The sequence below is a fragment of the Centruroides vittatus genome, unplaced genomic scaffold (assembly GCF_030686945.1).
Source record: "Centruroides vittatus isolate TY-2023 unplaced genomic scaffold, ASM3068694v2 contig_3175, whole genome shotgun sequence".
NCBI lineage: Eukaryota > Metazoa > Arthropoda > Arachnida > Scorpiones > Buthidae > Centruroides > Centruroides vittatus.
In genome coordinates, this window is record NW_027122041.1 from 913,486 (window position 1) to 985,574 (window position 72,089).

The window sequence follows — 72,089 nt, forward strand, 5'->3', positions numbered from 1 at the left end:
ATAATATTTTTTTATTGAAAAATTTATTTTTATATATAAAAGATTGTTAAATATTAATAAAATAAATCAAATTTATTATTATAAAGAAATGCTGTATTTACATATTTTATTTAGAAATATTTTTAAAATAATTTTTATATATTTAAAAAATTATATTAAAAAAATTTAATTCATATATTTCAAAAATCTTTTTCCAATAATTTTCTTCTGAAAAAAGAGAAAATTAAGCATCTAAAAGACAATTTAAAAAATTTTTTATTAAAATTAATAAAAATTTCTGAATTGTTTTACCGATATTATATTTATTTTTAAGGAATTATAGAAGGAAATATTTTGTTTTTATTTAAAAACATATTCATTACGAAAGACAAAGCTTTTTGTTTGGAAAGAATTAGAAATATTTATTTTCCTTTGTGTCAATATTTACAATAATAAATAATCTATCAGTAAATGACATATTAATACGAAGTTCTCACTTAAAAAAGTTTATCTAACAAGTAAAACATTTTCAGAGATAAAAAATAAAGTTTTATTTACAATATTACAATAGATAAATAAATAAATTCAATATTTAACACTGTAAAATCCACCAAAACTTGATTTAAAACTTGGTAGAAATGTGAATAGACTTATTAGAATACTTATTCTGATTTATATTTACGAACACTTGAAACTGGTGTAAGATTTTATCTTAAATTAAAAGGAAATAATTTTTAAAAATTCAAGAAAAAGATGAAAGAAGTATTCGAGGAATTTGTTTTACAAAAAATATAAAACTTGATTAGTTTGAAAAAAAAATTTTAGAGTGAAATTATTAATATTGATTTTTCGATTTCAAATGAATTTAAATCAGACATTGTGTTTAGCAAATTTTGAAGAGAGAATTACATCCTTGATCAAAAAGTAATTATGCTAACTTCTAAGAAAGTAAATTCTTTATAAAGTTATTCATCATAATTACTTTGTAATATATTTAATAAAAGTATTGAAACTTATATTGAAATTTGTTGGATAATTATTCGAGTTAATTATTCGGCTACCGGTGGCCATTTTTTATGTCCTCGTCAATAGTCGTTATTTAGAAGTTTGACTCTATTATTATATTAACATATTAAATGAATGAAGTTTGAAATGTTTAAGTGGCTTGAGGCTGAAGGATTCGTATTTTAAAATCAAACTCAAATTAAAGTTTGCGTATATCTAAAATGAAATTCGATGGAGAACAGATCAAATATTCATTTGTATCAATAAAATTTTAATTATGTTAAGTAGTTTCTCTTATTTGATATAAATGCAAGTGTTCTTGTTCAATTGGCTTGATGCTGAATATGAAGAATCACATGGAATGATATGTGAGCCAACAGAAATAGAACATAAAGAGCAATTTTTGCTATTAATTAGTTCTCATATCTAAGTAATAAAATCAAACTCCTGCTCATTATATCTTATTGCTTAATCGGGTTCATACGATCAGTTAGTTCCGTTTCTGATATAAATTCTATTACGATATTAGCATGTTTACTACATTTAATCAATAGATTACACACTTAATTCTGTTAAGAATGGTACGATCAAACCTTAATGATAATTATTAAAGTAAAGTTTTGTATCGGAGCCAACAGTTATTGATTTTTTCCTCTCCTTGAAATAATATTTCACAAAATTTTAAATTTAATATCTTAAAATGGTTTTATCTAGGTCAAGATCAATATATTTTGTTAGAAAATATTACAGCCTTTAACCATTTTAATGTTTTTATTTTTATCTTAAATCTACTTTATTATTTCTACTGTATATCGGATCGGCTGGTATGATGCAACACAGGCGATCTGCCGAAGGGAGTGTCTCCCGGGAGGAGTTTCTAATGGGAACTAGCCCTTATTTAGGTGTTAGACACATGAAGAAACTCGGAAAACTTTACATGGCCAGCCTGTTGGTGAGGCATGAACCCATAATCAACTACCAGTATTCAGTGGTTTTATCCATTCGGCCATTCTATATTGGATAAATTTAATTTATAATTTTATTAAAGGAATTAAATTCTACTTTTACATGTGATTATTTTTTTAAAATTATAACATAACCCGAATTGATGTCTTTATCTGAAATTTTGTACTTTGGAAATCGAAACATTTGTGTTTATTTCTTTTAAATATTCAATATCAGTTCTTAATTTTAAGTACTAATTTATACTAAGTTAATGTCAGTATAAATAATTTCTTTGTAGTATCTATAGAATTATGAACAATTGTGTCAATTGAAGCACTTCATAACATTATCAGCACCAACAATATCAATATACGTAAATACTTTTTAATAACACTAAAATTATTATCACATGAATTAATCCTCATTAACATTAGAGAAATTATGAATAGTGTTAAAATATCAGTAGTATTGTTGCATATGAATGATTTAAATTATGAATTTTGATTACAATATTTTAAGCGTCTTATTGGTACAATAGATGATCCGGGAGGAAATTTTAAGGAGTGTGATTCCTGTAATGAAAGTAAACAATGTGTAAAACTTTTATTGTTTTAAAATTACTTAAAATAAACTATATAAACTTAATTAAAAAACATAAAAATTGTAAAGCAATAATAACAACAGTCTACATTGCAATATTTTTATTACAAAAATTGCCTTAAAAGGTCAGTTCTCTCTATCTCAAAATCTCCAAATCAGTTTCGATTTTATCAAAATTACCGTAGTGCAGACTTTGGAAGTTTGGTAAAACATTGTGAACTTGAAATACTTTAAATACTGTATTGTATTTAAAATATTAAAGTATTTGTATTTATACTATTATAAAATATAAATCACTTCTTAAACTAATCTTATTAAGATAAGTCGTTTAAAAATATTACGAAGAGTACACACACTATCAGTGTAAATCATATCAATAGTAGTAACAGTTTAAATCAGTTCTTAATAACATCAGTGGAAATCATCACTTTGGTCTTATATTAACATACTTTTTCTTCTTAGAAAATTGAATTGAATTAAACATTAGCTTCACTTGGAATCGATTGAGAATCTTACTTCTAAAATTTCCGTTTTTTCCCCTTTTTTTGCCACTAATTTAGATCATATTTTCTGATATTTTTTAAAATTTTATTCTTATTATTTCATCTTATTTTATAAATAAAAACGCGTGTTTTCAATTACAAGTTTAAGCCGTGCGAGTTTACACTATATCGAAGTTCCTATAGGAAACTTAGACAGTAAATCATCATCCAATGACCAAATTACGTTTCCTTTCATAAATCATTGAGAATTGCTCTCTACCAATTATCGCCAAAATCTTGTTTATAACGAAAACAATATTTATTATACTGTACATCGAAAAATATCCAGCTATATTTCTTCGAAATAGTTTCTACACTTGACATCCTGTTTGATTGAAAATTATTAAAATGACAAAAAGATACATGAAAGGATCTTGTAAACTTGTTTCAAGAAAAAAGAATTTATTTTATGGTACCTTCAACATCTGGACTATAAACACAGAATAAAGGATATTTTCTGTAGTTTATAAACAAAATTTGAAGTGTCATTGATGAAAGGACTTCATATGTCTGTGCTGTCAAATAATGTAAAAATGTAGATTTAACTAAGTTAAAAAATTCCAATGGTCTAGTCAGTAGAGTTGCCAACTTTCGTGTTCAAAGGAGGACACTGGACGCCATTGTACAACGGAGAACATTTATAACAAAATAGTTAATTATAAATATTTCTTGACTAACTGTAAATTATAAAAAAAATTAAATAAACAATAAATAAGGTTTTAAAATCAATGTTAGAATTATTTTCAGCTGTTGCATAACATCATCCTAATTTGAGTCCTTAAATTTTATTTCTTGTCCAACTCAAATGAATAGTAGTATCTTTCTCTTTCTGTAACTCTTGTGTCTGGAAATAACGAAACTATTAGTTTAAAATAAGAAAGTAAAGTATTAAAACGTCGTCTGCCGGTAATATTTAAGAGATGATAAAGTAAAATTAAACGAGCAATTATTTATTGTGACATGGTCACAGTGCTGCAATTTTTACTCATATTTTTAAAATTAATTTAATTTAAAATATATGCTCTCTACCTCAAATTAGTAATGTCTTACCCCTGTACATCATACTTTTCCTGTTAGAAATGGAGTCATACCGGTCATCTATCTAACGCTTTTCAGGAAAAAATTTATGAATTGGTTTGCAACAACGTGACTTTCGGTTTGCACCAGACGTTCATATACAGTTAATCAGGGAGTTCTGCCCCTAAGGTTTCCAATCTGGTTTCGTCTTACATCTATCTAACTCCATTCTCGAGAATAAAAAGGGCAGACAGACAGACCGATAGATAGACGTACGGACGACGGAGGAAATTTATAGGTCTACAATTTTTTAAAATTGCAGCCCAATAAAAACAATGCCTCTGACCAGTAGCATTACTAACCGATCTCTCAATAGAGGACGGTTGGTAACGCTACTGATCAGGTACGTACTGTACATGATTGAATTTTTAAAAAAAACACATTATTTTTATACGTAGTTTATTCATTTTTATAACGTTGATGTATACGGTAACACAAAACAGTTGACTAAAGAGGAACTAAACAAATACAAAATAAATATGATATAGTCTATAAAACATACTTGATTAATATAGTAACATGTTTCTGTTTGAATTGTCAAATGAAAGAAATTAATTAAAGTCTCCGTGTGAACGATCTTGTGACTAGTAGTCGTCATTGTAACTTATTTTATTGTACCAAATACATATATACCCCTAAATGTATAATTACAACATGTAAACTAGAAATTCACAATTGGTATCATAAATCTATAATTACAGATTTATGGTACGTGCATTGTATGAGGAAAACCCATAATTCAGGTGCAATAATGTCAGCTAATTGCTGTGTTAAAGCCAAGTTTAAATATGATTATGTTCATAATTTTTTTTCATAGAAGCACGAATAGAAATATAATTTCTTCACCTAAAATTACATCCCATTCCTGGTCAGATCCTACTGAAATAAATCTAATTATGCCGCCAGTTAGTGCGCAGGTGCCTCGCTTTATCTAATTGTACATTGTATGGTAAATCATTCATTGTTCCATAAATAGTACCAGATTTACTGTATTCCTCTGTAACATTCTTGTTATTGTTATTGTATTTTCTACTGAACATTTCCTTATAAAGCACCATCGCTGGACGCCTATGGATCCTAATCCTTCCTCCATCCCCTTTCGTTTCTCACCTTCACCCCATCCCCATCTACCCCTTTTCCATAACACAGGTTGTACCAAAGAGTGATACCTGTCTTACTACTACTACTGCTGTATAAATGTGTTCGCTAAGCCCAAATTTTGTGGATCCAAAATTTTCAAATTAATTCCTTATTTTTCTCTTGTTAGTGTATATATTTTAAATAAAAACTAAATAACTAAACATTTCAAATACATTGAAGAAATAATTTAAGCTACAATAAAGTGAAATACAACAATGTGAATCCCTTGTAAATTTCAATACATGGAACCTTGAAAGAAAAAGTGCCAAACCCTACTAGCTCCAGGGCGTCAAAGGATCCTAAATCTGGGACTGACTATAAATTTATAATTAACATAACAAAAAAACTATATTTCAATGGATATTTTCTGGTACTGTAACATATTACAATAATTATTTTAATAGTATTTCAATAGTAATTCTTAAAGTGACTATTAGTAGTATTATTGATTCGTTGAAGAATAAATTTTAAGTTAGTTGAGTCCACAGAAACCCGTTTAACCTTTGTTTTAAACTTACAACAAACCAACTTTAACGTATTAGTATACAAATGTTATGTTTTAAATTCATATAAACTACCTTTTTTAAGAGAGAAATAAAATGTATTTCCACAAACTCTCCAATTTTAAAAAATTTATAAAAAATACAAATAAAGAGATTATTCCGTGTAGACTTCTGCTAATAAACATTTTCAAAATTCTTCACAATTTTGGGTTTCATTGGTACCGTGGGTACCATTCGTTATACTAAGCGCAATGCTCTATATTCGGAGATATTGTGGATAACTTTGTACAATCAATATGCTGCATATAGTTTATGGAGTTATTGAAAGAATATGTACTGTGTTTCGAAAATAAATGTTTATATGATAAAAGAAATCAAAATAATAAATTATATTGTAGTCCATTACAAAAGAAATAATTCTTTTAATTACTTTAATTGTTTACATTCTTATTTTCATGTATGTTTTATATAAAATCAAAAATTGTAAAACTAAATAGAATTCGGATAATTAAATATTTATATCAATATTATTGACATTCGCAAGGGAACTAGATATATATGAGAAGACATTTAATTTCTTGTTAAAGCGATTAATATGAGAAATTTATGTTTATTATATTATTTTATATAGTAAAAAGAAAAAGAAACAGCACATATTCAGTTTCTTGACAGATTTACATAACACTTAAACTTTAATCAAATTCATTCAAAGTTCCTTATGTCTGTATAAATTTACTTATAAATAATTTATGACTTTATGAATATATAAACTATTCAAATTATTTCGTTGTATATGTAATAAATCTGGAATAATAATAAATATGATATTTTTTCCATTTATATTCCATTACTATCAATGTTTCTGATACTTTATCTATAGAATATATGTATTTCATTACCAAATAATTAAATCCGAAATAGAATGAAATGACAGCAATTATTTCTCTTTTAAAAAGCTTGTGGAGTGAAAAAGCGATGGAATGTCCACACGCTGTCAGTGGCTGAATAATTACTGCTGAAGCAGGAACGTCAATAAGTTTTTCCATCATTATGAATTTTCGTCTCGCGGAATTCTTTACACCTCTTCATAGAATTCAAAACTACGCGAAAACACTTTCAGAAACACTGTTATAATGAATTCAAACTATTCCAAACAAACTCGTTATTCTTCAAACTTTGAACAATTGCAATTTTAATCTGTTCAACTTCATCCCCTTCATTTCGGTGTTCAACAAGTAGGATTTCTTTTTGTTCTACTTCTATAATTGCTTTAATATAACTCTTAGGTTTGGGAGCTTCGGCTGCAAGAACTTTATCTAGCTTTTCACTAAGAATTACTACCTATTCCTTCAGTTCTCTGTTACTTCAGAGTAAGCTAGTATGTTAGTTATTTTTGTAATAAAATGTCGAAAAATTATCACTAACTTAATATCAAAACTAATCATAGTTTACTGTGCATATAATCTAATCAATCAAGAGCAAATTTAAACCTTTTTTCCTAAGAAATTAAACCATTTATTTTTATTTCTTTTTTAAAAGAAGCGTGATAAAACATTTGATTTCTTGAAAAAAAGGTTTGAATTTACCATTGATTGATTAATTACAGTAAGGAGTCGTTTCATCGTTTAGAAGCTCTAACAAAAATATATTCAGAAATGAAATTCAAGTAGGAAGCAATAAACAATCAACTTAGTATATTTGAAGTTAAATTATGTTTATAATTTAAAAATAACATTAAAAAACTAATGAAATTTCCTTAATTTCACTGCTTTTTACTTCAAATTTCCATATAATTATAGGAAATAATTTAAAAACAAATTATTTTAAGAAAGTTAAAGTTAATTTTTTCTCTTTTCATTAATTTAATGAGCAATTTTAAATAATTTCTATATTTAATTATATATTTTATAACACAAAGTATTAAATATTTTAAAAACATCAAGTTTGTTTATTTTATTAATAATAGATGCCAGTATCAATATATTCTATCGATGTGAAATGTTTTTGCTTTTAGTTTTAAAGAAATAATTGATAAATACGATAAAAGTATATTTTTAATTTATTTTGAGATACATTCACTTGTAAAGCTTAATTTTATCAACACGAAATTAAGCTTTATAAATAATATAAATACAGAAAAATATATCTTACACACATTAATATAATGTATAAATTTTTTATTTGTTTAAATGTGTATGTATGTGTAATATTTATTATATTCTTTAACTTTAAGAATTCTTCATTACATAAAAACAGTGCTATAATAATCAATATTAATCTAATAATTTGAATATATGATTTCATTTATTGTTAATTTGAAGTATCTTCATTATAAGTAAATTGAGTAAATTATGTAAAGAATTAATCATTTTAATTATACCAAATTCAAAACCTATCGTGATCAAATGTATTGATTGTAAACAGGTCGTCAATACAGCAGATTTATTTTTATAACTATCACATAGCAGGATATGGCATTTCTCCTGTAAACGTTATTATATACGTGACCGCTTTACGTTTTATACTGTAATATAAGCTTAAAATATTCATGTTTTAAAGTATTTTATGTGAATATCTTACAGAATACATGTGTATATAAGCCTATATATATATATTTTATAAAAATGTAGTTATAACTATTCTATATATTTTTATAGAATATTCTAAAGATCTACAGAATTCTGTAGATATTTATTGAAAATATTTTATAGATATAATAAATATTTATTGCATTTATAGGCATTCTAAGGATCTATAGAATGAGATAACTCATAATTCTTCCAGTGTTCATGTTCTTATTCCTTCTTCCCAATTTTAATTTCTGATAAAATATTTTCCTCTATTAATCCAAGATTTTATTTTTTTAATTCTTTTCTCCTGTGGGCAATAAGAGAAAAGAGCACGTGCCTATTTCAAGATTTAATATTATTAGCTTTAATTCTCATAAGAATTATAATTACATATATATATATTGAGTATTCATGTTATATAGGTATCTAGAATACCTATGGAATAATTATAAGTTGTCATATTATATGTAATGTCTATATATTAAAACCTTCAGATAGCCTAAACAGATAAATTTAAAGCATGCATATAGCTTTTGTTGTATTTTAATTAAATTTTATCGTATAAAAATGAAAATAATTCTTATTTTAAAGGCACTCGCTAAAATGTTTTCTTCTTTATTTATGTTAAAATCTTTGAACTTTTCTAATTTCTGTTATTGCATTTCAGTACTTTTAAGAGAATGAACGAGTGCACTTAGAAGACTTTGATCTGTTAAATTTTCTATTTTGGATTCTGTGTAATCCCCTTTCAAAAATTATTTATTACTTTACAACGTTTTGCATTTGAAATTTTTATAAATTTAAGACTTTGGAACACTGTTTTGAAGGACTTCAAGCGAGTGCTCTTGAGAGATTTTTACTTTGTCTAATTTTCTAATTTGGGAGTTTGTAGTTATTTTTAAAAAATGTTTATAATGTTTTGAATTGTTAAAATATTTGTTTTAAGTATTAAACTTTGGAATACTTTTAAGAGACTTTGGACTAATGCACTTAGAGGACTTTACACTATTACTTATCTATTTTAGATGCTGCAATTCTCATTCAAAAATTGTTTATAGCAGCTTCTGAATTGTTCGATTTTATAATTTTTTTTAAATTTTCAACTCAGAAATATGTTATTTTGGAAGAATTTAGACTTTGAATAAGTACTCCTGACGGTTATTCAATTTTCTAATTTGAAACGTGTATTTTTTTCTAATTGTTTATAACTGCTTAAATTGTCGAATTAAAAATTTATTTGTAAAAATCTGAACTTTATACCCTTTTTTAACTGTTATCACTTTCAGAATTAATCAAAAATGTCGTATCGAAATCAAATTATTTAGCAAAATTCTTTAATAAAATATAACTTTAATAAGCTTATTTTATGACTTTTTAAACAGAATATATATAATAAAAAATATTATTGCTATACTTCTCTCATAACGACAACAATTCAAAGAATTATCTCACATTAAATATAATCATTCCTAGAAATAAGAAAGTAATTTAAATTGATTAACAATAAATAATATAAATGAGGTTCTCTCCCAATTTAACAATTAGCAATAAATAAAATTGTTAAAGATCTTTTCTAGTTTTATATATATATATATATATATACAAGATGAAATCGATATGGCAAAGATCCAAATTTCTTTAAAGTATCACCGGTTAATTGTAATTTACGCCTTATTCTTAATTGCAATAAAGCATTTAACCATGTTTTATCATCGAATTTAAAACTTTATCTTAAGTTAAATATAGTTATATTAAAATTATTATCATACAAATCCTTTAAACTCGAAACAAATACAATCTTAATGATGATGATAATAAATGCATTACATACAAGAGAAAATGCATTATCGTCATTAATATTTAATGTACAAGAGAGAATTGGTAATATAAAAGACTTTGTTATTTTTTCGTATATGTTATTACATTTCATAAATAATGATTTGAGTTTCTAGCAAATAGTCCTATATATATTCGAATTTGAATTACATATAAGGGATTTAGCAATAAAAATTGTATTTTTTTCCTAAATTTTAACTATAAAAATTCAATTAAATTTATCGTTTTTAAGATAAATATTAATAAATTTTTAAAAAAGAAGGGAAAAAATTAGTAATTATCATTGAAAACTAACTTAAAAATGGAGAAAATGACTGATGTTTATTAAGAAAAACTTGAATATTAAATCATAAAAATTTAAATGTATTTGATAAATATAATCATTTAGATATTGAACTACAGTAAAAGAGAGTATTGGAAATTCGATAATACGCAGTCTTCGATCGGAAGAAAATTGCATGTTTTACAGGAAAAATTTAAAATTCAGCCATACAGATTTATTGAATGTTATTCTGAGTCGACTAAAACTGTTTATCCAACACACGACGTGAAGGTCGATCAGTGTATTAGTCTCTTGACAGGATCGAAAATTTGTATGTATTGGATTTTATTCACCCCTCTTATATACGAGTATATATCTAGTCAAGAAGCGTATAAGGTCTAATGCTGATGACATGTTGGATTTTGTAGAATAAAAAAAAACATCCCTTATGTGTATATAGCAGCATTTTGCTATTTATAGATTATAGAATAATGTAGTAACTCGAAGCTGCTTTCTGTATGGATTTCCACAAGGAAAAGAGTTTAAAAAAATAAGAAAAATAAAGTCGAAATTTGATTCTATCAAATAATAACTCTCTCAGAATAATGTTGTCTCGTTATAGTACGGAACCACTTTAAATTTAATGAGATACGATGTTAGAAATCTTCAAAGAAGATAGTTAAAATATCAATAGAAATTTTAAATTTGTATAAGCTTACACTTATTTTGTAAAATGGTTAAAGCTTAATACCTTGTCTTAAAAGAAAAATATGTTAATTTGGAATGAGGTTCTTGAAAATGGCAGTTTTTTTTAAAGAAAATATAGCAAAAATAGAAAATTTTAATAAAATTTTTATATAGATTAGTTTTGACAACTAAAACTTCGAATTGAAGTAATGTATGTGTTTTCTTTATTCAATATTTATAAATAATATGGATAAGATAAGTATTTTTACAGACAAATATATCTTTATAAAGAAATTTTATGTGAAAGGAAGGTATATATAAAATATTAAAGTGTACAATTTAAAAAATGGAGTCTAGAAATGTAATCAACTTAATGAAGGTAATTGTATTCATACTAAAATAATTTATAAATATACAGCGAAGCTTAGATTTAGAATCACAATTTGTTCGCCTCTGAAATTGGCACTAAATCGAGTGTGATGCTGAACTGTCGGATATAGAACAATAAGAGCTGTATACAGTGAAGAGTTTTACACAAAAGTTTGAATTTGAGTCATATGATTTGGTGATGACAACATTGTTTACAATGCAAAATTCTACATTTAGTAACTTAGATATTGAAGAGTTTAATGTTTACGGAGAATATCCATTTTCAAATGCAAGCAAACCTTGATATAACGCCGTCCTAAGTAGCGCCATCCGCGTAAATCTCCAATGAATATTTTTAAACGGATTTTTTCCCATAAACATTTAATAAAGAAATTTTCTATTTCTGAATTATTAATAGCACAATTTTGCGTTGTAGATGACATTGTTATCACCAAATAATGAGACTTTCAAACTCAAAATCAAAGTTGTGTGAGGAGACTTCATTATTATATAAGCTATATATTGTATATATAAATTTTATTGTTTTATGTACTTCAGTTTAGCCTCATGCTACTGTAGATTTAGTGCTAATTTTAGAGGCAAACAAATGCTATCGCTAAATCGATGTTTGACTGCATCAATTAGCGTTTTACAAGAGCGGCACTATTTAAAAGAACGTTAAATGAAGAATTTCAATTTATACTCTACGTATTGAGAGTGTTAACTGCATCATTATATATATAATATAGAATAAAGTAGATCATGTAGACTATAGAATCAATACAGAATTATTCTCATAGATGCTGATTGAACTAAATATTTTCACAACTCTTCAGTTTAAGGATTACAGAAAATTAACGATCTTATAATAATTTTTAAAATAATTTTCATAATTTAAGAAGCTTATATTTTATAGTACAAGATTTGCATAAATGAGTAATTAAAAGTGACATTTTAATCACTCATTTACACCAATTTACAACGTATTTCACAGTTAACAAACGCATTTATAATGTGCGATATTGAAATTAACAATGGATTTATTCTTACTTTTTTACTCTAATTGTTCTTAATCTGGACTGCACACCTATCTGGAATTGAGATATGCTAAATTTTGTATTGCATTTGTTTAAAAATAAATGGGGAAAGTTTATAATGAAGCATTTCTTTTAAAATCTCATTTTAATCTTCATACAGCACTATTTCGGAGAGTTACAGTTCAAAATGAATTTCTTAAATTTTCTTAACTGTACTTAAGATAGATTAAAAATACAGATGAGAAAATAATGCCCTCCTGCCCCCTTAACCAAAAATCAACGTATTGTTTATGGGGGTGGTTTTAAAAATTCGACAATCGAGTGCAGCAAAGGTTTATAAAGGTAAATAACATTTTATAACCATAAAAAGCATCTTTCTTACTACAGTTTTCATGTTTGTGTATTATTAAACTGATACACATTCAATCAGGAAATTTGAATAATAAGATAAATGCCAGGATTCTTACTCACTCGTGCATTACAATACAATTTAATGAAAGGGATACCACAAATGCAATATATATATATATGCTATATTATATCCAATACCATCGAAAGGTTTCTAGGTTTTCCTTTATTTTGAAGATATTTCACACTACTTTCTAAGATGTTCTCATCAGAGCACAAAGTGGAACTAAATTGAAAATCGAAACTGAAAAATATCTGCTCTTTTTTTTAACTTTTGAAACTTTAATCGTTAAAAATGTTCGATAAAATTATATTTTATTTCATAAATTTCCGAAAAATCTCTTAATTTTATGCAGGAATAAATAAACAACAAGTTTAAAAAAGTTAAAAATGTATTTTAAAGTATACCTTGAATAGAAATTTCAGCTCCAGGTATGAAATAAAATTAATTTATTATTGAAACGTCTATAGAAAGAAGAGCAAGTTTTATTTTTATTATTATTATTATTATTTTGATGTTTTAAGGCAATGAAAAATTAATTTTATTAAATAAAAAGGTTGTATTTATTTTTTAATTTAATTTTCTGTTATTTTGATTAAGTATTGAAGGCATCTGTACAAAATGTAATCATAATAAACTGGAGAGATATATGAAACACTTATAAGAGCCAAAAACACATGTAATGCTATCTTTGAAACCTTACTATGCAAGAAACAACGCTAGAGAGAAAACGTAAATGAGATAATTGCAAAAAATGCTGCAAAAATTTGTTTTCATCTAAAAAATACATTAATTTTTAGTTATATTTATTATAATAAGCTTATCTGGTTTGTAGAGTAATAATAAATTTTGAAAACGGCTTAAAATTTAATGGATATTGCACAGTAGTTGAGGCAAAGCTCGTGTAACAATTTCTTACGTCAATTTTAGATATTAATTTTTATTAAAGAAACAAATAGAAAACCATAAAAATAAACATTAAGATAGCTCAGAACAATGTAGAAAAGTATTTAAGAACCGAATACACGTCTTTACAATGAGTGACGTATAGCTAAGGTGGTGAAAGTATTTATCATCTTAACAAAAGACGTGGGTTTCACAAAGAAGACACGCATTTACTCTCAACATCTTAATTATTTTATTTATACGTAATTAAAATTAAAATGTACAATGTTATTTGTTTATTAATAAGCTCAAAAGTTTTTTATTCATCGAAATAAAACAAGAAAACGTTTAAATGTTTCATGAATTTTATAGTTTTCCAGACTTTGCAGCGCGATTTTAATTCACTAATTTTCTTCTTTCAAGTGAACTTAATATGAAGATTTTGTGTAGATCGTTAACCCCCTTTATACACGTAGAGTGCTAAGAAAAGCCTCTCGGGACGCCTTCTAGTTTAGAGATTAAGACTAGTGACCTATCATTATCCTGTAATTAGTCAAGGTTTACTTTACTCTCACTTGCTGATATCAACACTTGCCAATTATTACTTCTTAGCAGTTGTTACACACGTTCGAAGTTACATACTGCTAAATACAAGGATTACTTTTTCTGTTCCTTGATTGTTTTTATTCAGGATAAAGTTCTAAAGATTTAATATCTAATATTTTTTTTAAATTAAAATTTGTCTTAAAATGCAAAATATAATAATATTTATTATAATGTTATATACAGTTAACTAATATTGTTTTAGTATTCTAATATTAAGGTAATATAGCATATTTTACTTACAAATTAAGTTAAAAGATTTTCTAAACGGATAACTTTATGTATAATTTACTAACATTGAGATGTATTATCTATGGTAATAGAAAAGATTACAGTTAAGATTTTCTCACGGAATCGTTATAAATATCTCAAACTGATGAATTAATAAACTAAAAAAAAAAAGCTTGTAATCTATAAATATTGTATGTTTTAAATCTGATGATGTTAAAGTATAGAATCTAAAAGTTATTTTCGAGCCAATTTAAACATAAGCAAGCCAGTCACATATCGATTCATTCGCATAAATCCGATAATTAATTTAAAACACAAACTTTAAAATATCTATATAAAGTGGCCAAAAGTCAGTCAATCATATTTTGTTTACCATAGGCCTGTAAATCGTAAAGTAAATGTTAGGAAGTTGTGAATGTGACCTTTATCCTTGAAATCGTCGCGCCTTCTTCTGTTAAGGGGAAGTGGTACTCCGGTCCTCACTACAGTTTGAACGTGTGTTGTGTTCTGACGTACATTCCTTTTTAGTCCTCTCATTCTTTGTCTTATCTGGACACCACCCTTCATCATATCTATATTCTGACAGTAAATTTAGAACAACGCGTTTTATTTTACGAAATTGATGTAAATATTGTAATTAAGGAATTGATTAATTGCAATTTACTCTCTTAAACGGTTTGATTTTTGGGCCGCCATATGTTTATTTAAGAGCAATATCAAGACACGAGAGGACTTCAGCTAGTAAAATCACTCTCGTATTTTTTGCATAAAAGATTAAATTTTTGAAGGTCTCTTCTATGTTTTGATGCGTTTTAAATGTTTCCGCAGGCCCTTTTAATAACTTTTAAGTTATGAATGTTAAAATAAGCAAAAGTACGATAACACAGTTAATGTGCAGATAATAATAATAATACAATACTCAAGAGATTGTAATATTAATTCTGGGGATAGAATCAATTATATAAATATCTAGAGATGAATCCATTCAACGGGGTTGATGACCGAAAGCAATTTCATATAATGAATATAACAAAAACACGAATTTCTGTATATAAATATTCGCTATAAATCCAAGATAAATGGAAATTTATGCGATGATTTTCTTCAGAAATTAATTAAGTAATCCGTTTTCTAAGGAAAAAAAAAACAATCTTTCATGTGTTAATTAATATTAAAACAAAATATGTAACTGAGATTAATCATAAATACATTGCACCTTGATATATACATGTGGAATGTCTGGATACATTTGCCATAAAAATGATTTCTTTTGTGGATTTTTGTATAGGAAAATTTAATTAAATAATTATTATATAATAAATTTTTATGATTTAATATTAATTAGATGAATTTTTTGAGGTTAAAAAATACAGACTTGCATTGAGAATTAGTTTGATGAAAAATAGACTTTTTAGTAATAAATATATTTAAAATTTTTATTAAAGTAACAAATAAATAATCAAGAATTTCTTATAATTCATTTTATAAGTCATATTTACACTCGTATGCATTATTAAGGTGAATATAACCAGATAATCCACATACGTAAAGGGTGATCCATAAACCAGTTAACCGTTCTAGTGATCTATCGGTAAATATATTCGAATAAACAGCTGTTGAGTCTTTACGAAAAGCCATTCTGTATATTTATTTATATGTATTTATAATAAATATACTTATAATTTTTATTAAATTAAATATATATATGAGATAGTTTTGTTTTGTTACACACTTGTAAATATATTTGCATATTGGCTTTCGAGCAGTCCAAGAAGATCCAGTATACTTATTTAAATCATTTATTACAAAATATATGATAATTTTGATTAGTTTTTAAACAATATGTACAATATTAATTGCAGGAAATTCTTGTTTAAGTGATTCTTAAGTCAATACGTTTCAAATTACTTTTAAACTATCAATTTCTGGCCTATAGAAATTTATTGTAAAAAAGAAAAAGAAAAATTCTGTTGACTGTTTTAAAAGTTTTAATTAATTTTCAGTATTTTAATCAATATGATTAAAACAATGTAATACTTACTTCATGGTATAAGTTACTTTAACAAATTAAAGAATTAATTTAAATAAATGAATAAATTTTAAAAGATATTTCTGCCTTTAAAAATTATTTACTCTATTAAAATTATCTTATTAAATATTTAAATATAAAATTTATAATTATTTTTAATATAAAATGGTATTTATAATTTGTAAGATTTATTTAATTCATATATCTTTTAATGAAAAAACTAAGTTTTTTGAGTGAGAAATAATATATATATCGTAAAGTATAGAAGACCTTAAATATTCATTATTTATTGATAAAAAAAACATGGAATATTAATTCAAAAAACCATAAAAATATTATTATAAATTATTTTCTATAAATAATTTAATTTTTATATTTAAGATTGTTGCTGTAAAAGTTATACACAGTTATAACATAATTACGTTTGTAAAAAAATATTGTAAAGTGTAAAAAAAACTCAAAAAATTAATTTTCTATTACATATAAATGTATTTATTTCTGTTTTATTGTCGTATTTTTAATATAAAAGTTAGATATTTTGTATTAAATTATTTAATGTTTGGATTTAAAATTGCCAAAAAAATGTTCGTATAAAAATTACACTTTTACATACGAATAAATTTTTTAAAAATATATTTAAAAAAAAATATATATATATATAGAGTGTAGAAAAAGCAAATATTAATTTTACACTATAAAACTACATACGTAATTAATTAATGAAACAAGAACCACATACAAATTATTAATAATAAGATTTAAAAAAGTATTTATTTCCATTACAAAAACTTGATTTTATATAAAACTTTCTCTTAATTAAATACATTACATTTGAAAGTAACAAAAGATTTGCATAGTTTAATTGCATTCTTGGCTATAGAAACAGTATTATCATCTAATGTTAAAGCAAGGAAAGATCTCCATAGTTTTAAGCCAAACATAGTTAATGATATCAGATTTTCATCCAGAATTAATGTTAATAAAATCTTTCCTAACTTAACAAAACATATAATTAAAGTAATAAGATTATCATCTAACAATAATTTAGTTAAAATTTTACATAATTTTAACCAATTCATGGCAATATAAATAAGATTTTCGTCTAAAAATAATGTTAAAGATTTAAATAATTTTAAACCTTCGCCTATAGTATTAATTGTATCTTCATTTAGTAATAATGTTATTAACAATTTTAATAATCTCAACCAGACAATTATTACGAAAACCATGTTCTCGTCGAAGAATAATGTTATCATTAATTTCCATATTTTAACAGCAAACATGAATACTATAACTATATTTTCGTCCAGTATTAATGATGATAAAAGCTTAAATAAATTGAAACTGAAGAATATAACGCTGACAATATTCTCATCAAAGATTAAATTCAGTAATAATTTCCATAGCTTGATGCTGATCATAGTTATAGAAATTATGTTCTCGTTCAGTACTATAGGCGATAGGGCATTGCATAATCTTATACTAAGCATAACTATGTAAACTACTTGCTCATTGAATGTTAACATGAGTAGAAATTTCCATAAACGAATGACAAGTATCAATACTGAAAGTATATTTTCGTTTAGGACGTGAATCAGCACGAATTTCCATAGCTTAATGGCGAATATGATTACGGAAATGGAGGTATCATTTAGGCTGAGATTCACAAATAATTGAGAAATTTTTACGCTGAATTTTAGTAAATAAAGTATATTTTCGTCTAGCATTAAGAGTATAAGTAACTTGCATAACTTGACGTTGAACCTGAACACTGCTACAACATTCTCGTCCATGATAATTAATAAAAAGCATCTTATTAACTTTAAAGCGAACTTTAATACAAAAATTATATTATCGTCTAAAATGATAATAAATAATAATTTCCATAAACGTAGAATAAATTTGATAACGTAAATGATACTTTCATCCCAATTCGAATTTAGTACAAATGTAATGGCATTCAATCCAGCTTTAGCTATGGAAAGAAAGTTATCATCTAAAACAATTTTTATTAAATATTTTGTTAATTTTATACCAAAATTTATTATGGAAATTAAATTATCGTCTAAGATTACAGTTAGTGAGAATTTCCATAAGTTAGTACCCAGCATAACAATAAGAGTATTGTGGTCTATGTTTATATTAATGTTAAGTTCCATTATCCAGTAAATGTGAATTCAGTCGATGAGAAATTCCATTTTTGTTCCAAATTCCGATCAAATTAATGAACTTTGAACTCTATTCGTATTATCTTCTTAAACGTAATTTACGGTTTTTCATTAAGACATTTTGTTTCAAATCCCCGTCAACTGTAAACGTTTAAACAATTGTAAATTTAAACACATTTTCAGGCAAGTAACATCAGTTAAAAGCAATTAATAAACATTTTAACTCGATAATAACTAAAGTAATTTAAAGTATAAAATTAGTTAGAATTAACTTGTAATTAAAGAGAATTTAAAATTAGCATTATTACCTAGAAATTCGCTAGGAAGGATTATGAAAATTTTGCATACAGGAAGAGCAAAGATTGCATCACACAAGAGGGGAGAAAGCGTTTGGCTGTCAAACATCTCACAGCGCCTGCTTGTGCGGCACCACCCCTTCTTTCATTGGTCGAAATTCAGACAACTAACAACGTGTATCGCCACACCAAAGTGAGCATCAGGTAGACTGTGACACACTCGATCTTTTCTCTTGTTTTCTAACTCTCCCATTCTAACTAATCATGGAATATGATTCGATTTCGTCAAACGATACCGATATTATGTATATGGAATATAATATAACATCACTCGATGCGTTGGGTCCAGAAATGCAAGCATTTTTAATCAGTTTATATTCTTTAACGGCTATAATGGCATTTGCTGGGAATATAACAGTTGTTATAGTACTTTTAACTGGTAAAAGATCATCGAGAGAATTAAGAATCTTCTTGATTAATCTTGCTTTATCCGATATAACTATGGCCATATTTTCTATCCCGTTTACTTACACAGATTTTATGTTTGGTCGTTGGATATTTGATCCGAATTTCTGCCCTTTCGTACAGTTTATGCAGCATTGTTCTGTTATAGTCAGTGTGTATACGTTAGCTGTTATCGGTGTCGATAGGTAAGTAATGCTTTCATTCACTACTAACTTCTAACTCTATGTAAATATTACTTCTAACTCTTATAACAATTTAATCTGAAAATAACTCAAATAGTTTACTGTAGTGTATACGTTTTCTAAAAGTTTACACAGAAATCGATTATTATTTACATAATCTATAGACATGTAAATTATATAGAATTTACCCGATAAAATATTCGATTATATAACAATAAATTCTATTTATCCGTAAGCTTTATGTCAATAAAGTAAATATTTGCAAATTATTTTATATAAACTGACATTCTTACATCTATAAGCGGGTAAAATAAATAAATTTTTCTGTGAATACATACGCTACTTACTTTGATATTCCCTCATAACAAAGTTAAAAAGTGAATATTTTACCTTAAAAAAAATCTTTCGAGTTCTTAACAACGATATTCGGATAGACTTCTTCTAATGAATATATTTATTATGTGTAAAATCGATTTAAACGTGTAAAAATTTTAACCTTTGATCTTATTACAGTTAAAAATAAACATTATAATCTATTAGAATAAGTTAACCTGTTATTATATTAAAAAAAAGGTATTAAAGGGCAAGATGACGAATGGTGATAAACGAGATACTTTCAAGTTGTTATTGAAATATGATCTAAAGTATTCTTCTAGATGAGAATTTTGTGATGCTACAAATACTACACACACATATATATATATATATATATAAATAACTGATCTATAAAAGATTACCATCTAAACTTAATAAGTTTAAAATATACTTTATATCAAAAGGATGAAAAGGTGTATTTTTTTTTAATTTTTTATTTATGGTTGAAATAATTCTCACTTAAAATGATATTTTAGACAGTTTCCTTAGATTTAAGATTTAAATAGGGTATTATGTTTTTAATTACTTTATTTTAAATGGTATTAAATATTTGTTTAAGATTAAGAGTAAAGGGACAGACATTCACATACTCATACTCACTATATATAAACTTTGGGTGTTTATGTATATTAGTTTCAGTACTTTCTATATTTAGTAATAATTTCTAAAATATATAGCAATTAAAAAAGTTAAATTATAAAATAGTATGTGTATGCACGCATATATATTCACATACTCTCACTTACTAGCATGCACGCACGCACACATGCTTGAACGTCCTTATAGGGTGTGAGCATAATAAATATACGCACACACCCTTATATATTTATATTTATTTTAAAAAATGCTTTATACAGTATTATATACACAGAAAATCATTCACTAGTCAGAATGTTCCAGATTTTCTATAAAACAATGATAAATAATATAAAATAAACAAATTCAATATTAATACAATAAAAGAATAAAATAAATATAAAAAAACAATATTAATAAAGTTCGTTATTTATTTACGATATAAACTACTTTTATATAGTATAATCGATCTACAATACTTATTTTACAATATATTAATAGACGTTTCTATAGATAATGTATGTAATTACTAGAAACTATTTTTAAAATATTCGATTTTATAATAATTAGATAAATATTTTGTATCGTAAAATATTAGAATTAATTTCATTGGCCTAATTTAAATTTTAAAATTGTTATATTATTATTTTTTTTTAGAAATTAAATAATTAATCTAAATTCGTCTATTTTTTAATTATATTTTATATAATATATGTATGTTATACAGATATGTTATTTGTCGAAGCAACTGAAAGGTCATTCCATAATTAAATTGACATATAACATACACAACATTTAGTTTTTATCACATTTAAAGAACACTTAGATAAATAAACAAAAATACTTTCATTTGTTTTTTTGCTATTTTGCTTAAATATCACTTGAGTGCTCTATCTACATTGATTACAAGGCACAATTTCCTAATCTGATAAGATTTTCCTTAACTTAATACGTAAATTCTTATCAATTGATGTTTAAACTTTGTAAAAAAAAAGCAGTCTACTGCTTATATTTAACCAAAACTTTTCCAAAAATACACGTGGTACTTCAGATTTAATCAGAGAAATTCGAGAAATGTATTGGTCATAGAAGCGTTGGTAAAATTTAATTTGTAATTAATTTTTTTAAATAATAAAGTTGATATTTTGTAAAATGACAAGAACAAATTTGCATAATTAGAAATTCTATGCATTTATATTATCTGTTACTCCATTCGTTTGATGAATTAAAATGCTCTAACTCGAAAGATAAGCATTGTTAGTCGCACTTTTCATACCGATAGAAATCAGTGATGCGTTACGTGAAGATATATTAAACATTTGATTTAATAACTTTATTAATAATTTATTTGTAAAAGTAAATATATTTTGAATAAAACTTTCATTTAAAAAATTGGTAAATTAAATTAATTGAATGCCCAAAAGAAAATTGTAAATGAAATTAACAATGTTTGTCATTTTACTCAATACTTTCTAATCATGAATTGTGCAGTTATACGTGTACAAACTGTAAATTACATAAAAATATTATTATACATTCAACGGAGAGAACTTAGTATATAATGGAATAATATATAAAATCATAAATAAAATATTTTCTGTTATTATCAAGCTTATAATCTTTTCTAACGTTAAAGCGAGGAAAAGAAGGGAGGTAGAAGAGCTTTTAAATAAAAATTATGAGATTAATTTATTAGAAAAAAAGGACTTTTATGTAAATCAAACTTTAATTACTATTAAAGTACATAAAAAATATAAAATAAAATACCTACTTAACATAATTGGAAAATGATTGATTATATAATAAAAATTTCCAAAAAAATAAGCTAAAAATGGAAGTGACAGTTTACTTTAATAATTTGAAATATTTAAAAATATGCCAAAAAAGTATTTAAAAGTTCGATAAATTTTAAATTATTAATATTTCGTAAATCTCTATAAATATATATATATATCTTTGATCTTTATTTATCTACTTAATAGCTCACAGGTTAACCGTACCTATTTATCTTCTTGTAGTTCTATCGTATATCAGAATCCAGACATGAATACATCCTATATTATATATATACTTGTATGTAAACCTTTATTAATAACTTAGTAGCAGTCGAAAGTAGTATCACTTGATAAAGCTTGATTTTCAGGATTTTTTATTGTAAAATAGGTGCCTGATATTGATATCTGATAAGTTTATATTAAGCTTTTTTTGATTATAAATACATCTACTTATATTAGTATATAAACATGGAACAGGATATATATAAAAGATATAGAAGAGGAAAAAAAAATTAATAAACAGTGCGCGCAGTTTATATTTTAAGCCGATGTTAAATTTAGGATTAAACAATTTATACTGTTATATTATATTTTAAAACTTTTTAAATTTAGTAACTAACACGGTATGTTTACCTTATAAACATTTTTAAAAAAGTTCAAGTTGTTCGATAATAAGTTAGATTAATATGACCATTTTTAAATCCTTTTTTTTTATTTTAAGTGGTTGTACTTTAATATTATCATATTTTTCTCTTTAAAACTTAAAGGAAAAGGTCCTTATACTTTCACTCAAACGTATAACAGCTAATATATTTTTGTTTTTTAACATTCAATATATAATACAATGAATGTAAGCTAAGGATTCATTGAACTCTTCTACTCATCACTGTTATAATTATAAGAGTGATGTGTAGAAGAGTTCTAGTAATTTTTGAATCAAAGCTTACTAAAACTCATTATCTTGTTAAATAAATGCAGGACTCTTCCAGGATTCTATTGTAGCTTTAAAGATTGCCGAACCGTAAGAGAGAGCTTTGTTGAATCTACTATATAGAATCCTAAAGTGATCCTAATATTTCTTTAATAAGGTAACTTAGACCATAAGAATGTTTTGGGAAAGTATCTAAGTATACTTTATCATGTGATACTGAATTTTGATGAAAACTTATTTATGAAGCAGAAAATATAAGGTGAAAGAATCATCTACGCAAAAATGGAAGGTAAAATAAATTTCAAATTTTATTAATTTTCTATATTTATAGAAGAAAAATAAGGATTTAAACATTAAAGAAAATCTAAAAATTTGCTAATTTCTTTAACAAACTGTAGTTAGTTAATCTATATTCTTCTACTTCTATGCAATAATGCTTCATAGAATGCATGGATATACTTTATATCTAAACAATAAAGCGTTATTACAGTTTATCCTTTAAGGAATTATGAAGAAACGTATGCATAATTTATGTTAAAGCAACATTTAAGTACAGTCTTTGTTACCAATTAAGTTTCTGTAAGTATTTAGTGTGTATCAATTTATATAGCGTAAGTATTTCGTACTGATTGTATATACCAAAGTTATACTCTATATCAATAAAGAACTACACATTTAATCTGACTAAAACACGATTTAAGTCTATTAAAATACATCAAAAATGATCCTAAGTCGAGACGATCATCTAATCAAACTTTTATTAGTTTGTGAAACGATTTTTTAAAATGTTAGAAGTCAGGCAAAACGTATATCAAGAGCCACCAGGGAATATTAAATCAATACATGATAAATGAGAATAATTCTCATCTCTATATATAGATAAAAATGTATATTATGAATTCATGTTGTGCTACCGAAAGGTCATTTTGCATAAATGTCTCCTGTAATGGATAAATCCCGTATTAACTGTTTATGGATCTTTTAAATGGTTTTTTAATATTGTTCCACGTGTAGGTCTTTGTCCACTATTCTTTATATGTAAGAGGGAGCGAGTCTTTCGTGTAACCTTGATTTGTGTACAACTTACACGAATAGCTATTAATATATATTATAATTTTTGTATAATGTCTATAATTAAAACCACTTCTCACCTCATTTTCTTAGAAAAAGCTTTGTAAGAAAGCTGGTTTTCATTATAACGAATTTTTGGTTGTAACTAATGAATATCTAAAACATTAAACTCTGCGTAGGTTAAACTGCCCAAAAACTACTTACATAAATTAGAAAAACATTCTAATTTATGTAAGTAACCATTAAACATATTGTTTCTAACAAACTTTATCGAAAATAACCGACTTTATTCGAATTTTAAATCTATTTATGTAACGTTTGAAGGATTTAATAAAGCGCAAAAAAGACATTACAAGAAAAGTAATTCGTATGTAAAAACAAAATGAAAATTTTAAAAATAAGCTTATTCACTTGTTACATAACTCTGAGATTAAATTTAATCATTTTTTAAAAGAAATTTCAGCTGAATGTCACTAATAAAATCACTTAAAAGTAATCTAAAAGTCGTACAACGTATTAATGTTAAATGATAAATTCCGTTTCAGAAATTTTATAAAATTACTACTTATTTTTTTGTAAAATAATACCTATTATTAGAAGATATTTTGAGATATTAACTTAAAATAGATCGTTTCTACCTTAAAAAATCGGTTTTTCCATTATATTCAACGATCGTTTTCTCTACAAAGAGGTGAAGCGACGTTTGCGTGCTATGCACGAATTCAAGAAAAAAAAATTGTATCTAGGTGTGGTTATTTTCTAGAAGAAACAAAACGCCAAGTGAGTACAGATTATAAACCATTTATAAAAATCGTATGAGCCTCAAAAATTCAATAGTTCCTAGCAGAATTCTGATTGATTTCATCCAATGCGTACAAGGTTAACTGTAAACAGGGGTTGTGTATTCTACATTCTTCGTCTCTCTCTACAGGATAATGAATGAGTTCAGTCGATAACACGAAAAGTTATATTTTTCTTTGCTTATTATGAATGTTTATAAATCCCTAAAGTACATATGTTATTACTGAAGTATCAAAGAAAAACCAGCAACGTTTATTGATCGGCTGATGTCAACTCTCTTTCTTGTAACTAGTTTTGGTTAGAACAGACGGAAATAACCTGCCAATGGCCTAATCACGAAGCTATTTACTAGATTATCCCATTTGATTCTATACATTTTTTTCCCTTTTTAATAAAATGTCAAATTACTAAAAGCAATACTCTCAATAATTACCATCGATCTAGCTTTTAACTGACTTTTTTATGATAAACTGGCGCTTAAATTACCACTTTTCTAAAAAAAACACCTGCATTTTATTGATTATTTACTGTAAATAACAAAAACAATCGGTTATATATGCAAAGTAGTGCCAAAATCTCGATTACTAATTGACGATTTTTGCTTATTGCTAACAGAAAAAGGAATAATATATGCAAATTTTTGTTTAATTGAACAAAAAAAACTAATTAATTATGTGAATTAAGGCAAAAATTCTAATTAATCGATTTTCGTGTTTAATTTAACACGAAAATCATTTCAATCAGGACAAAATTTACATATATTAACAAAAAAATAATGTAAATTTGTGCCAAAATTTTAGTTATTCAATTGAATTTTTCGACCAAAATTTCCATTGTTAATTTATAATTTTTGCTTATCGGAAAAATTTTAAATTAATTAATAATTTTTTAATATACGTAAAATTTGGCTGTAATTTAATAAAAAATCACTCATGTAAATTAGAGACAAAATTTCTGATTATTCAAATGCTTTTTGATACCGTAATTTATGTATTTTGCCTTAATTTAGCAATCGGAATTTTGCATTAATTGAACAAAAAATCTATTGAATAGTTAGAATTTTTTACCCTAGTTTACATAATTAATTTCTTTTGTTAAAGCCAAAATTTACTTAATTTTGTTATTGTTTGTAATAAGCAAAAACATCAATTAAGAATTGGAAATTTGATACTAATTTACTGAAAATATCAATTATTTTTCTTATTCTTACCGTACTATAAGCAAAGTCTTTGTGAAAATACTTTTTACTATAAGAAAAGTAAATAAAAAAATTAATAAAGTGATTAGGTAAGCGCATAATTGGCTCTAAAATCTAAGTTTACAGTGAGACACGAATCAATTATTGAATTTTTTATTTTCCTTCTTTTAAATTAGGATGTTTGTCCAATTATTGAATATTCTTGCTTAGCAACCTGTGCAAAACAATAGCCATTCGTGGTAACAGCACGTAAGCTTTGTTATACTGAATTTATTTAATGTGCAAATATAATTGTTAATCGTTATTCAATGTGTGCCGGGTCTAATGAAAATCGTGAATTCAATTTAGTTATGATAAATTCAATGAATAAATATAATAAATTGCTTTAGGTTTTAATATATAACTTTATGTCGTTAGTATCTGATAAATAATGTACTCGTATCTGCTGTAAGAGAATACTGATTGGTATATACAATCGTAGAAAAACCATTAAAAAAACCATTGTATTCTTCTGTACGTCAGTTTGTTTATCCGTATGGAAGCGATATGTTCTTTTTTTTCAGTCTGTTCAGTTTATGTTTGCTAGACTTCTCAGAAACTATAGCAACTTTAATAGGATTTGTTGCCCACAAATACCATTATATAAGCATTATATAAGGCCAAATTATAAATTCTCATTTATAAAATGTTGCCAAACATATATCATACATATGTAGGTGTACAATACGCTGTAATGCTAATAAATAATGTATTCAGAACTGCTGTAAGAGTTATTGGATTCTAGTATATAATAGAAAAAAAATTAAAATCTATTGTATTCATTATTCTTTCTGTATGTCATCGTGTCTATCGGTACGGAAATGATATTGGATTTGGCTTTTTGCAGACTTTTCGGTGTATGTCTGCTATATTTCTCAGAAACTAGAACTATTTTAATGGCATGCATGAGCAATTGTAGTTATATTATTATAATTTTATGTAGGTTATATTAACCTTTATTTGATTGCCACACATCCTAACATAATGCAGTATATACAATATAAATTTTAATATACCTGAGGCTCCTCAAATGTCCTAATATCTTGAGGCTATAAGAAGATAATTGATAAAATTATAATTTTTTTCAAAGTTTTGTGTAATATATAGAAAATAAACTGTATTTTCTGGATTTTATAACAGATATTTAATTTTTAAAATCGATTTTTTATTTCCTTTTCTCAAAATAAAATTCGTACGTGTATAAGATGCAGGAAAATCCTTCACGAGTCTCACATATTATCTTTCAATATTGTGTCAGATTTTTTGTGATGCAAAAACGATCTAAAGTAAAAATATGAAAAAATAATAATAAATGTCATGTCTATGACATTCGAATCCTCTGTATGACATATATTATCTGGTATTTTTTTTTTTTTTTAATATAAGATTAAACTTATCAAAATAGTTAAGCAAGAATTTACACGTTGGTATCATAAGCGAGTTTCTCGAGTTGTTAAATGTAGAAGTTTTGAAACGAGATAATTTTACAAAGCGGACAATTTGTAACAAAGAACGACAGGACGTAATTTCACTTCTAGCTGTGCAAGTTAGAGAGACAAATTATTAGATTTAGCTGGCTAATAGTAGAGAAGTCGTAAATCAAAAAAGTTGCCATTGATCGTTTGTTATAATTCCAACCTTGAAACGAATACACACCGTTACAATAGAGAGCTATTTTCGACTCCACTTCGTCACGTAAAGGGTTAAATTGCAAATTACATATTAATAGCACATTGTTAGTAACTCCTTAGACTACGAAAAGACGCATAAATCTCAATTATATAAATGAAGATTTGGTTCATAACTAATGATTTTTTGATTACTTTTGAAGTCATGTTTCATGATATCACTTTTTCTTCTCTTAAAAAAAAAAAAAAAAAAAAAAAAACTTTTGTTGTTTACACCCACTTTTGTTTGTAGGGTATAAAATTCATCTTACACTTCCTCCATTTCCTGATTAAAACGGGAAAACTATATTGAAAAAATGACTATTATTATCCCAGCTGACGGATAACACTTCTTTTTACTCGAGAGAATCTTTTTCCTGCAGTTATTTTTTTAACTACAAAAAATGGTACTTTTATTGATTTCTAAAAAATCTAGAACGTATCGATTATATTTCTATCATATGTACAAATTATCTGAATTTGTTCGAAAAGAAAAGAGCTAAAAAGATAGCTTCTAACTTATATTGGTTATTGAATGTCATTTGTGCGCTTGCAACAGTGATTAATCGATTACCAACTTTAAGTTACGCTCCCCTATCGCATGCTAAATATCCGAGTGACTACCAAACAGTTAATTACGTAAGAATTCTTGCTCTAAATTTACCATTATCGTCATTGGAAGGACTTTTATTGCTTCCTTCTTTTGTTTCTTCCATTTCAGAGGTAATCATGATTGATCAGAGAGGATCATAAAATGCACTATAAATTGGCTTTTTATCGTAAAAATATCTATGGTTTCTATTTTAAAGAAGAAACAATACAAACAAAACAACATAAAAAAACCGTATCTGGCTTGTTTTTTCTTGAAAGTTTTCAAATAAATTACGTTAGTTCTTAACTACAGCAGTTGCTGGTATTACAAGATACCAAGATTTATACTTATGATTGATATTTTCTATATTCTTTATCTTCGCACATTAATAGTAATTTTTTGACAATGGTTTTTTTTTATATCGCAGGTTTAAAATCTTTGTAATTTTAGAAACGGGTGTGTAGGGTTGGGAATCGCCTAGGCGTGCGATTTCCGCCCTGTTTTAATATAACGAACTTTCATAACGGAAAAACCGTTAGAAACGGCCGTTAGGAACGTCCGTTGGAAAGAACCGTTAAGTTTCAAATTGACGATCGACGGACGATTGGCCGGCGGAAGGTGACCGGTGGTCGACCGTTGTGGAAACATTCGAATGTGATTGGAGCAGGGTTCGAACGCCGTCGACTATTTAAGATCGGATCGGATCGGATCGGATCTGAGATCGTCGTTATCGAAGTGCTAACTTACTCTCTCGTTGGACGCCACGGAAATCTGGGGAAAGTAACTCCAGTGTTTTAGTACGAACTTGTTCCTGACTCGGAGGTTTCGTTAATTACAAGTCTGTTTGATCGTAAGGAGTTCTTTCGACGAATTTGTACGGGAATAGTCGGTTGTCGTTGGATTAGTGTTTGTGCATATTTAATTGTGACTCTAATTTGTATTATTTGTACATTTTTACTGTAAATATAAATTTTGTGTTTCGTTAAACCGACTGAGTGGTTGTTTTGAACATTACTGGGAGTAAGCGTTCAATGACTTCCCTTTTGCTCTTTTGGCTGTTAAGAAGAAAGATAATTGGGAATAAAATCTTGATATTTTAATTACATGTCGTTGAATTTCTTATTTGATATTTCTCTAATTACAAGAAAAATAAAGAAACATTGTAATATTTCACATGATTATTGTAATTTCAATATTCACCTTTGTAATTATCTATTGATAACTCTTCAATTTTAATATGAATATTATGAATATTGATTTTCTGTTTCAACGAATTTAATTAAAGTCAAGTCGTTGAAAGAAAACAGTATTAGGTGAATAAAGAACTTTATTATTTTTCAATATTAAAAAACGATAAAAAAATTTTTTTATTGTAAACTTATAAAAAGAATAAATAAAAATACTCAGGAGATTCTTAAATTGTACCGGATGATGAAAAGATAAGAGTCCAACAAGAAACAAAAAAAAAACATTTAAAAAAGTTTTATTGCCTGAAGATAGAGAAGAAAAAAAAACAAGGAAACAGAGCAAAAACTAACTTCAGGCAAGTAATTGAAAGATATAAAAAATCTCGATAGTTTATAGATTATGAAAGAGAGCAGGGAAAAAAAAGAGAAGGATCATGGTGATGATAATGATGCGAGGAAAACCTACAAAAGTGTTTTTCAAATCTAATTTACTAATAAATTATTATGTTTTTTTTTATTTTAAAAATGTGTATAATTTTCAAAGAAACAATTAAAATTGATGGTTTGAAAGAGAAAGAAAATGTCATAAATCTCATTTCAAAGTTAGTTTCTAAGATTGCCTGATTGTTAACTAAAGTTTTAATTTTTTTTATTATCTTTATATATATAATATTTAAAATATAAAAAATAACTTAAAATATAGCACTCGTTACTTACAAAAGCCAATTAAATTGAAAATGTCCATTACTTTTGATTTTAGAAGAGCATTTCACAATTGATTTAATTTGTCTAAACTGAAGAAAATAGACTCCGTTTTTTTTTTGTTGTTGTTTATAGATTTTTATTAATTTCAAAACAATTTCTTTAAAACTTTAGAAAACTTTATTTACTTTTAAGCCATTTTAGAACTAAAAATTCCTAAAAAATTTCCTGTACTTGCACAATATACACAAAGCTATTAATATTAATTTCAAGTTAAAGTAAATGGTGAGTTTAAGAGTACTTTGATAGAGTTTTTCTTTTGTGTTTTTTCGAAAATAAATTTCCTTCTATTATATCTGCTACTTTTCATTTTTATTGGAGAATCAGCTAAACAACTCTCTTTTATATTCATCTTATTTTTATGTAGTTTTTTCGTATAAAATAAAAGTTTCTTAAGTACTTTGTTTTTCCATATTTTCTATTTATATATACATTTTTTTTTTTTGTATTAAATTCGCAATTATTTGGTATTTTTCTAATCGCCAAACCGTGGATTTCTACTTATTGCATTCAAAATATATAAATTTAGGAGCAGTAAAAAAATAGGAAATAATATTGAAAAATGTTTTCAATTCTAGAAAAACTTTAAAATATTCAATGATTCTAAAAAGGCAAAAGTTCTTAAGAAATTACTGTATTTATGATTTTTATTTATTCTCTTTTTCGTTTTTTTACTTGAAGGAAATAAATCGAGATTGATTTCTATTCTGAATTTTTTAAAATGTAAATTATTCTTTTTACTAAAACTACAAAATAAAAAAATATTGAAACTTTAGTCTTATTGAATTTCTGTTGCAGAGAAAAGTTTTCATTACAGATTCGTACAGCATTAAGTTTAACACCGAATTTTAAAAGCGTTTTATTCTCATTCTGTCACATGATAATGATAATGATGATGATGATTACCGTGTAACAGAATATAAAAACACTTAAAATTTGTGGTAAATATGTGATGATGATATTATCGTCATTATCATTATCATCAATTAGTCTCAAGAGTTATGAGTTGTTCTTTACGTTCAACTTATTTTTCTACATTATATTTCTTGCTTACAGACGATGATAAAGAGTAATGATGATTATCATCGTTTCTAATGTATCATTAAATTTATTAGATTTATCAGAAAACAATTGCATTTACCACTATTGTATTATTCTATTGATTACATTATTGAATATGTTGCATACATAATTGCAGTTATTTCCTGATAACAAAGAACATTTAGTTATTTACTGTCATCATCAGGTCGTTGGGAAATAATCTTTGTTGGTTAGATTGTAGCGATTTAATTATCATGTTTGTTTTCTTGGTTGAATCATTCGATTTATCATCATTTGCTATTATACTCTATATTACATTATTATAGTTAATTCTGAATAGCCGAATGATGATAGAGAATAATTAAATGCTTTCCATTATCATCATCGGATTATTGGGATATTTTCGTCTACTTATGGTGCTATATTCTCAATTAACGTCGGCAATCCATCAAACCCACATTATTGTAATATGGACTATTCTGAGCAATTGAACAATTGTCACTCCAATCCACTTTCTTAGATTTTGTAGTCATGATTTTTGGGGGCTTCCAGGTCTGTCTTTCCTCTTATAATGAGCTTCATTAATTAATTTCATACTTTCTGTTTCTCAAGCGTTTACTGTCTTCTATTTTCTATAACCTTTATATTACTTTACTATTATATAGAATAGTTGTAATAAAAAAAAAGTGATATGATGATGATGTTCATCTTTATAATCCATTACTGTTTATATATATATATAAGCATCGAAAAATGTCAGCCAATCAGAATCAGTTTCATTCCTGGCACGTGAACTATATTTTGCCAATCATACAAGTCTAACTCCGCACTCCAGCAAACCGGAAGTACTGTCATTATTTGTCTTGCGCTTCAAAGATTTAATCGATGATTTCAAGTACTTGCAGCACATTTTTATTTAAAAGTTGTCCTAATGTACATGTATTTTGATAGTTGTTATATATCTATTAAGTACTTTCCTAATTATTTTTCTAATTCTGTGTTGTGTAATATTCCTTAGTACAGTAAAGGGAGTCTGTCCAGGATACACATCAGGTAATTTTGAAGGTGGTGTGTGCCACGCGTTACGTAGTGTGTGATGGTATAGATGAAAAACATAAAAACAGCGTTACGTAACTTAGGATGATCCCATATATTGATTCCTAAATATCCTTAGAATTATGTAACTGTAACAAAAACAAATAGAAACGTAAAAGGAACTTTATTCGGTTAATGTTACCTATGGTGCCAAAATGGCGGCTCGTCTCTGATTCAAGGAAACAGAAGAAAGGAAACAGTGAGGACGCACATTCTAACCTATTCTAATAAGTTACCATAATTATTACCAACCAAATTATTAGAATAGGTTAGGTTAGGTTAGAATGTGCGTCCCCACTGTTTCCTTTCTTCTGTTTCCTTGAATCAGAGACGAGCCGCCATTTTGGCACAATAGGTAACATTAACCCTTTATTCATATTATATTATGTATGTATTAGCGGTGTGATTGTGCCGTGTTCCTACTAGTTACATCATAAAACAAATGAAATTCTTAGTGAAAATGAAATATTAGCACAAAACCAGTTTTTAAGATTCAAGAACAATAAAAACTAAATCAATATCTAATAAAACAAAACCAGAAAGAGAAAAGAATTTATTTAATCAATGGATTTACGCAAAATGTATTTTAAAAAATTTTCCAGTTTCACAACAAAGATGTTTTTAATTAAATGCCATTTTTTCCTTTACAAAGTTAACTCTTTATTTTCTCGTTAAGACTTCAAAAATTAAAAATAAAAAATCTTTGACATAAAATGTATATTCTGGTATTTATAGTATATTTTTAAGCAAAAAAATCAATATTCCAAATAATTATTTTGATACGGCGAATATTTATTAAAATATCACAAATGTTCTGTCATTCGCAATAATTTTTTTAAGAAGAATTAATGTTTCTTATCGCTCTATTTACTCTAAAATTGATAATTAGAACCGTGTAAAACTTTAGATTTTGCTCAATTCGATCGGAAAAGACTTTTATCCAATATTTTTAATTTATAGAGAATTAATGTAGTGTGGATGATGGCTTTACACAAAGTGAACACGTTATTTTATAAAATATATATCGTGATCTTTGCTCATCTTTTGTAAATTAATGTATGATAATTAATCGATACGCGTAAGAGATTAAATATGTTAAATTATAACATGACAGAATAATGTGAAATTTAGCATAATGTCAAGTAAACATCATTAAAAATAATAAATGATTAAGAGGCATGTTCCATTCTATGCGAATCATTAAAAAAAGAAATATCTGGTGAGAAATCAGCATAGAATCGGCATAACATTTTGTTACACTATTCAAATATATCTGGAATCATTAAGAAATTAATAAAAATGGTATAATATATTGAGAGAATTATTAGATTGATACTATATCGTGAATCATTATAATGATTTATTTCGAGGAAATCTTCAGAATGGTGTAAGATGTATTACAGAATCATTAAGAATGGCGTAACATTTTATAGAACTGCTAGAAAGACACATCATCTTGGAAGAGTATTTAGAATATTAAATCATGTTAGGGGAGTCATTAGAATGGTATACGTTAACAAGATCAGTAGAATGGCATAACAGCTCGAGATTCGTTAATAATGGCATATATCGATACACTTGCTAGGATAGCGTAGTCTCACTGAAAATGATATAACATGTTGAAAGAAGCACCAAGAAAAACATATTTCTGAATACCTGAAAAATTCAGCAATATTTGGATATTCTAATAAATTCTCATCGAATTGCTAATATTCTGCTGAATATTTTCAAAGATCGTTTGGAATATTTCGCGCATTTTTTCACTTTCCTCAGCAAATACAAACACTTGCAAACAATAGCAAAAACTGAAATTTTTAAAATATCCCCAAACACGAAGCTGATACCAAAGAGATTTATCGTTATTAATTTCATTTCCATCCCCTTTATTCAATGAAAACTGAAACTCTCATAAGATTCTGCTGACAGAGCTAAATTTCAAAATTCCTCCGAGATGCATTAACACAACTTCTACATCCTTTTATTCATCATAAAACAAAATCGATAATTAAAATTTCGAATACTTTTTTCTAATTTGCAGTCATACTTCATATCTTAATTACAATTATCTTAATTTAGTTGAGTATTTTTATTAAATAAATCTTTTTTACAATGATAACTACAATTTTTCCAGTAAATTAAATTAAAACTTTTGTATTTTTTAAAGGAAAAAACAAACTTTTTATCATTAATTTCTACGTTTCCACTCCAAAAAAATCACATTTTTATTCCAAAAGTATATTAGCTCAATTGTTAATTAGATAAATTAAATTACAAATTCGTTGTTTAACTGTTTTTTTGTATTTAATTTAAATTACTCAATTTTTGGAATTTTTTAGTTTTTTCTCCTCTTATACAAACAGAAGCACGTAAATTGCTTGATGTAGAATGCTAAGCACGTTTTTTACTGCAATTTAGAATTGTAAGGTGTATTTAATTCTTCAAATAAATCATTATATTTATATATAGAACGGTAAGAACCTTGTGAATAATGGTATTTGTCGCTTTTGGCAAAAACATAGCTTGATTTATTTGAAAGTTTAAGGGATTTATCGGTGTTAAAAATATATAGAAAGAAAGAGGGATAAAATTAAACAAATATCTTCACATAAACAGAATTGTTCTTAGTTTCCTTTTATATATATATTTTTTATTTATGGTTTATAATAGGAATATTGTCTCTAAATACAGATTTAAAACGTAAACGGACTTTTAATAAAGGATTTTCAGGAAAGGTTTGGGTGGTAAACACAGTTTATTAATGTCTTCACGGTTTACTAAATTATTTTAATGTATTTGAAATAAAATATAATTAGCAGAAAATAATTTTTTTAATCACATAAAAGACAAACTATAACTCCAACTTCAAAAGGAAATTTTCAGGAAAACGTTCTAAGTGAATGCAGTTTTAAAATGATTTATTAAAGAGTAACAATTTTAATAATGTATTTAAAATGAAACACAAATGCAAAATAATAAAGAATGCGTATAAAAGTATTACATAAAGACGTTGAAGGGTACGTTGAATTTATATAAAAATCACCTGGAATTTACGACAAATTCTGAGTTTAAATACTGTAGGTTTGTAAGGAAAAAATTAGATGATAATTAGAAGAAATATAGTTTATTAATGTGTTTTCTATTTATTAAATTATTTTAATGTGTTTAAAATAAAATATTATTAACAGAAAATAATACTGTAAGCATTACATTACACGACAGCTTGAAAAGTGATCAAGAATACCTCATTATGTTCAAAAAGTTTGTGCATCTTGATCGTCGTCGTTACCATCAACTCTTCTGTTAGTGGATAGCATTAACATCAATGAACATAAATGAGAAATAATACTGTTTACATCAATAACTAACACTTAGTTTTATTCATAAAATCTCCAAAAACTCTTAAAATTTTGTACATGAAGCAGTTTTCGCTTAGATTCAAGCGTTCTTTTAGAACCATTGTTTAATCTATTGAGTTTGTGGAAGAAAAAAAATTGCTGTTTATGAAATTATAATTTTTTATGATAATCATCCTTAATTTTATGGATCATTTTGTGTTAATACTATATTATGTGCCAAACATGATAGAAACACACACACACATTCATTTAGATTTATCTAAATCAAATTTTTCGATTGGAAAATATCGAAGAAGATATAATCTACAGAAAAATAATCTAAAATACAATCGTTGTAAAGTGGATCATCTAGAATTAAAATCTTTGATGGATTAGTTATAAAAATACAGAATTGATTTACGTTTAACGATCGAATAGATTTTTCTTTTTAATTTCATACGCGACTTTCGAACATGTCATCAATTTGAAGGATGAGAACTGTATAGGTTATATACAGTGGTGGATCACGATTTACGGTAGATAAGATACGAATCTTAAAGATAGTGGATAATGTATGCTAAAACACGATCATCGAGTAAAATATAGTTTCCAAGTAAGAAATTTCTAAATAAATAATGGTTGCCAAGTAGAAAATGACTAAACAAATTAAGGTTTCTAAGTAAGCTTGACTACAATGATCTTGTTTGGTCTTTCTACTTGGCGAACTTTCAAGTGTACAAGTAAAGACTTTTTCTTTTTTTAATTATTTCGCCCTGTGGGCCCTTAGAGGGTCTTTTTATGCCTATTATGGGTTCGGCCGGGTGAAGGAGAACAGGTGGGATCCATAAAAATTTTTAAAACATTATTCTACGAACGGACAATTTTTTCTTTCTAACCCTTTATTTGCGAGTAATCAGTGAATTAACAACGGGATGAAAACAAGACAAAATTCTCTGGAATTAACTTAGTTGTACTGAAACAGATGGACAGATTTTTCAGACAAGCACACAGACAAACATAAGTTTTAATAGTAAGAATGGGCGGACAATCAAACGGACGAATTAGCAAGTGAGCGAATGAAAGCTTATCGTCTGAATGCTTATCTGTATGTATCTACTTAAGACATAGATACAGACGAGATGCTAAAATAAATACTTAAGAAGAGAAAGAATACATTCATATTTTTATGCAGAACAATAAAATAGAAATAACATTTCCTAATATTAGCGATTGGAAGAAAGTTTTGATTTAAATTCTCATTGCAATCAGTTTACATGTGATAAGTTATAAAAAGCATGGAAGAGGGTTCGAGTGAAATAAATTTTATGTTCAGGTGTCAGCCGATTTACATAAGAGCTTAACAACTTTCTTACGAACTTTCTACCGATTTTGATGAAAGTCGAAGACGTGAAAATTATTTATTACCTTGAATTTTCCATGTTCTTTGATTTTATTTCCTATATCATATATTTCTTAAGATTGTTTTTATTAGAAAGTTTCACATAAGTTCTAACATTTTCTCTTAATAATTTTTATTTTGTTCGTCCGTTTGTATATCTTTTTTCTAAATTAAAAATTACAGTAGTAAAATTTTCGTTCGTCTGCTTGTATGTCCAAAAATCTGTTTATAAGTATAAATATTTCGTGTTATAATTGTGTTCTTTTTGTTTGTTCGATCGCTTCTGTCAGATTTCTCAGAAATTAAAATATAGGGACAGAATTTTATAACCACTTTGCTCGTCTGTCGATATGTTCGTTCGATTGTCTGTCCGTTCGGCTAAATAAAACTCTCAGTTTGTCGTGTCGGAAAGCCTCCATCTGTTTGAATATATCCAAGTTTTTACAAAGAGAGTTAAAAGTTTTTCGCTGTTAGTCTTTTTCCGTTTGTCTGCATGTCTGTCAGATTTCTCAAACTAAAAGAATTTAGACAATTTTATAGTTATTTTATCCGTTCACCTATACGTTATTTGCTTAATTGTTAAAGTAACTAATGACGTACAGAGTATGGACAAAATTAATATAAAATTTGTTTGTGTGTCTGTCCGTTCTTGTAAATAAAATTTATAAATCAGATTTTTAATGCTTTCAGGATTATAATAAATACAAACAAACTTTTTGTCTAAGTATTTTTGGACTAGCAAGCCATCATGGGCTTGCTAGCCCATAACATGTTCCAGAAAAATTTTCGAACATAAAACATATCCGATTTTGACGAAGGTTTAGCACAAACAATAGAACATTATCAAACGCATCATTTCATAAATTACCCATTTTTGTGGTCTCCTAAGCCAAGACAAGGAATAAAGACGAAGTCTTTCTTTCCCTCTTAACATCCATTTTATGCACATTAAGCCGAACTCCTAAGGATGTCCTTGTGATCTCTGCATACGTTAACAGGTTTCCTTCAGCATCATACAGAAGAACTTAGCAGATCTCTGCCTTTTCTTTTCTTCATCCTTTCATTTCTCAGGAAACTGAAGAGCATAGGACTTCTCACCACGGCCAAATCCTTGCCAGCCATGTTCCTAGCTTGCGCAGCAAGTACTTACTGTTCCATTCCTCGATGTAACTTAATGGAACACTGCTCGGTGTATAGTCCTAGCTATCTGTTTGCTTATCCGTTCTTCGTTCATCCGTTGGTTTGGTTTCTTTTCACGGAAAATTTCTGAAAACTGAGTTAAAGAATTGCCAGCACATTCGTGTGTCCGTCCGTTAGTTATTCATTTAGCTCTTAATTCATCTATTTGTTTCTCCGTTCTTTGCTTATTCATTTGTCTGTTTGCACGTTTATTTGTCTGTCCGTTCTTCATTCATTCATTTATTTATCCATCAGTTTGGTTGTCAGTTTTCCAAGATTTCTTAGAAATTAATAGTTTACTAAGGAACTCGAAAATTTGTGAATGGTGTGTATTTAAATTGAAAATTACACTATTCAAGTTAAGAAAACAAAAAGACGAAAGGAAAAAACACCTTTGACAAATTATTAACATAGATATAAAAAAAATATATATTCAAAATGCAAAAAATACTGAAAAGTATTGGTTTAGCTATTTTAAAGTAAACAAAACATAAAAATGCCTTCTTAAAGTCAACATTGTTTGAACTTGACTAAACATTTACGTTTAAAAATCAAACGAGAAAAGTCAAGTCGATGCTCTTCCGAATCAAATTGAATTGAGATATCAAAATAAAAAGGTTTATATTCTCATTATATATATGTATATCGAAGAATAAAAGGTCTTTTTAGTAAATACACTTCATAAAATACCTAAAACAAAGGAAGAAAAATCTATAAAATCTCTTAAATAGGATAACAAAAAAAAAGACAATAGAAAATACAACAAAACTGCTTTTAGTTTTCTTTGATGAAAGAAGTAATACATATATTTATTATTATTATGTCACTGAATGTAAATACAGTTAGTGTCTCATTTACATTCGTGAGACAATACCTAATTTGCATATTCTTGCTCCATGAAAATGTTAAGTAATGTCTTTCCTTCTTACTTTACATTAAAATTTCAAAAACCTCATAAAAAATTTATCTAGTTGTTTTCTACTTGTAAAAAAGACTAACTTCTTAAAGGGTATTTTCTGCCCTTTTCCTGCCGTTTTCTTATTTTTTCATGAAGGGTTATCAATAAAGAGATATCTACAGAACATTCTAAGGTATTGTTAAAAATACTCTTACGAGATCGATGTTACGTAATATTTTTGTGTCTTTTTTATATATTTGTAATTAAAAATTGATATTTAATTCAATATTTTATGCAATATTCTTGAACGTATCCTCGCAGTATACGTGAGGCCCAAAAATTAGTTAATTGAGAATGTCGAGGAACTGATTTTTGGCCTTTCTAAACGTTTTGATAGCGATAAACTTATTAGGAAGTTTCTAAAATGCTGTTAATTGTTTATTGAACATGGAGGATCTCATCTTAAACAATTTTTTGAGCCATTGTACTCGAATATGCTCAAAATAATCCAGAATATTTAGTTCGAATCTATACGACGTACTTAAATGTATATTCCCTCTGTGAATATATATTGAATGCGTACAATGAAGTGACCTGTCTATCACACTTCATGAAAGAGAAGACAATAAAAATCAGTAAAAAGAAAACATAAAACAGGATACTTGAATGTAGAGTCGGTCTCAAGCCTGTTAAATTTCGATTGGGTTCAATCGGGACCTGGAAGGAAAGGCACTTTAAGATTATAACCTCTAGTTTTTGTTTAATAATTTCATTTGGTCCCTCAAATGCTAAAGCTGGATCTGTTTAAATCATGTGGAGCAAATAGACGTCACTGTATGATCTTACAGTTGATATACAAAATAAAATGTAAAGAAATTAAAGTGTTGCCTCAACATGTTACTTTTCTAACAATTTTTTTACATTTCTCAATCCATGTCCACAAAGTCATGAACTAGGAAAGAGAGAGAGGGGGATGTATACAATGCGTTCACATTGTACTATACATATTCAATACACATATATAGAAGTTTAATACATTTTTTTTTTAATTAGATTGGATTGATGGAATTAGGCAACACAATTCTTGGGCGATTTGCCAAGATCTCTCGTTGCTTCCCAAGGTAGACTTTCTATGGAAAACTGGCCCTATTCAGGTGTTAGACATGTGAAGAAAACCCGAAAAATTCCACGCTGTTGGTGAAGCGCGAACTCTCGGGTAACTACCACTATTTATTGGAGAGATTGGAGCCGAAGTTTTCAACGCGAAAACGTGTACGTCGGACGTTCTGCGCCGCTTTCCCGTAAGCCTAGAAGTTTGGCAATGGCCTTTGGAATGTCGAGCATGATTCCACTGACTTTCCAAACGCCATTGCCAAACTTCTAGGCTTACAGGAAAGCGGTGCTGAACGTCCGACGTACAAACTTTGGCCTGAACCTCGCTATTGGTGTTATCTCTTCGCTCACTGTGGATAACATTTTCGGAAACATCATGTTCAGTACACATTTATGTATATATCATGTAGCGAATACAAATACTGTACTTAAATAAGCATTTGTCTCTGAATACGAATTTCTATTTCGAGTACTTGCAGTATGCTTCAATAAATCCAATTCTAATTAAAAAAAATAAATTACTCTTATATTTAAAAAAAACTTTACAGTGAAAAACGAAAATTAAATTTATTTTCACATTAATTTCCACTTCAAAAAATAAATTACTAAATTTAACATTATTAAACATCAAAGTGGAGCGCATGATTTATTTTAACGCCTTGCATACACCAAAACTTTGCAGAAATGAAAACAATTTTGAATATAAAGCGTGCGCTGCAATGTTTAAATTAATAATAAACTTAGTTTTATCGCCTTATTAAACAGCTAATTTAATCCTATTTTTAATTATAATATTCACTTCGGTTGGTTTAATGATAATTTATATTAAATACCACTTACGTAAAGGCCAATTTTTTTAAAAGAAAATAAAGTTTTATATATAATGAATTCCTGTCGAAAACACTTATTATTCCTCCGAAAATGAATTTTCTGAGGATTATTATATATAACTTACATTTATAGATTATTGCACGTTGTAAATCATGGGATTATCGTTATCAATGTCGTAAACACAATTATAGGAATTATGTTGAATGAAACGGGATTACAATTATATTAAATTTGTTAAATGTTTGAGGGGTAACTAAACAATTAATTCAGTATTATTATTTATAATCACTTAACAAAAATTTCATGGTAAAAAAATTAATAAAATTAATGTAAACACATTCAAAGGAGGAAATTAAAGTAAATTGCATCATTATTGTAATATAAGTTAAGTCCCGTGAGTTTTGTATTCAATTTAATAAGTGACAGAAAGGATTTTTCTCACTAAAATCCAACAATCAAGAATAAGAAATAAATAAAATGTTTTTTTTTTATAATTTACTTCTTATATATTTTAAAATAATTGCAAATTAACGGAATTAAATTAAGTTTTTAAAATTAGGTTTATCCTGCTTAATACTTAACAAGAAGATTTTTAAAAATCTGTAGAATAATTGACCACGTACAGACAAACAAACAGATCAATGAAGTTACTTATGTAATGTATAAAATCGTAAGGCCACTTTATATCAGAATCCAATAATCAAGAATTAAATTAATTTACAATTATTATTTTTTTAAATAATATTTGCCAATTGACGTAGATTAATTAAGTTTCTCTTAATTAAATTGATGAAATTTAGGAATTAAAGAAATACGAATAGTTAACAGACAACAGGCAGACAATATACAAATCAATGAAGTTATTTACATTTTGTATTAAATCTCAATGCCAATTTGTATCAAAACTTTCATAAATGTGAAGCTAAAGCAAAAAGTCCAATAGCCTACCAGTGGCAAAGTGGATAAAACTACTGAACATTAGTTCGCGCCTGATCAAAGGAATAGACACGTGGAATTTTCCAGATTTTCTTGGCATATCTAGCCCATAAATAGGAACCTAAATGGTCCCTATACCCATGGCAAAGTCCCAATAAACACCCCTCCTTGACAGATCTCCTGCATGTTGCGTTGCCTTATCTCTTCAAACAAAATCCAATAATCAAAAATATTTTAAGAGAAAAAAGTAATATACTTAAAAATTTAATTATTATTTTTAAAAATATTAATTTTTAATTAACGAAATTTAATTCAATTTTTATAAATAAATATATATTTAGTTAATAATTAACATGAGAATTTAAAATTTTGAAAAATATTTACAACAGACAAACAAACGCATGAATCAAGTTAACTCTTTGCGTGTGTTACGTATCATATCCCTATTCCCATGCAAATCTGTGTAATAATTTTCATAAATACAAACTTCGATACAACATTTGTTCAACGTTGAAATCGGCGCTAAATCGAGTTTGATGTTAAATTGAATAACTTCAAATAATAAGAATTATATATAATACCTAATAATGGGTTTCCACATAAAGGTTTAAACGAATATTTATGGGAAAGAAGAAGATCCGTTTACGTTTGGCACTATTTCGGAGGGCGTTATATCGAGGTTAGACTGAACTGCATAAATATCAAGTTCTTTTATGAGAAAGTAATTTTGATGTTATTTAATTGATTAAAAAATGAAGGAAATTGAATAACTTTTATCTCTAATTTTGCAAATTGAAGAAGTAATTTTGTTAATTTAACTTATTTTCACATCAGCATTGATAGGTAATTTTAAAGTATTTTAATGAAAATGCATTATCATCACGAAACTTTGTCTCATCTATTTCCTAATTTATAACACCAAATTATCCATTCATCAGTAATTTCTAATTTACAATTAACTGCTAATAATTCTGCTTCATTATACTGTTATAAATTCGTTTTGCTTTGAAGAAGAAGAAAGAAGAATAAAAATTCAATTGGTGGCACTTTAACGAATTTTTTACGTCATTTTTTTCTTGTTGTTTACTAATTTAAATATATATTTTCGTTTTTTATTTTTAATTACAAAGTATATAATAAGGGTTTTTATTGGATTGCAATTTGAAAAAAATTATAGACCTATAAATTCTCACTGTCCTCCGTCCGTCCGTCTGACTTTCTTTAATCTCGAGAATGGAGTTAGATAGATGAAAGACGAGACCAGATATGGAAAGATTAGGGATAGAAGATTAACTGTATACGAACTTCCGATGCATGTGATTCAATTCAAAAATTTTCCCTGAAAGGTGTTAGGTGACCTGCGCTATGCTATTGTTGAAGGAAAAGTATGATGTATTGGGGCAAGATACTACTAATTTGAAGTGGAAAGCATATATTTTAATTTAAATAAACTAAAAAGATATGAGTAAAAATTGCAGTCTGGCATTCTGATGATGTCACAATAAATAATTGCTTGTATTAAAATTTAAGATCTTCGAATGTAAATACAAAATACTCTGTGTCGATTTTACATCTTTAAAGAATGATCCCAATCAAAATGGTTAACTCGTACCCTTTCTTGGGAAAATTTTGAGAGATCTTAATTGTATTAAAAATAATTCTTTAGTGGATTTCGAGTCCTCTAAAACTGCGGATCATAGGTAAATGCATTAGGATGTGGCGTTAAAACGGCACTATAAATACTACAAACTCGTAAATACTGTATTTTCTAATATACTCTAGCATTATAGATACTACTCTTACATATTACAAATAATATCAATTCTTGTAAATAATAAATACTAAAAATATTTATGAATTTGTGTAGAAAGAATTTATCTAAGATCTCCTCCAACAGTATTGTCTCCTTACTCCAAGATTAGGAGATAGTAAATAATACTACATAGAAAAGTACTTCCAGTGTAATATTCCATTATCGTAACGGTAATAAAGTGCCTTCAAGGTACTATTCTTCTATATGTATTATTCATTTATATCAGGTTGTTGGAATAAATGAAGTTTTAAATTATAAGTAACAAAATACTGTTACTTATAATTTAAAAGTATTATTTACATATACTTCAATTTACATGCGTTCAAAAATAATTGATACATGCCTTTGGAGTTCTAAATTCTATTATAAATATTATAACAGAAAAGTACTTTAATATAGTCTACTACATAGATCATAATAAAGTTTTTCTATGATATTATTGTCCTAGTATTTCGTTTTGTTATGATTATTTCCAAGATACTGCTACAGTAGTATTTCTTATTTTAGAAAATAAAAATAAATGTATAAATATTTTATTTTTTATTTTATATTAGTCTTAAATAAATTTAACAAAAATATGTAAACTGTGTAAGATGAGGCTTTGATACAGTCCTGTGGTATTCATTTCAATATATAGTGATTCGGGGTAAGATGGCAAGCGAGGGAAGATGCCTAATTTTTGTTATTTTCAAACGGATGATAGTGTCATGTGTTTGTATGATGGATCGTTGGGCCAATATTGAGTGCGAAAAGCTAAGGTTGGCTACCGTTACCACATTTTCTACATCAGCTACACTGGGAATCTTAGCCCGACAAATGGGAAAGATGCCACATTTTTCTTCGGATAACATGCCTACTTTTACTAAATTTTTTTCTCGTTTAATTGCAAGATATGCATAGAAATTATATAAGGACTTCTCAAAAAGGTTTTGGACTGAAAAAAGCTTTCAGCTAGCCATAGAGCACGTTAGAACGGGCGGGAACTTAACAATATTTATATACTGTGCTGTTACACTTACTATAGAGTACTTTGTACTACATATGCAATAAATTAAATTTGGTTAAGATATTCGGAAATTAACTTTATGCAATTATATTTGTTATTTTACCCCAATGGCATTTTAGGCATCTCACCCCGAGTATCCGGGTGAGATGCCTAAAATGCCAGACAATGAAAAAGTCGTCATTGCAAACACAATACATAATTATTTTTGATATACTCCAAAGTTTTATTTGAAAAACATGCTTAAGAATATGATATTTTCGTTAGAGGCCTCCAAAACCCAAATTATCGCTATAATTTCCATCATACGTAAAATGTTAGGCATCTTCCCCCGATTCTCTCTACATACTTTTTAAGAGTTTAAATAATAATAAATATTTTTAAAATAATAATTTATAGTCAGGGTCGTATTTAGTTTGGTTTGTCTACGGCAACAAGACATTTGACGATTTGTCGAGGAATGCCTACTAGGAAGACTTTTATGGAAACTGGCCCCTATTTTAGTGTTAGAAACGTGAAAAAAAACCCGGTAATCTCCGTGTGGCCGTTGGCGAAGCGCAAAGCAACGACAAAACTACCAATGTTCAGTGGTTTTACCATTCAAGCCCTGGTGGCTCGACCGTATTTACATTTGTGGTCCTAAATTGTAACACAAAATGCTCCTTCCAACATACAATAATAATAAAATTTAAAGCGCGAGGTCCTAAGTTATAGGCTCTTAGCGTAAGACCATAAATCTGTTTAGATCAGGGGTCCTCAAACTTTCTGACTGCCGACTCCTTCAACGGTTTCTCAGACTTTTATTTCCCATTTTCTTTTTTGCAAATATAGTTAATAATAAATAAGTTTAGCATGTCAATATTAATCCTGTGGGGTTCGGGCCGTCAAGATGTTTTCTTACGTACGTTTTTGATAGGGTCCTGCCACCAGCTGTGTTTTACCGGACACACCACCGATTTGGATGAAGTAAATGACTAAGGCGCGAGGGTAAGAGTCACTCTGAAGTCCAGGAATGAACCTCTCAGAAGGAAGAATATAGAGTCAGATATAAACAATTAAAAGGAATTTATTAGCAAAAAAACTGAAAGTTCAGAACAGAGTTATCAAATCCGATTTTTGGAAATCCGCCTATCTTTATCTATACAACGAGGGGGTACCTAACGGGGGTATTCAAACTACGCGACTCACAACATACCATTTGAACAAGATGTCTTCTTTTGTCTATTTCGACAGTTGGTCAATCTCTTGATCCTGTTTCACTCTCGCTCTTTCTTGCTTGTACTGTTCTGGTATTGTCTGGACGGGACTGCACGTTCTGGCTGCTTAAGTCCTGTGTCTGTCTGACCACCTCTGGTCTATTCTCTCTTGTTTGTTGTCATGGGTCTGCTCTCACTTACTGCTTGTTTTGAGTGTGAGAATTATACTGGTGAGAACCTCTGTCTCTCTCTGAGTATGAAAATGATACTCCCCGTTGAGTATGGGAATTATACTGATTTTTGTCGGGCTGGAGCTCTACTTTTTAAATATTTCCAGCATGGAAATATTTGTCATCAGTGATAATTCATTTCTGGTGTCATCATCGGGTGACGATCTATTTGCGGTTTTGTCATTGCAGCTGAGATGGTTGTCTTCTGTTGTTTTTATTTGGCAATGACATCTAGTCCTTGCAGAGTCATCATTGAGTCGATGCGACTCATCTTGTTTTTGGGGCAGTTCTCATCATTACTCATTGATTGCTTTGTCATTTTTCCCTTGGCATGTTGTGAGATTTGGATAATAAACTGTTTTATTCTAATCGTTGTAAGTTAATATTAAGATTTATAAGAGGGGGGTCCCTAGATTGTTGAAATAGGCAAATTTCCTCTTACAACTTCGGTTGTTGTTTAAAATACAATCAAAATTCACACGAATACATAATTATCAAAAAAAGGTAAAAATAAGTGATTAAGTAAATATTATTATATTACAAATGTTGTAAACAGTAGTTTACAAAATGTTAACATCGAGGTATTTTTGGAGGGGGAGGGAAATGGTGGTCCTCACAATCCGCACGACGTTTCCATGAAAAAGATCTGGTTACAGTGGGCAAATTTACAATAACGTTGAACTACTATATATCGTATATAACCCATTGGATTAATAATTTTTAATGAAATTTTTTCAACTGACCCCCTCACCCACCAGTAGCGAAGTGGATAAAACCACTGAAGTTAATCACGGATTCGCGTCTCGCCAATAACTGACCGCCTGGAGTTTTTCGGGTTTTCTTCATGTGTCTAACACCTAAATAAGGCTACTTTCTCTATAGAAAGTCCTCCTAGAAAACATTCCCCTTGAAAGATCCCCTATATATTGTATTACTTTATTCCATTGAACCAAGCAACCACTCCACCTCCTAAATTATACTACAAAGAGATATCTAAGTTTGTTTATGTGATGACCCTATTTATAATAAATATAAGTTTTTTATTTAGGCACTTAATATTTTTAGTAATATTAAATAATAAATTTCTAACGTAAAATAAATTATTCAATATATAAAAACATATTGTTAATTTAAAAAATTGAAATATTTGGAATTGAATTTTTCATAGAAATCACTGAATTTTATATTTTTCTCAAATAAACAAAACCAAAAAAGCATAATTTATGTAGATACTTCCTCGAGGTAGTCACCATTATCACATCATTTACGTGAAAATTTTCATAATAAATTATTATCTCTCTATAAAATGGAGAAAATATGTAAATGTTATTGTCTTTTGAAAGTTATCTTCGAAAATTTTTTAAAATATCATTTTTTAAGAGTCAACATTTCATGTTTTTTAACGGAAAAAAAGTCGATTTTAAATTGGCATCTTTATAAATATATATATTTTTTTATTTTTAACGCATTAATATTTTTGAAATTATAGATATTTTATAAAATTTATTCCTTTCTGCAATTTTGTAAAGAGATAAAACGTTAGATAATGGTTATTTATTTACCTTTCAACGACCGTTAATAACGGTTACATGTTAGTTGTTCCGTTGGATCAATTTTATTCGTTGGACGAACTTTTGTTGTATCGTACAAGGAAAGATATATATATATATTTTATTCTGGCACATGTGAACTGCTTGAGGGAACTCAAAGTGATGTGATGTCTTATCATGATACCAATAAGAGAAAATAAAAGCCACAGTTGGTTCTGTCAGTACGTTGAAAGATATTGGAAATCTATCAATATTATGTCTTAGATAAACAACATTTTCTCATCCTCCGCAATCATTTTCGCAATTATCACAGGTTAAATAATTTTATAATAAATAACACAAACACCTAACACAGTTTTTATTTATATTTTACGACATTAAATATATATATATATAAATCAATCATAAATAAGTTATATAAACACGTGAAGCTTACTATAAAATATTTAAAATACTTACTATGCGTATAGTAAGCTGCAAGTGATACTGTTTAAAATTTTAAATACTTGCAGTTTACTATTGTAGTGTAGTTTAGTAGTATTATTTGTAGCTTGCTTACGGCTTACTGTGCGTATAGTATTTTGAGTATTTATAGTATTAAGCTGTAAGAATACCATAAATACTAAACTACACAGCTGTATTTTACACTAGGCCTAATACTTGCAGGTTACTGTACTTCAGTTAACTATAAAATACTTTAGTATTATTTTATAATTATTTTTAACTATAAGAAATATTTTAATTACTGTACTATACTAAATTAATAAGCAGTAAGTATTAGGCTACTGTACTATAGAATGCATTCCAGAAGTTTAGTATCTGTAACGTTACTTACAGCTTAATATTTTAGTAAATATTAATTAGAAGTTTACTATACTTTACATATTACTGTTACGTATTTTATAATTATTTTTATATAAAATTTTTCATATTTATTTTTTTAAATATGTATATTTTAAATCGACAGATGGCACTACGTACAAATTAGCATTTTTATATATCCTTATAAAGGAAGAAAATAGTAAAATTGAATCGAAATTTTAGTTTTAATAGGAATTTATATATAAATGTCTTATTTGAATGTGGCAAAATTTTATAAAAGGATGTAGTTAAGATGAAATTTCTTCGAATAAATAGCTTCGAGTAAGATGTAAGTGAGGTTTTCTTTTGACGTTTTTCCAAAGAAGTAAAGCTTTTGTGTAGTCCTGCGAAAGAAATAAAAATTGGGCACTTTTCTAAAATATTTTTGGATAAGTAGACTTGAAGTAGATTCGCGTAGCTAAAAGCTGCAACCAGACGGATTCTTGCTTCTAGGTTTCAACAATAAATCTATTCACGTATACTAACAGATTTAGTCTTGCTGATATCCTTAAGAAAATAAGTTTTAAGGTATATAACCCAGTACACACTTCTAAAAACCGTTTTAAATAACATTAAAAAAATAAAAATATTTCAATTTTATATATTATATTTGTACAATACAATATAAAATAATAATAAAAATTGTACAAATACGAGTAATCGTATTTGTACAATTTTTATTATTATTTTTTGCAGATTAACCGTGTACTTTAGTCTATTATGTTTGTTATAACAATTAGCGTGTTTCTTTTGTATAGTATATTATAATATACTGTAATTATATATTAACCGTAAAAGATTAAGAATAATTTTTTATTATAAATTAATTTTCGCTAAAGAATATTAAATTGCATGTTTTATAAATAATTTTTACGAGTCAATCTTTATCTTTTTCTTAAGATAATTTAGATTAGAATTTTGATTTCACTAAAAATTTTAGTTCAATGTTATAATTACCTATCGATTATCTGTTAGCGTAATTATCAGTTCATTTGTCAATTAAAATTAATCACTCGATTGATCAACTAAAATTTTAGCCCTATCAAGACATTCTTGCAATCTAATTAGTTTATTGTACTACTAAAATTCTTATAATTTACTTGAGTTAGCTTACTGTAATAGTTGAATCCATGTATTTAATTTGAACCATATTAAGAGATCCGTGTACACTAAATAAAAAAAACTTTATTACCTTAAACTTTACAGTTTCTTTGAACTATTTTAATCATTATTTGACTCCGATTAAGGAATCCTTGTATTAATACATGATTCATATTAATTAAAAACGATTCTCTCTGAAATACTTGATTAAGTTTCAATTTTTTATTCGAATCAAAGCTAATTCTCGATTCATCTAAGAGCTGGTGATTCATTTTAAAAAAAGGATATTGAATCAGGCTAAAATTTCAGAGGGTCAATAAATATTTCAAAGAATTCCGAGAAATACTTTGTTATTGATCCAACTTTAGTAAAATAATTTCCGCGCGAGTTGGAATTTTACATACAAATCAATAAAAAAAAAGTAATAAAATATTATAAGCTTTAATTTAAAAACTAAAAGTTGTTTATAAATTATTCATCATTTACAATTGATGCTCGTATGTAATAGAATTAGGCTATATATATATTTATTCTAATAATATAAAATGCTGAAAAATAACATCAGTAAATAAATAACGCGATTTTATTATATATATTTTAAATTTAAGCAGAAATAATAATTTATAATATAAAATACCATTTTTTGTTGTACCCAAAAAACGGTATTTCATTAAATCTATTAAAGTGGTGCATTTTCGTTCTTAAAAACGACTATTTTATAAATATTTTTTATAAAAAATATAAATAATATTATTTTTATAGTTTTATTAAAGAATTTAAATTATAAATTAATCAAATTAACAACTTATTTTACCATAAAATATATAAATACCGATTTATCAGAATTAACTTCCAAATTGTAATTTGTGGTTTCCCGAGGCATCTGTAAATAACTTTAATTATTTATAATTATACATTTATTATTAAATAATAATAAAAACTTTAGTTTATAACTTTTCTATTTTCCTGGTATGTTTACTAGAATTTTTTTTTTTTTTTTTTGTATCTTTCTGATACTTTTCTTCAATTATTATTTTTTTAGCACTTTTTTGGTATATTCCTTATATATTTTTAGAATTTTTCATATATTTTTCAAATATTTAAATGTTTTTTCTAGAATTTTTTCTGTATATTTCCTGCAGAATTAATTTATTACAGTATTTGTAAATTAGCAATTTTAAAAGTATTACAGGAAAACTTCATAATAAGAAATAAGTATTATTTTCCAACTGGTCGATCGCGATCCCCTATTACTTCAGCCAAGCAACATTTATTCAGACAAGCTTGTTTGTATATATTAAATTCATATCATTTTTATAATAACAAAACAAGTTATATATTTTTAGAAAATTAAAATATATATATATATATATAATTAATAAAATTAAAAAACAAAAATTGTTTATTTTTTAATTAACAAACATAATTTATGATTGGAGATGATATTAAAATACTTCAGAATTAAAAAATATTTATATTAAATATAACCAGATAATTGTTAATGTTTTATTATAACATTTTAATATAAATAAAATTAATTTTAGTAGAAAATTAACGTTTAATATTATTATAAATTTATTATTTTTTAATACATTAAAAGAAAATATGTCTAACAGCCAGAGACGTAAGTAAAAATTAATCTCTTCGTTAGTAAAACGATTTTAATAATCAGAAAAAACATTTTAAAAACGTTAAAAATAAACATTAAAATTTAATGGATTTCTTTTATTTTAATGGATGTTTAAATTTATAATAAAGTTTTTTATAGTACAGTTTTTATCTAGAGTTTTTTTTTTTTTTTGGTAAATACCAGAATATTTTTCTGTCTTTTTTTAGACATTTTCAGAAAATTTTCTTGTATTTTTCTGATATTTTTCTAGAATTTTTCTTGTATTTTTGGTAATTTTCATGACACGAGAAAAATTATAGAAAAATTTTGTCAGAAAAATTTAAATTGAAAAAAATTCCAGAAAAATATATTTTTTCTATATTTTTCTTGATTTATTTTCCTACAACTTTTTCTTTTATGTTTCTAGAATTTTTCTCGTATTTTTGACGAGTTTAATGATCGTTAATTAATTTACAATTAAAGATTAATTTATATGTGGATAAATTAATAAAGAAATGATTGTTCCTTGCCACTTGTTTGTCTTGTTTTGGCTCATAGAATCCTCGAAGTCGGAAATGGAAAGAGTATAATTTTTACTTGTTTTTAACTAAAAATTTTTTATTTTTAGTGTATTAATTTATATATTTTTAACTCGAAACGTTTTGGCCTTTACGATAGAAGTACACGAATGATCTATACTGATGAATACTCTTAAATACATCACTGAATTTCCATGAATAAAACGTAGTGTTACGTTACGTTAAAATTCGGTTTTATAGATAAGATTTGATACAACTTTTTATATATCAGATCATGGTTACGCTTTCAAAAATTGTTGCCGTAACAGCATTTAAGTTTGCGGTATATACGTTCTTATATAAAAGCTTTTAAGTTAATACTGTTATAGAAACATTCATAGAAGAATACTATAAGTTTTCAAGAGAAAGATGAATTTTGACCGACTCCAATTCGAAGAAATACCAAAATTTTTCTATGTGACCTTACCAAGTTTTATTTTATTATGTTGGCATCACCTGGGATTTCTAAAATAATCGAATTTATTTTTCTTCTCCTTACTTCAACGACTGTCTGATGATGTTGCATTGAGATTTTCTCGTTTTTTTTCTACTTTTTTATTAAATGTTTTTGGCTTCAGACCCAGGAAACAATGTAGAAAATAAGGTTATTTACATTTTCATTTTATACGATTTCCGGAAAGGTATATATATGAAATTGGAAATTGTAAAACTGATACAGTTTCTGCCAAAGTTTGTAGGACTGGAGGATACTTGAGTAAGATTATTAGGTTAGTTCCAGCATCAATGTTGAAAGTAGCTATTAGTGTCGGTTCATCCGTCGATCTCACGTTCTTATTTTTACAAAATAACATAGAATAGACTATACAGATTTTAATGTAAAAGGATGACAGCTTTGTTATGTTCATTTCTAACTTAAAATTACAAATATGCTCTTTAACAATTGCACAATGATTAAGACTATGCTCTTAATCTTTACTATTACAAGTATAAAATTAGGTATTAGCCTATTATAAATATATTACATTTATATAATATAATAATTTATAATTATATATTTAGTATAGACCTATCTACCTCGATATAACGATCAAATAGAAATATTTAAATGAGAGCAACGAAGAAAAAAGTGTTAGAAAGACTGTTTATTTATATCGTTAGATTAATTAATTAAATTTTTGCTGAATTAATATAATTTGGATAACGAGCAGTCACTTGAAAAGGACATTTACGTCATATTTTCCTTCTCGTAAGAGAATCACTGATAATGAGTTAAGTAGTTAAAGTATCTCGATAATAATTAGAGTAAATATACTTATACCAATTTAATTACATTTATTTTATGTATAAATGTATTGTTTTTTACCGACAGAATTCAAAATTTAATTATGAAAATGGCAACGAAAATTGGGAATCAACTTTCGCTTAATTATTTCTACATAATTAAACTTATATGAGAGGAAATTAGATTTTATTTTTTTAACTTTATAATATTATAATGAATATTATATATATTATAATTAGAGCTTAAAGAGTTTCTCTACTAATGTAATAAATTTAATGATTCTAAAAGAAAATAACATTTAACTATTCATCATTAAACTGAATTATACATTTAAAAAAATTATTTTAATGATCATTATAAAATTAATTATTAATTTTTATTTTATTACAAATTAAGTACACAGAGCAGTGGTTTTCAATAGGTTTTTTTTTTTTGTAACAGATACCCTAGTTGTCTTTCAGTGATTTTCAATCATTTCTAACACACTGCAATGTCGTCAAGGCAACTTTTGACGTAGAAAATTACGGTTAGATTTACCATATTTTAATAATAAAATTGCTTATTTTTTCATCCATAATGTAAATAAATTTATTAGGTATTAGAGAATCTTGCAACAGTCTTGAGTGTTGAAAACCATTGATATGTAGAGTATTATAGTTAAAGTCATCAGGTATTGAATATTTTAATAATAAAAACTTAAACATTTTTTTCAGATATTATGCCATAATGTACCCATTAAATTTTCGCTGGACAAAATCTCGTGGATCTTTAGTCGTTTTCTGCATCTGGTTGCTGGCTATAGCATTATCTAGTGTACAACTCATACACGGTAAAGCAAAGAAATTCGTTTTGGGTGGAGAAGAATATTACGACTGCGTAGAAGAATGGAACGAAATTTCGGGAAAAGTACTATTTTTTACATTAAAAAAAATTTAACTAAGTAATTAAAACACTACAAAGATACTTAAATTCCCCTTTGTTTCAGATATATACAGTCGTTGTCTTTGCGGTAACATTTGTTCTTCCAATGACCATTCTGATTTACACATATTCAACGGTTGGTTGGAAAATGTGGAGACATACATTACCAGGAAATGCTGATCCAACAAGAGATCATCAGCAACTACAAGCAAAAATTAAGGTTAATGGTATTTTTAGCATAATTAGGCTTACATTTTTCTTCTGTTAACGTATATTAAAATTCTTATCGTTGTAATTATTAAATATTTACAAAATTTGATGATATTTTCTGATACAAATATATTCGCAGGTAGTTAAAATGTTGGCTGTTGTAGTACTATTATTCGCAGCGTGTTGGCTTCCTATACACGTCCTCAATTTATTAATATACTTCTTTAAAGATGAATTAAGTCCAAATACCGATAATGAATATTATGGATACATCGCAGCATTTTTCAGTTGTCATTGGCTTTCTATGGCTAACAGTTTCGTCAACCCGATAATCTATTGTTTTATGAGTGATAATTTTCGTGTAAGTATTAATTCTTACATTAAATAAACCAAAAGTTAATTATTTTGAACGGTTTTTTGACCCTAATTTTTGATTATTTTAAAAGTACTTTTCGAGATTTAGCCTGTAGTAATCTGTATTATAATCAATTATCTCTTGACCTCTATCAATATCCCTTTGTTTAAATGTGACAGAAAGTTGCTGAATGATCCTGTTTCATTAATCTAGGAACTAATTGCAACAATTACTTACTTAGTTGCAACTAACAGCAATTGCATTGTTAGTGTCTAAGTGGATGAGTGCGGTTAAGTTGAATTTACGGCTTTATATAGAGTAGCCCAAAAGTGAGTTAATCATTCTAAAGATATTGAATCGCTTTTGGGCTGCTTTGCATTTATGAAATATATTTTTTTAATATAATAATTTGACTAATTTATTATTGCTTCATTTACAATATAAATAATTTATAATATTTATTATGTCTTAGGCAGATCTTAAACAGCTGGTGTACTGTTGTTGTGCGGATATCAGGAAGGAAAAAGGTGCTCGAGGTTTGACTCCAGCTTTCAACAGCTCTTGCTCGAGTTCTTTCCATACAACATCCATGATAATTACAGGAAATAATGCTAAATATATTAAAAATAACGACATTCCACTTACACGTAGCACAAATAATCAGTCTTTAATAATTCAATATTCTTCTGATCATTCTTCCAAACGTGAACGTGGCATGTGTTCAAGATAGATTACTTGCAGAAAAATCAAATAATTTTTTATTATAATATCATAAAAATATTATAAAAAACACAATATATATTTAAATTTTTGTTGTATTATGGTAATATATATAATATATTGTATGAACTTACATTTAAGAATTATATTTTCAAATAAATTTCTGGAAAAATTATTTTAAAATCAACTTTTAATGAGATCATAAACCTAATTCTAAAATAATTTAAAATTAATTAATCGAATAATTTTAAGCAATTAACGTTACGAAGCGCAGAAACGAATAAAAGATTTTTCATTACTTTCAACCAATTTTTACGACGTTAAAACTATATTCAAATTACAATTTTCTACAATTAATTATGCAAACTAACGATCCATTTCGTTAAATTTACATATTTTAATAAAATTTATGAAGTAAACTATAAAATATCACGGTTGAAAGTCGAGTATCTGTTTTTGGATTAAGCACAGACACACGTGATCTTCTAATGATATAAACACATTAAAATTTTAATAGATTTGCCAAAATTTACTACTTATTATTAATTAGCTAAGAGATTTGGGTAGAAAATGAATTATTTCCTACCAAGAATACTTCACAATCCACAAGTCTCGTAAAGGAATGCCTGTTAATAGAAGACGAGTTGAGAGTGAACCTTTTGTCATGTACTTGCAGATGCATGTGACAAGAATGTAATTTTCATTGCAGGAGGACATTTTGCAGAGGGCTTTTAATGAAATCCTTTGAAGGATTAATGATGTATAAATGTCTGTAACACATGTCATCTATGATAAAGTACTTTGACAATTTTTTGCGGTTTTTTTACCTAGCTTCACTATTGAAAAAGTATATAAATTGTTCTTTAAAAGTACATTCATTAGTATGTTCACTCGACTGGAATTTATCATTCTAACTCGATCGATGAAATTTCTGTTTTGTTTTTTAAATAAAATAACCTAATTTTACATATAATTAAGCATAAAAAACAAATTTGTTCTGGGTGGGGTTATGTCGAAATAAAGAAATTTAACTCTCGCCTACTCCACTTCAATGATGCTTCCACCCAAAACTGGGTGGTTTTTATCGAACTTAAAACCTATGATACTTCCGCTTATCATCAAGAAAAATCTTAATTTTTTTAAAATAATGGAGATTACGTCAAGAATTATGACATTATTTTCTGTATAATTTAATATTTTATTGTTATAAATAACGATTCCTATAAGATTTTTAATAAGTATAAAATCATATGAGGAAATATATTTGTTGTTAGGAAGGTCATTAACCTATTTCGAATACATCTTTTCGTATTAAGTAATTTAATAAACAAATAAGGAAAATTTACTATTATTAATGAATCAAATTGTTATGGTACAAAGTTAATAATTTCAAAAATACGATTTTAACCTGACCTAGTTTTTATAATATCTTTTTATAAGAAAAATTGAACGGTTTTTCGTCCTGTTAAGCTTGAAAATAATTTTTTAAAGCACAATTTATGATCATTTTCTATCATTTCTAAAGCTGAAAATTTGATATATTTCTTGAAAATAATGAAACTAATGAAGTATTAATTAATTTAACTTACAAGTTTTCTCCTAGAAACGATTATAAATTGCTTAGACTCTAATTACTCACAATGTTTGGGAGAAATGAGAACTGGCTGAGACTCGCTGGTCCAGTCTCATCTCATCTCTCTCAAACTCTGTGACTAATTAGAATTTAATGTGAAAGATGAGACCCTCATTTTTCGGATTAAATTCTAATTAATGTCTCTAATTTTCAATTCTAAATTTGGGCCTCATTTCTCTTCGAATACCATAGGAGTACGTAAATAAAACCAATTTAAAAAATATTTTTCAGAAGAAATTTTCACTTTTTTTTATCGCGATTTTTATAAAAAAGACTAAATTTTAAGGCCACTCTGTGTCTGAAGTCAGGCCAAATAGACCAGATAATCTTTATCTGGACATCATTAGTCATTGCTATAAGTTATTAGATTTATAGTACAAGTAAATTGTGTAAATTATATAATATTAAATACATAAATAGCATAAATTTTAAATGGGTAGTTTTAAAGATTATTCAATACAATAACTGACATGATAAAGAAAACAAGAATTCCATTCAGTAATGATTTCTCATCAATTTAAGCTAGTGATGCTATCGATCAATGTCCTGGTACAACGGGGACATTTGTGTTAGTTCTTAATATAACTTTCAAAATTTAAATACTAGAATAACAAAAATATAATGTTTAAAGTCATAAATTTGAAGTTATAAATATAAATTTGATGGGAGTAGAAGGTTCTAGTCACAAAGCCCTGGATTCAGCCCGACAATTCGGTAGTCAGATCTCAGCTAGGATCCTAGATTTTATACAATATTAAGTATCGTGTAGTATAGGCCTTACATTTTATTAATTTATATAAAAAAACCTCACAAGCCATGCTCGCTTAGGGCCTCGCGTAACCGAAAACCGCCTCGCTATTAAATAATAGCAATTTTAAAAGTGCCAGACGGTAAATTGTAGCCTCGTAGCATGAGGCCTTAAGTTGCAGCTTGTTAAAATTATATATAAATCCGTCCCTGGACATTGTTTTTGTTTATATGTAGTAATAATTTAAGCAGGTATTTCGAAATTTAGAAATGTTTCCTAAAGTAATTAAATTGAGAAAGACAGAAAAAGGAGTTAGGTCAAATTCTTTCTTGGTAGTGAAAAATTAAATCCACCTTTAGATATTTACATCACGATATATAGGGTGTTTACTAAAACAAAATAGAGGGTGTTTTTAATAAATAAAGAACTATTATTCAAAAAAGATATTTTAAAAAAAGCTTTTTCTCCCTAAATTACGCCATCATTAAATAGAGAAAAATAAACATTTTATAGGTAAGATTTAACATTTACTTTATAATTTTTGGTTCAATTGTAAATGCTATCAGCTTATTTTAAAGTTGATAGCATCTACAGTTCAACTTATAGAGAGCAATCATTTTAGAGGTGGAGTAAGTGTTACTTTTACCTACAATTTTCCTGTCAAATAATTCGACTAACTCATGATAAATGATCCCAAAAAATAAAAAAAAATCACTCCAAAATGGTAATGCTTATCTCCAGAACTCAATCCATAAATTGCATATGATACTTATTTCGAAGAATTTAATTTTATTCCAACCAATATTCATAAAATCATAACTTTTTTCTAATAATTCAGATAAAACTTGACGTTTAAAGTACTAAAAAGTTATACTAAACTTAAAATTATGCATTTAATTAGTTTCAATTTAGTTAATCGGGGCCTCTCAAGGATGAAAGAAACTTGAACATTTGAGGCCGCCGGTATTTTAGAAAATAAAATTTGATAACAAAGAGGTTTCCTTAAATATACATAAAATGCAATGGAATAAACAATTTGTCAAGTTGTTGAAATTAGCCAGCGAGGCCTCAAATACGTTACAAATCCTTCTAAACCTAGCAGACACCGACTAGCTGTTTTATGCACTTTTGAGGCCCTTGGTCGAGTTTTTACAGGACTATACAGATATAAAAGAAAAATATTAAGAATGAGAAGTTACACGAGGCCCACTCGTTAATGCGACCTTATAGACAGTAGAATATTAAACCGCAGTTTAATTAGCAAGCCAGACAGCACCGACTCAAAAAATTTACAAATCCTAGTTAGGGGCCAGCAGGACCTCTAATTAACTTCTATAAAAGGATTTGCTATTGACTATTCAAGTATTCTCAGTTACTGCTTTATCTCCTTGTTAAGTTATATGAAACTCTGTAATTTTGTGAAATATAAATCTTGTTAATAGCATTAACTTTTATACAGTATTTTCATAAGTAAATGTACTGAATAAAGTTTCAACCATGCATTAACAAACTGTTGAATTGTTGAATATACAAAAGTATATGACTTGTTATATAACATTTACTACATTAATTAATAAGTTTCTTGGCAAATTCACTTGAAATGAAAGATTAGAGTGTAACTATAAAGAATAACTTAATGTAGCAATTTTGATTAAAGGTTAGATTACAGCTTTAGTTGAATAGAGATAATATTTACTAACTAAATATTATATTTACAAGTGATATATAAGCTGAACATTATACTTAACCTATTTGGTTGAGTGATTATATAGAAAGATAAATATGTATAGGCCTTTATTTAAGCTTGCAGCAAGTAAAATTGTTCAAAATAACTATAATTATAAACATCCACAGACTAGTTACAAATGAGGGGCCTCAGAGCTCTCCAAAAGCCATAAAAGTATAAGAATAAAAGAAAAATAATCAGATATTCATCACTTATCAAAATAAAGTTGATTTAAATCTCTTTCACGTATATTTTTTATATAAAAAATTAAAAATTCTGGGGCACTTCTAGATTCAAGAACCTTGTAAATTGGCCCTCAACGTATAGCTGGTTGCAACTTATTTTGTACTCTTAATCGTAATGATTTTCTAGAACATTATAAATATACATTAATATTTATTCAAGCAAAATAAAAAAACATTAACTAGAATTATATATATATATATATTTTTAGTAATATATTTTAAAATAAATTCAGTCATTATTTTTCTTTATTTAAAATGTTGCCTTGAAATAATTCAAGATAAAAACAAACGTTTAATTTACTTTAAAAATTTGTTTATTATTTATAAAAATTTGAAATTGATTAATGTATGAACTTTTATTATTAATTTTAAAGTATATTTTAAAAGTATTTTTAACTTCAAGAACGTAATTTATACTTGATATATTTCAAAATTTTAAATTTACTATTTATTTATAAAAATATCCTTAAAAATCAATTTGAAACTTGAAATATTTATTAAAAATTTCTAAAATAAAATATCAAGAGACCTAAATTAGCAATTCAGTTTATAGATTTTTTTTAAATTAAAGAAAGGAACTTAAAAACTTTTCAAACTTGTTGAATCTATTCAATATTCATTTTAAATTCTATTTGATTTTTAAAATTTTTCTTTCTTTTTTAGAATAAAAGAATACTTCAAAGTTCCTTTAGAAAATATTATTAATTCTAAACATTATTTTTTATAAATTTCTTAAATAATAAACGAATTTTTAAAGTATAAAACAAAGCCACGACATTTAAAAATTAAGAAAATAATATTAATTCGTATAGAATAATAATGCTTTCAACCATAAAAAAGAATGGATTTATAAAAGTTTTATTTAAATTATTTAATTAATTTAGAGTAATTTTTAAATTAAAATCCAAATATAAAGGTATTAATTAATTAATTAATTATTAATTTTTTATAAACTGAGGCCTTAGAGATTTATTGAATATTTTCAAAAAAAATTAACATAAAATTAAATAATATTAATACTAATAAACAAAAATTATAATTTAAAACTATATAATGAGGTTAAATATATAAATATATAAAATTATCATTGAAAAGAATAGGAGAATAGAATATGTAACGCCCTTTTAAAAGGTATAAAGAAGAATTAATAATTTAAAATATTTTTAAGTAATGAATACAACAGTTTTAAATGCGAAATTCCTTAAGTTTCAGCAATAAAAACTAAGGATAAATTCGAAAGTGGTCTAGATATAGCTGCTGTGACATTCTAAGTGTAAGCTAATAATTTAGTCATTAACGAGCAGTATCTCGTTCTTGGTATATTAATGACGATAGTTAGTAGAGTAGTAAACTTGTATAATGTTTCCTCTGTTCATTTCCTGTGAATTATATCGTTACTACACCACCGTTATATAAAACGGGGGATCATACCACGCAAACATTGTATTTTCTAATTAGTTCCCTGGTGAAGAGAACTAATTTCTTTAAAAAAGAAAATAGTTATATAATTTCCTTTAATTATTGAAAATCTTTAATAATAATAATAATAATAATAATAATAAATAATAGCGCAGCATTCTAATTTTGAAATTTAGGTCATGTGTTTAAATACTGTACAGGGTTGCCCAATAGCTAGTTGATCGATATATAAAAAGACTTTTGGGTTACTCTGCACTTATGTATTATCGATATTTTATTCAGGAATAACTAAAATGTTTTAATAAATGAATATATTATTATTATTATTATTATTAGTTGATTTCTATGGTGTTTTTAAGAGCATAAAAGTTATGCTGAGTCAAATTAAAAAAATATATAAGCAAAAAATATTCGAATGTGCTAAAAATTTTATTTAATTTTCTATGTATTTATATATATATATGTTTAAAAACTAATTTTTTAAAATATTTTTCTTTAGATTTATATATTACCTGCACATCTGTTATACTGTTTTACATTAATTTTTACTTATTATTAAAAGTGAAAATTTCTTTAAAAATAAGAAAGTTTCACTTTAAATAGGAATGATTTTTATTTAAAAATAAAAAATATATACAAATAAACAAAAAATATGTCTTTATATTTGTTTATTTTAGTTTCTCTTTTAAAGTTATTTTTAAAAAATCAAATTATTATTATTTTTTTAATCAAAAAAGCAACATTTAAAAAGTTCTTAAATTGAGTTTTAAACAAGAAAATTCAATTTTATTTCTTTATAATTATTTTAAAATTATACATAAAATAAATTTCTTAATATTAATAATTATTCTTCCTGTTTTTAAATTCAAATCTATACTTTTCTTAGGAAAAATATGCAAATTTCACATCAAAACTAATTTTTCTTTTTGAAATGAATGCATCATATATTTTATATAATTTAAATATATTTAAATTCTTGATACAAAAGACGGAATTTTTATATATTTTAATTAAGTTGGCAAGAGAAAAAAAACAATAATAAAGTAATATCATTTATAAAACATAAGATTTGCAAATGATTGCAGAAAAGTAGAACACGAACTTAGTAACTAATTACGTTCTTAGGAACGTAGACATCAGGCATGGGGTCAAAAAGAGGTGAATGGTAACAATGAAGGGCGAAAACTCTTAAAGGAAAGGTGGATTTTGACGTCAAAGCAAAACAAGTATACGTGAAAACGAGAGTACTATCGAACGTATATAAGGACTGACGAAAATTGAAATTCTTTACTTGACACCAAAATGAAAAAGGTAAGAAGTTTTCCAAAAAATAATTCATTAATAAAATAATAATTTTTATATTTATAAAATTATAAAATTGTTGAATTTTGAGCATTTTTAGTTGGCATTCCTCCTCCTCTTTAATTTAATATCGGGAATAGAATTTTCGATCCTCCTGAGACATGGGTAACATTTAATTACGTAATCGTTTTTCAATAGAAGAATTTTGTGGATGTTTATTGATTTTTATTACAAATTTGAATATATAATAATTGATTTCTAAATATTTCTTTTTGTATTATGTAAACTCTCGTATTTATTTGATGAACAATCCTCAAGTTTTAGAGAATATCAAATGTTAATTTTTTTCCCATGAAATTTTTCATTTCTTAAATTGTACTATGCTTATTTATCTACAAGAAATGAAGCTCTGATTATTTCTTTATTGGTTAAAAACGTTTTAGATTATTCCTTTTAGGTATGATAAATTATTTCAAATAACTCTCTTATGTTTGAAATGATGATGAAACTTCACATTCTGAAGGAAATTCATTACATTTATTAGATAATTGAGAATAGAACTACGTTGCATTAAAACTTAAAATTAAATAAATGAACACTATAAATAATATTTTAAATATTATTTAGTTAAGAGACATTGTATATAAGTAACTACTGCTGAATGTTACATTAATTCAATCAATATTTTACATTGTCTCATGTTGGCTGCTCCTAAAGTATTTTGTAACTGATTTAACTGAAGATTCTGATAGTATTATCATTATTTTAAAGAAAATATCATGTAATTTCCGAGGTATTTTATATCCTATTATAATTTTTATTGTAATTCTCCTCCTTGAATTCAACGTTTCAGTTTTTTCAATTTTACTTTAAACTTAAAAAGTACGAAATCGAATACTTCAAAGTTTAGTTTAAAAGCTTAAATTAAAAATTTCCTTTTTATTGTACTCCTAAAATTTTACACAACAAGATCTATTATAATTTAATAATGGCATTTGATTTAAAATAAGAATGAATTTTAAATATTTTTATCATTTGAATTATTGTATATTTATATGCAGTAATATTGTATAATATATTAATGGTGGTTTTAAATTATACGAGACTCAAAGCAAAAATGGAGATGTGAGGCCTTTATATGTATTGTTAAACATTTATGACAGGATATTTAATATAGAAGATCTATAATTCTGAATACTAAAGGCGGAGTAGCGATAAACTTATTTGAGTGTTTTTGACCTCTATAAGCATAATTTGCATAGCATAAAACCACCACTGCATAATTATAAGAGTATAAAATTTCTTTTTACGTTTATTTACAGATACTAATCATCTTGGCTTCAATAGCTTTTGCATTCGGTCTAGAATCCAGAGAACAGGATCCATATTACGATGTAAGATACAAAGACTACGCTAGAGATCCAAGAGATCAACCTCTGTACGAATCTGGAAGACCGTACATACCAACATTTTATCAACAGTCTAGACCTACGGTAATGAAACGAACTGCAAAACCAGAATTGGACACATTAAAACCTCATCACCCAGCTATAGTAACGAGTTATTTCAATCAAGGCTATAACGACGGTAAACAAACGGACTATAAGACACATTATGATCTTTCTCCCCATTATTATTATCCAGATTCTACTCATTCTGTTTATAGTAAACCTGTTGTAAGTGTTGTAAGTGATTATAGGAAAGAACGTCCTCGTATACACGAGTTTGTACCCTTTCAATACTATCCAAGACCTGGTTATATACCACATACTCCTTATGTTCCTCAACCAAATTATCGAGAATTTTATAATAATCGAAACATGAAACCCGTTCAAGAAAATAAGAAGAGGATTATATATGATGGACCATCAGTTAAAGACAGAAATCCCCTCAGTTTGTATGGTTATTAATTGTACAATGTACAAAAAATTTCTTTAACGCTAAACGATTATCGGCAATTTGCCTAGTAAATTACATTATATACTAATAAATTTTATATTAAAATAATAATTTTTATGGTTTTTTTTTCTTATTATTATATTAATATTTTTGTATTAGTGTGTGAAATTTTCCAATAAAAAATGTTTTTATAAATGAAATTTAGTGAATATCCAAATTAATTAACGCATTAAACATTATAAGTAAATGTTTTTCTTGTATTAAATCTACACTTCTCAACCTTCTTCCGAACATTAAAAGGCATAGCATTGTTTTTGAACAAGAATCCAAATTTTCAGTGGTTCGCGAACCACAGGTTAGGAAATGTAATTAAGAATTCATAAATTTTAAAATAAAAATTACTCGCTTCGCTAAAAGTGAAGAGAAGATTAAGTAAATAAAAATTTAATTTTCTATGTTCTATCCATATATCCAATAATCTATCTATCCATGTTTAAAACATAATTTTTTATATTCTTTCTTTTTTTAAAATGGTTTTTATGAAATTTTAGAAGCATGAAGCGATAACAGGAATTAAAAATTAAAATCGGTTTTTATTTTATGCAAATATTTAAGTGATTAAATTGAGAATTACGGAAGATAGAATCGGTTTTAAAGTTATTAAAAATCAAATTTTTATAAATATTCGAATTATTAAACTCTCTAGTAATAACATATTGCAGCAATTTATTGCTATTATAACTATTTTTCATCATCTACTCAAGTACTTGAAAATTTACTTGGAAAACAATTATTTGCGTATCAAAAATATTATTTTTGATGTAGAGAACTTGAAAATAAATTAAATATTCTATAAATCAAGTAATAATGACTTTTTCATGCATAAGGAACGTATGTTTTTTCACTTTTACAGACCTAAAACAGTCATAAATTATAAAATACTGACTATCTAGTATTGAAACTTAGTACTAGCTATGGTCCTAAATTGTATAATATCAAATATTGTGTTATATGATCTTTACACTATATAAATCTGTTATAAAAGAGACATCTCAAGTCCACGTATTAGCTTAGAGAAGAGGGCCTTTCTATATAAGACCTTTTACATTCTAAAACTAATAAGAAAAACTGTAGAATTTTAAAATTTATATTATTAAAGATTACTATTTAAATTTAATCATATTTCTTCGAATAAAAACGTGATGATGATATATAACAACGTTGATTTCTACTACGAGATTCAATATTAACGAATTTTTTCTATCATAAAAGGTATATAATTTGTAGCTTTTATTATTTTCAATAATAAATTTGTAATTGTAATAATTATAGCATTTTTAATAAGTAATGAAATGAAGTACTTTTTAAAAAATCTTTCTGCCCTATAGGCGTTAAGAGAACTTTTATTTTGCAGGACCTTTATGGATTCGACCAAGCCCATAATAGGAGCGAATGCTGATTCATTGTAAAATATCCACAGCCTATATCAATTCATTTATGAATACTATGCGCCAACACGGGTCCCTTGTTTCAAACTTTTCGTGTTACAGTCAACCTCGCCTTAACTTACTCGCATGAATAGAACACACAAAGTGTCTAGAAATCGATCTGTCAAGCGTATTCCATTAGTGGGAGGAAAGACGTCATATTCACTAAACTACGTAAATTATAAGGCATTATGATATTGTTACTTCGGAATTTTAGTTTGCAGCTACTAAAAATTAGTCAATGAGATGGCGGTAAACGAACTGACAAGAGAATAATAGCACGAGTTCGATGTGCTGACATAGGCGTATGCAGAAATGTTTTAAAGGGGAGACCAATATTTATTAAAAATATTAACAAAAAAAGAAATAACTTAAAGGCCTTGGGTTCTTGGAAAAATTGTTTAAAACGTTTTCAATGAACGTATTTTTAGCTTAGGAATGTATCCTTTATATACGCAAGATCACAAATCAGAGAGGCGATCTTACTCACAGTAGATGTTTTGACGCGTCTTAAGATACTGAAAGATTTTTTCAATTGATATTGGTCAATGGAATAAGACAACCCACTACATGCCAAAGAGGGGTGCCTCCAGGGAGGATCTTCTATGCGAAACTGGGCTCTGTTTAGGTGTCACACATCTGAAGAAAACCCGGAAAAATTTCAAGCGCGAACTCAACCAATTACCGATGTTCAGCGGTTTTATCCATTCGACCACCGATCCAAATATCGAGGGCGTTGTAACCAATAACGTTAATAATGAGTATATACCTTACTTAATATTAGGAAAGTATTCAGTAAATTTTAAAAGGTTTGACTCTCTGCCCTCATTGATTTTTTTCCTTTTACTTGGCAATAATCAAACCAGGAAAGCGATTCATTGAAAAAATTGTCTGTTAAGAAAGAAGCAAATAATCTTTATTAAAAGATTATTTACTTCTTTCATCCCATTTTCCATTTAACTAAGCCGTACGTAAAATAAATTGAAAATTCCATTTTCCGGAGAAAAACAGTCATATGGCAGTGCATTTAACAAATCAAAATATGGAAAACATATTGCTCTTCTGTAATATTCTTCAGCAATTGAAAATCCAACGTTACTTCCATGGATTTATTTTCTACATTATCTTGGTACAGATATTTTAATGTTTAAATTATTAAGTAACCTTAGAAACATTTCCTGCATTCGTTCTGTGACTTTTAATAAATCATCTAAAATGTTTTATGTGCTTTTTATATTTTCAATACAGGTGAACTAATTGACTTTTTTGTGTAATAGATTCAAACATACTTGAATAATTATTAATTATAATCAAAGATGCTATAAACACGGTTGAAATACACGATCATAACAGTTGATGAGCAACTGTTCTTATATCTGAGTTTGTACACACCCATAGAACACTCAGCTATGAATGCATTGTTTCAAAGTCTTTGTAAAGTACTCGTATGCTTTTATATTTAGCAATTCAACGAGTTTCACTCAGCATTTGGATATTCGAAATTAAACATCTTCTGAGAGAATTCCTTCTAAAAAAAGAAATTGATGATTTAATTACGCCACATTTAATTGATTTAATAGATTGAATCGAAAAAGGAAATAGCTGATTTAATTGCGATTTAATTGATGATCTAATTACAATACGAAGTTAATTTAAGACAAGGTTTAACCTATATGACGCTCAATAAATAAAAATTGCTTCTGGCTATTCATTTTTAAACCTAGTTTGTACGCCATATACATTACCAGATATCGCAGAACCATCGTAACCTTGGCCAATTAAGTTGTTTAAATCCAGTTAATATTCTTCAAGTAATTTAACATCGTATTTTCAATTCTTTTCAGAGTCCATTTTTTCTTCATTTAAAATAGCCAATAAAATCTTTAATTAAATTCGTTTGTTCAGTCAAGGTACCGAACGCTGACAGATAATTTTTTCTTTCTGAATATTTCATAGGTTATGTCAGTAATTACAGAAAATTCGAAAGTGTTTTTCAGTAAACGAATGATTGATTCAACACTCTCGTCGTCACCACAGATTTTAATAAACTCATTTTGTATTATTGGTGCAATATAAAGAACATTTTCTTTTTTTCCGGTTTCAAAATGCTTACTCAAAGTTGCATCTCGTGATTCCATTCAATATTGCAACAAATTATAAAAGTTTCCTCCTTTGATGAAACCATTCATGGACTTTTCATGTCCATGAATGGTAAATCGTAAGTTCTATAAAAGTGATCGTTCATATTACGGAAACAAACTTTTTAAATATTTTCTTGCACAGTATTTTAAACTTTTTAAATCTAATTGTGTGATTATGCTTTTTTCAAGATTTTCATCAAGTTTTAAAATGTTTCAGCTTCCTTTGAGCTCTTGAGTAGGAGCATCAGCACTTTCGTGCATATTTTTATAACGATTAAAAACTTTCTGCTTAAATAATACACAATAGAGACAAAAACATCATTCAGCCTTTGCGGATAATCCAACCATAGGTTATATTGCTCTAATCAACATGCTTGAATCTAAGGATGTTGTTGACTTCATGCATGTCCATGACTCACGTGTAACAGATTGTACGATGCCGACTTTTAGGGGAATAAGTTAATTGCGCGTCGGGAAAAGTCTAGGGATTGATCGTATGTGGGTGGTGAAGTAGGAGGCGAGGATGCCACGTGTCCTCACAAAACCATTTATTTTTGACATAAATCTAACTTACACTACAACACTACAAACAAAAGCAGACTGCTTTAAGGATCTGGGGTCGCGTATGACGATCGTCGTTCTTGCAGCAGGGTCGCCCTAAAGTCGATGATGACAGTGCAGCCCGGGGCGAAGACGACGGAGGTGGGAGGATCTTCTAAGTAACAAATCTTGAAAGTCCAGAGAGGTCGGCTACGTCTGAACAGTTCGGAGAGGATGCGCCAGAATTGGAGGAAAACCGACGTCTTAACCTTGAGACTTGGGAGTTTTATAGGATATTCCCTCGAATCTCACCCTTTTGATTGGTTCTGTTTCCCCTCTCCCTTACTCCAATTGGTAGACCGCTAGGGGATCTCTAGTAAGCGGTCGTGTTTTTCGTGCTCCGTTTTCGTTCGTGTTTTTTTTTTTTTTTGGTTATCGCCTGATGTTCTTGGATTATCTGGTTTCGCTAGTCCCAGGTCAACGATTACTTCCTGTGTGTATAAATTTTTTTAAGTTTGGACATCAACTTTCGGAGTTATTAACGTCCGATTCTTTTGCTCATTTTCGGCCCCCGCTGGAGCCCCCTACTGTGATTGGCCGGAATTATTGTCAGTATTATCTAGCCTGTTCGATAAGTATCTTAACCTGTAAGTTTCATTTTTGTATCTTTCGTAACAGTAGCGCAAAATCGTTGGGTAATTTTACCGTTAGACAAAGAACTGTCTTCTGCCACGTGGTAGTGCTAGTCAATCGGCGTAGGTAAGCCGGTCGGCGTTCGGCGTCTTCGGCTGTTGCCTCTCCTGTTCCGACCAATTTTGTACGCTTTCGTTATTGCTTTTCGTTGTCGGTCGAGCTTATAGGGCGTCGCTCGTGCGCATCCAGTTTGTGTATTTCTCGGTCTAGCCATTCGGCGGTCTCGCGCCGTTTCGGCGTGTCGTGTTTCTCGCCCTCTGAAGAGGCCAACTCGGCTTAAGCCATTGCATATGCTTGGACTCCCCGTCCAAACGTTCCAGTCCTGTTTTTTCCCTGTAAAGTACTTTTGTTTATGAACAAAATGGTCACTGAGGACGAAAATGATACATTAACAGCTTTGTGGAAGAAGAATTAATCACTGTAATTAATGAGAATCTTGAGTTAATCTTATCTAATATTCCCATCAACTCCAACGTTTTCGTAAAAACGAAGAAGCGTACTCAGGCAAGGGAGGTTGCGGTGAAAATGCATGCCGCCGCAATCAGATCTTCGGGGTCGTGCTTGCTCTCCGTGAAAGGGTTAAGGCGCTCGAAATCACTAGTACCCATCAACTCAAAAGCACATACTCTGCTGCCGTAAAGAAGAATCTTACGCCGATGAGTCAGACCACAAAACTTATAACAGCCAAATCAGCCAAACTTGAAGGGCTACATAACCCAAAAAATGAGAATCATGATCTAATAATTTCAGCCATAAGGGAACCCGAGGAACCAACACCAATCCCCGAAGAGACAATGGGGCTCCTACAAATGCACGTCGATCCCAAAAGACTCGGAGTTAAAATTAAATCAGCAAGACCTCTCCCCAGTGGAGACATTAAGATACTGTTGCATGATGAAACCGACCTCCAGACTCTAAAAAAAGCAGTCCAAAATCACGAGGCCTTAGCAACAGTGGCGTGCCGTGACATTTGATGATAGGGAAGCTGTGTTTCTGTAAGAAGCCGACCTACAGGGGCAATCAACTAATTGCGCGTCAGGGCCCGTTCGTATTCGTTTGTTCGATAAGCCAGTAAAAACCGTACACTTCTTTAAATGTATTTTTAATAGATTATCTGACGTACTTAATAAATAAGAAAGTTCAATATAATTACCTCCGTTATTAGATTCAATAAATTTCCTATGTCCTCTAAATGCCAATTCTTGCTTTGAGAAAAAACATATAACATCTATTAATTTATTTATACCTATTAATCGTAATTATCTCGTTATAATTTTCAATATTTATTTTATATTGTCTACCAATGTTAAATTTTATTCCTCTTTGATTTCCAAATTGCTTCAATTTTACGAAAGAATCGTCATTCCTCATAAATTTTATCGTCAAAATGTCGAAATTTTTTGTTGACGTATTTATATTTAATTTAGGCATCTGTCTTTCTCTTTTAATAATGTTTTCGTTTTCATTATATGGTCTTGAGCCAAAACTTTTTTAAAATAAATTTTTTAATCACTAGCCACGACATAAGGGCTAAAATTAAAATTATAAAAAAACTTACTTGGTAAAACAAAATGTGTGATGAATATACATACCTAGTACAAAAAATTCTTCAATTGTATGAATATACTTTTAATGAAACTTATAATTAAATATAACTTTGTGAAAAAACGTACATAAAAATAACAAAATATTCTTTACTTTTTAAATCTTAAAACAATCCACTTAGTGAAATACTGTAGCTCCCTACGAGTGGCTAATGAATGGAATCAGAGACGGTCCAGGTAGGTGTGTGCGTGCCAAATTTCGAGGGTGCCGATACCGGTCAATGTCAAATGATCTTTTGTCGCATCACTAGTATATCTCAAAGGACACGACAGGGCTGTTGTAAATTTTAAACATTTCTCACCATAGCTGTAAAAATCTAAATATGTTAAACTTAACAGATTGTCCGTCGTTTGTTTTCTAATTCGTTTTAGGACCAAGTGTTCACGGAAATTTCCAAAATTTACAACTTTTCGGTCACTCTCATTGAACTGGAAAAATTTCTGTCTTTATTACATCTAATGTTATGAAGAGAACAGACCCCACTGTACTCGGCTAGAGATTGGTTCGGTTAAGCTTCTGTTTAAGTAAAATTTCGGCTCTTTAATCAGGGTTTTATATATGTTTCTAATTCCCTAATCGCTTAATTATTTAACTATTTCTTAAGTAGAAATAAGTCGAAACCGGTTACTTTGTACTTGAA

General features: G+C 27.1%; 2 protein-coding genes across 3 annotated transcripts; both read left to right on the forward strand.

The window, feature by feature from the left end:
• The first annotated feature begins 19,390 nt into the window (after window positions 1-19,390).
• Window positions 19,391-56,075, forward strand: LOC136973467 (RYamide receptor-like). 2 transcript variants are annotated; one of them, XM_067268199.1, is made up of 5 exons: window positions 19,391-19,823; window positions 54,519-54,711; window positions 54,791-54,946; window positions 55,076-55,297; window positions 55,764-56,075. In XM_067268199.1, the coding sequence occupies exons 1-5, from the start codon at window positions 19,438-19,440 to the stop codon at window positions 56,019-56,021; spliced, it is 1,215 nt and encodes a 404-aa protein (XP_067124300.1). In that variant the 5' UTR covers window positions 19,391-19,437; the 3' UTR covers window positions 56,022-56,075. The 2 variants fall into 2 exon arrangements, with proteins under 2 accessions (XP_067124300.1, XP_067124301.1); XM_067268200.1 differs by having other exon boundaries at window positions 55,768-55,949.
• A 6,806-nt stretch (window positions 56,076-62,881) lies between these two features.
• On the forward strand, window positions 62,882-65,088 carry LOC136973464 (uncharacterized). Its single transcript, XM_067268196.1, has 2 exons — window positions 62,882-63,093; window positions 64,407-65,088. Exons 1-2 carry the CDS (start codon window positions 63,085-63,087, stop codon window positions 64,992-64,994), a joined length of 597 nt encoding a protein of 198 aa, XP_067124297.1. The 5' UTR covers window positions 62,882-63,084; the 3' UTR covers window positions 64,995-65,088.
• The last annotated feature ends 7,001 nt before the right edge of the window (window positions 65,089-72,089 follow it).

Coding starts and splice junctions, on each gene's coding strand:
- LOC136973467 (XM_067268199.1), top strand. CDS start 19,438: ATGGAATATGATTCGATTTCGTCAAACGATACCGATATTATGTATATG. Junction 19,824..54,518: donor GCTGTTATCGGTGTCGATAG/GTAAGTAATGCT, acceptor CATTTTTTTCAG/ATATTATGCCATAATGTACC. Junction 54,947..55,075: donor AACTACAAGCAAAAATTAAG/GTTAATGGTATT, acceptor ATATATTCGCAG/GTAGTTAAAATGTTGGCTGT.